The following is a 72089-nucleotide window of genomic DNA, read 5'->3' as shown; positions in this document are numbered from 1 at the left end:
GTTAATGAGACTATGAAGATTATTTGAATCATAATGAAACAATCCGCCGGGTGGGTCAGTGAGCAGAGTTGAATTGAGGACAAAGTATCGATAAGATAATACGACTTGAGTATGTCCATGTCATGCTGCACAGGCTTCGGTGAGTTTGTTTGTCGAAAGTATTGTGTACAGAAGTTTCTTTATCAACGTAGGCTGCTGCGTTAGGTTTGTCGTCGGCTGGCTCACCAGTTTTGTTGAGAAATGATCTAACTCCAATGAGATCGTATGAATGATCGTTGTCAAAATATACATCCTGCATATCCTCATATGTAATACACGACTTAATCCGCGTTGGTGAATAACGGAGTTAAATAAGTCAAATACGAGAGTGGATATATATTTCAAGTTTTACATTGAACTTTGATAGACGGCTGATGAATGATTTCACGAAAATAAATGACACCGTCCATAGTGTCTACCCTTTTATCATTCAAAACATAATGTACCATGGTAACTCTCAGAAGATTGCGGCACATGATTTCTATACAAATTCATCTTTATTTCAAATACCCCTCATTTCAGACTCTGATATTACTCAAGAACTAACATGACTTTTAGTATAAATCTTAATAGCGTCAAATTGTTTTTACTTTTAACTGTAACCAGATTTTTAGTGTGTAATACTCCTTCGTCACTTACTTAAATGATCTACAACCACATAAATGAAAATTAAAACGATCTCAGTGGACTAATAATGACATTGTATAAAGTATACTTTGGTTATTGAAAAGGATGACTTTATCACTTACCATTCCATGTTTCCTTATAAACTTTGGAAGCTAATATATATCCCAATTCGCAAAGAAACATGCAACCAAACGATAAGGAAAGGCAGACAGCTGAAGCGCTAGAACATAGAATAAGTCTAATTATTATCACTTACGCCAATATTTATCGTTTTAAATAATGAAAAGCAAATGGAATATATTCTGAATATAATTGTTTGACGAGCATAGATATAAAGAAGATAACCTCTACTATTAAACAGTAAGTAGAACAAATATAACTTATTGAAAACTTCCAATGAAGCCTTTTTTTACCTGGTTCAATAAGCATTCAAAAGATTAAAAAATTAAAACGCATTTGCTCACGAAACATTTTTAATCTTTTTCAAAATTTAAATTTAACTTCCCCTGCCAAAAATACAAGTGGTTTAATCAAATACACTAACGAGCTGGTGGTGATAAAAGATAGTCTCTGAAGACATTTCTCACATGAAGCTGATGGGAGAGATAGAATTCCATTTGTATACTTAACAAAATATCTCAATGATTTGTATTAATTCCAAACCTCAAGTGAAGTGAAATCAGTAGTGATGAATACAAAACATTTACCAACTACATAGTTTCATTGTTTATTGACACAGAGCTCTGCATATGTGTGCCTTAATTATTTTCTGTATAGCACCCAACCTTTTACGATCCAGAAATTATAGCAAATCATAACCGGCCTTGTTTCAAGAGATGAATGCTGTATTATTTCACGAAAAAGCTGTTTCATGATTCTCATAAGCATATCAAAGTCAATTTTTGTTGCAGTTTATAATCCAATCACTCTTCTATATAATATGTACTACAAGTGTTTCTCTCATTCCCTTAAGTAACTTAGAGATATCATTCATTTACATTTAACCTGGTCATTTTAGTTATAGTTTTGTTTATTTCATACTTTCCTAAATAAAAGTACACACAGATTACACTTTGTTTTAGAATAATTGTTGCAATGTAAATATAGGATTACTTCTTAAGTATAGGTTACTTAACTGAAATCAAGCTACACCAAACAACTATTTTAAATGGAAAGAAGGATATCAGTGTTATGACACTCAACCAAATAGTGTAAGTCTATGTGCCTTAACGACTATGCTATTGTTCAACAGTACAGAAATAAATGAGCTCCAGTAACATTCTTTCTTTCAGCTGACATATTAATCACTGAGTGAACAGTGAACTACTACACACCAAAAAACATTAAAATTAGCTGAGTGATCAAATAAAGACAAGCAAATAAATTCATTTGAAATTTACTTTCAACGTATTCACATCTAAATGAATAATCATCCTCTGATCATTCAACATAATAATGCTACCGTATATACTCCACTTTAGTAATTTGTCAATATGACAAATTCATATAATAGTCTTTTAGAAGGTATCATTACCAAGGTCTGACTTGATAATTTCAAATAAATTGAGCATTTGGTAGATTGTTTTTTAGAAGGCTATAACTAAAGAGTCGAAATTCGGAATAATCATGTTGTTCACTTAAAATCAAAGAAATGTCTCTAAAAACACTTATCAGGCTCAAATAGGTAACTCCTAATGCAGGATTGACTGCAAGTATTCATTAATACACAAGCACAACTGATATTTACAAAAGATTATATAACATAAATATCAGTTTAATAGATTTTTTAGAATTCAATGAAAACCTACCGCAGTCCATAGTTTAATCGAACAACAAAATAATACTGTGCTAAAATATTAAAAACTGTCCCTGTAAATGTTGAATATACCATAGGTTGAATAATATTTTGTGATTGTAAATATCGTGCAAATGTTAAAAATAAAAAATCAAACTGAAAAACACAAAGAAACAGATACAGGAAATTAGTTCAACAATAAATTAGCAAATTATGATCAAGTTAAAAATGCGTGGTATATTCATATAGGTGACTTTGAAAATATTTGAGTCATTTAAACACCACCTAAAGTTGTATATCACCATGCAATTGATTTTTAACAAGATACAAGATTATAAAAGTACTAAACTATAGTCTTTATCAGGATCTAAACAACACTTTTGTTGAAGCAGTGTGAATAATTTTTAATTAAGTTAGTTAGTTATGGTAACCGATCCCAATTTTGGGCGATAAAACTAATTTTTAGAGATCACTAATGATTACTCAAAGGTATAACTGGGGTTATATGACCCGATAAATAATAAACAAAACTTTAAGCTACCATTTGAATACATTAATAGGAAAAATACGAATAAATACTCGAGACTCAAGTAACGTAAGTAAATATGTTCAGCGAATCAATTACGTCTAATAATTCGTCCAGTGGTGAAAATTAATTAGAAACTATTAAAAGGTATTACAACTAAAGTATACAGTTTGAAGTAATCACATTACAAAAGACACAAATTCGTATTTGAAGCAAGTTTTGATCATGTTTCATGAAGATCTGACGACAAGATCAATACTTTCAATGGTTTAATGGTTACTTACATGACCCTAAACAATTTTATTTTCAAGATGTTCTTTTACAAACAAACACAAAGTTTTCTACATATTATACTGACAAATTGTTCCAGGTCATTAAAGACTGTATTTTATTCAGAAAAACTGTGGTTCATATTGATTAGTCAATATTTTATAAATGTTATACGCATAAGGGAATTCTAAAATGTCGTCCAAATAAAAATTTGTTGTGATAACCAAGTAATAAACTGGATACTTCAAAATGCAAAAGCATTAAGTCAATTTATACGATAATAAAATAGTAAGGATCAATTGCTTTTTATTTTACATTACTCACCCCAAGACCAGGCAAAAAGTATGCAATATATTCTGATGTAAGGCTAAATGAAGTGCAATAGAAAACATTACATAGGTATATATAAATATTTATTTGTAGATTTCATAACTAGTATCCTCTACTTTTATGAAGTGCTTTATAAACTGACGAATAATATTTCTTGGTATTCAGGATAAGAGTTTTTTGACGGTACCTCATGATCTTAAAACTGTTGGGAACCATAAAACACATTTATTTTGTATTAGTTTTGAACACTTAGGCTGTAAGCGTCAAAGATTACTAATAGGATCAAACCGAAAACCATTTCATCGATACCAACTAGCTCACATTTTCAGTTTATTTGCAAGTTGATACTATCCTTATCACATATCATTTAATTACCGCTTGAATTTCAGCTTTAATTTACTTCACAAGTTACAGCTTCCCATTCAAAATTCCGAAACTTCCTTCAAGCGTTCGGTGTAACTGAGCGTGAAACTATTATTTATTAAAAATGGGATGGTATGTATCCTAAATCGACCAAGATTAAAAAGTCGTACTCATGAAACCCGATACAATGGTCTAAATATACCGTGTCTTCTACGGAATATTAAGGTTTTACATTCCACTTCTTATCGGATTGTCCTCAAACACTTTTATGTAGCTCTAAGTAACTGTAGGGGAATTGTCCCAAGTTTCATAATTTTCAAAGGTTTTCAGTTCATGATAACTTGAAATGAAATTCCTCTTCAAAAATCTGTACAAATGTCTTTTGTATTACACATTCTGAAAATTGATTTTAATTTTGAAAGGCAAGTCAGAAATAAATAATTGTTTAATAAGAAAAAAACAATAACTCCTAGAATGACAGGATTACAACTTCAATGCGTTTTAACACAAAATGTATATTTTCCATAGTGGTGGACACTAGTTCTACAGTTTCAGTAAATTATAAGAATAGTAGAGCTTTTCTCAGTTTTACTAATGCAAATTTACAAAGGTCTGATTTTACTCTCTGGATTGCTCCATAATCCTACTGCTCATTAATAAATGTACTATCATGAATCAAAACTGTTCTAGATGAATTTGTCTATAGGACGACACTAGATTATGTGATACACGTACATTCAGATCCAACTGTATGACTGAGGAACAGATATCATATACGACAGAGTTTATCTACACGAAGTACTAAGCACTCTGTAGATGAAATTAATGGAATGTACTTTACAGTGCTGAATAACCCATTACATTTAATATAACTTAATACACTTGAATAAAGAAAGAACAAATGTCGTATCAGAATAACATGAAATCATTTTAAACAGAGATCGATGTTAGCTAGCAGTGGGATCTAGGACAAACAATACAAAAATGAATGAATTTATTTCGTGGATCCTCTTCAGATGCTTACAACCTAAAACTACAGTATTAATCATCAAGACAAATTTACATACTTTATATCAGAAGCATCTAGAATAAACTAAGTTTTCAAGGAACATAATACCATATGTAAAATGCAGCTAATCAGTTTCCTTCAAGAAGTTCAGACAGAAGTATGTAGAAATTGTGACATGACATTATTGAAGACTTTTGTCAAAGAACAATCATTTGAGGCTGCTCCGGAAAATCCTGAAAAAATCATTTAAAACATGTCAAGCAGTAACTTGGGTCTAATCGAGACTGAGTCACTACTACTCGCATTTAAATTTCATGTTCCAATGACAGAACTGATACGGCAACCCAGTTTGAGAACCTGTACCAACAGTTGTCGAGATTGAAAACAATCGGTGAAGAAAAACAAATTTGGCTAAAAGCTCGATTCCTTAGTGTTAGCAATCACTACATGACATTTCAAATATCACAATCGACAGTTTTATCTATAGAACATCAAACGGCCTTGAAAAACTTAATGCATAATAAAAAACCGTCATTCTCGATCCTGATAAAGGCTCCACTGTAGTTCTAATGGATAAAGAAGACTAAGTCAACAAAGTTAAGACGATTATAGATGATTCTGCTAGTTTCCTAGTTGATTGACCAAAAAAATAACAGAAAGACATATCACAAAGAAGTTAAAAGAACTTTTGAGGAGAAATTCAATTAATACCTAAACATATAATGCACTGAAATCTAAGTGATCCAGATTGCCTTACGTATATGGAATGCCAAAAATACACAAACGTGATGTTCTCGTTAGAGCTATTCTAACGATGATCAATTCTTCATCTCACAAACACGCTAGATAGTTAACGAATCAATTAGAATCTATTCACTCTGTTTTCTACCCATGGTTTAAAAGACACTTTTCAATTTACTCATATGCTAAAAATTGTTGATATTTTTGACGAATCATGGTTTCACTTGATATATCACCACTATTCACCACAATCAAACCAGAAGAAACCACACAAATTATATGTCAACGTGCTAAACCACTTCCCTTACAGAAAGACGAATTCAAGCAATTAATATTGATGTGCGCTAAAGACGTTCAATTTCCATTCAACAATGTCCTGTACCGTCAAGTTGATGAAGCGGCTATGGGCAGTCAGCTGGGCCCAATCCTGATAGATACCCTAGAACAAACAGTTATGAAATCTAAAATTAATAACACAACGTAGTACGTCAGTTATGCGGACGATACATTCGTTTCATGTAGTGATTTTTATACCGGAAATTTTCGACAAAGTACACCCCATCATTAGATTTAAAATGAAAGGTGAACATAACAACATGTTTCATTTCCTAGATCTTGGTATTCAGTGTAATTCAAATAGCCGGTTAGAAAGATATATTTGTCGAAAAGACACCTGGGGTGGGATATACTTAAACTTACATAGCTCCTGTCCGATAAACTACAAAAGAGTTTCGGTTAGAACTCTATTCAATCGTGTACGTAGATTATGCTCTGAGGATAGAATTAAGATGGAATTATTCATAGTTGAACTCTGCTTACGTGAGAACGGTTATGCACGAAAATCCCTATGTAAACGCTGAGCCACTAGACAAATGGAAATGGAATATCCTACAGTTGAGAAAAAGCCTCTCTTCTTAAAACTTGTCTTCAAAGGTGATGGAATAGCTGAAAGGATTGATTTTAGACTAGGTGCAATATCTAAAGGAACTTATCTAGCGACCGAGTTGGTGTGTCTATATCAAACCTAATGCTCAATGTAACAATTAAATGTGGACGATTACCTACATAATGTTAGCTCAAATTGTGTTTATCAGTTTAAATGTACGTGCCAAAGCAAGGAGGGATAGTGTTCATATCTCAGAACATATTCCATAAGAAGAATGAATCGAGTGAAGAAATCTCTCTTCGATTAATTTCTCATCATGGCTCTACACTAATATATATGATTTACAACAATGAAATAATGCTCACCGAGTAGCTGCGTTACGTAATAATTATATAATGACGCAATGATTACAAAATAATATTTAGTAATTGGTAGAAAGAGGATTATAATAATCAGAGTAAGGATTCGAAACATCAAATGGTTGCTACATTGTATTATATTATAAAAAGAACTAGCAAAATATTTTGATGAAAGATCAGTACTACAGTAGTTACGTTAGAATCAAAGGACGAATGAAGAGAATATATAATATTCAAAAGTGGAAGAAACTAGGAAATTGTTTGAATATTTTTAAAGGAAATCTTTTAAAGAAAGTTGAGCTAAAAACTCACTTCTATACCTATGGCCAAGGTAGTAAGAAGGGTTGTACAAAGTCCTTTTGAATGCAAAGGTTAGGTATAAGAACATCGGTTCCGATAGCTTCAGTAATACTCAAAAGACGAACTCGTAATCCGTGTGATGGGATGTGGTATATAACCTTAAAAGCTTTATTCAAGTCCGCTGTAAGACCCGCGTCCACCAAGTGAGAGAGAATAGAACCCTAAATCAATCTCATCTTTCGTTTGCTCAAACAAGACGGATAGTGTTCTGCTATGAGATAATGGGCTTGCCAAATTGTACAAGTGGACGTCTGAATAATTTTAATTATTCTTTATTGTAGTCTTATAATATTGTTCTTTCAATACACTTTAACTCAGTTAATTCTAGGCGTTTCTAATATAAAGTATGTAGGCTTGTCCTAATGATTAGTACTATGGTTTTAGGTTGAGGAGAATCCAGGATATAAAGGAATTCATGTGACTTCGATACGATATATGATCTCTTTCTTTATTCAAGTTTAAAAATAGGAAAAGTTGTATAAAATAACTGAATATACCTGAACATAAATCTGGAGAGGCACAAACCCCTTTGACTGTATAGATCAACAACTATAAAGACTTCTTTTAAATCATACATATACAAAGCTTGAAACTATTCTGGCAAAACTTATAATAATAACGTCATATATTGAGATAGTAGGAAATTCGATTACCGATTACTAAACTTATCAATTACGGTTTTATTCGCAAATGCAGTGTTAATTATATAGAAGCTGTGCAAGGAGTTAATCTATTAAAACTATTGATTGAACATTCAACACTATTTATTCATTTTAATATTCACGGTAATACAAAATAATCAAATAAATACAGACTCACGATGCAATTAAAGGATTTTGACCAAGTAATAATAATACTGTTTCAATATTCAAATGTATACATACCAATGTCATGTACATTAGACATACAACGCATAAAGCTGTATAAAATAAGAATCCATTTTAAGGTCAATATTTGTGCAGATTTTTTCGAAATTACCTCGTTGTAGTAGTGTCCCCATAAGTTTGCGATTGCGACTTCCATATGCCTAAATATTGGAAAAATGGAAACTTTGGTAACATAGTTTCACATATATATATGTCTGAAGCGAATATAAAAAGTTCTTTTCAGATTAAATTAATATCTGGTCACACATATACTTGTAAAGAACATTTATATATAAAAATAAAAGGTCAACTAGACTGGAAATGGGGGGTAAGAATAGACAAGGATAATAATAATAATAAAATAATGTGAAAAAATTTGACACATAATCACTCCGGTTAATAAGCTAATATTATGTATGTGGTCACACATACATAAGGAGGAGCAATCGTGATCTGAAAATTAGGGTGGGTGAACATGTACCTAAATGGTCGCAAAAACAAATAGAATCGAATGACCCAATAAGAGTAGAAGATAAACATCCATCATCCTCTATTGCCGAACATACAGTCGAAACAGGTCATCAGATTGATCTTAACTCGGCTTCTGTTGTGTTGTATGAAAGTGTAAAAGGTCGTATACTAAGGTTTATTGAAGCCTTAGCCATACGAAAATTCAAACCCCCTTTGTGTATTCAAAAACAGTTTGTTCTCTCCTTAAACCTACCCTTAGCATCGTAAATAAGGATTTATCAATAAAATACATAATCCAACCAAAAATATACTAGTCTCTGCCTCTGAACATCCGTAGTAAGCTTAGATCATTACAACTCCATAACTTAATAGTTTTCAACTGATTATCAATATTGATAATTTAAACACTTTATCCTTTTTAAATCAGTCATCAAGAATAAATATTACACACTCAATTTGTGTCGGAATAATAAAAAATTATTAAAATTATTTTGTGATTTCGTTAGATTGAAGAAGAAATACGTGTTTTTATGAATATTATTAAATCTCCAAATATCGATCAAACAATACCCGTTGTCATACTAGAAGTCTACTAACTTGTCAAAAAAACTGGAAGATCATTAGTAAGATAGTTTAATCTTTACCCCTACTGAACAATTTTTGCCAATAAACAAAATTTTAGTTTTTTTTTACGTTTATTTCTATCGGTTCAACTAAAGTTATCATTTGAAGAAAAGTTTGTGAAACCTTTAATTGACTATTGGTTTGAAAAGTTCACTATATATATATATATATATATATATATATATATATATACCAAACTATATGATACTGTGATGCATGGTACTTATGCTGACAGATATGTTATAAAGTTAGGATACTTGTTATAACGCTAGGGTTTCTTGTTATAACAGTCCTTTCACTTTTTACACGTATGCGGGATGTTAATTTGCCTTAGACGAATATCTACACTAGATTCCCTCCCAGTGTCTATTCTACAGGACTTCAACACAACTCAAATCAAGAACACGAGATTAGCCTGACTATAACGTCAATATATTTCCACACCAAAATCCGATACAATCCAACAACAAGAACAGTCAATCAACAATAATTATAAATAATAAGGATAGGGGAATATATAACACATATAACACCTGTCACACTATCTACATGTCTAACTCAGCAAAACAACCAATCATTATCATTCTTGCCACGCATCAAGATATTAGTAGTATGTAGCACTAGTCGGAAATGGAATGCCTGGCAGCAGAAGATTGAAATCAAAAGAACAGTTAGGAAATGTGAGAGCAATCGAAAGAACAACAGAATTAGAGGAATAATGAAGTATGTAAAAGACAACACTGAGAACATGTGCAAATGATTTATCTAATGTATGATTAACATATTTTCCTAAGCTATTATATGATTTCGCATTAAATTGGTTTGCCCCGCCCTAGTTCTTGTCCACTATAAAACTACTGTCTTTACACGAAATAAAATAGTTGACTATTGTAGATAATAAAATATTAAGTCCGACTAGTTTGTGATTTCCCGTTAAAATATGTATTTACCAAAATGATGATCAATACAGACTAGCACAGAAAACTTTCAACTCTTAAAAACTGAGGAGTGAATTTGGGTAGGCTGAAGGTGGAATATCACTGTATCCATTATATCCTCTACGTGTAATCAAAAATTAAACATTAATACATGATTTGTGTGCTAAAATTATCAATGACGTTCTCAGTGTTCAGTAAATGTGTTACATCCAGCAATCTTGGTCATACTTCTGTTCACTTATTATTTCATAATTAAAGTGGCATTTAAACTAAAGAGTTCATTTTTAACCCTAACGTTTAATATATTTGTGTCATTTGGCTGATTCGACCTGACTTTCATACTATATGATCCAGGCCAATTATGTAGTCACTAATACCCATCCTTTTTTACTGCAATTTGATTGAGTAAGCTCCATGAATAGTGTCACATTTTCATTGCATGGCTCTAATCGTACGTTTATAAACAGTTGTTTCAGTTGGCTCATCTCTTTGAAAAAATGAATTCTTGATGTAACCAACTTTGATTAATTATGAATCTATACAATTAATGGTATTTAACTTCTATGCTACTGGACTAACTACTCAATAATGAAAATGTCAATTACCGACAATCTATACGGCTTAAAGCAAGTTAGTGCTGAACGCTTATCTAAACATGTTCAACAGCTAATTCTGCGTATAGCGAGAATGAAAGTCATTTGATGGGAAGTCCCAAAAAATTCGAAATATAAAATGTATAAACTAGTATATTACTGTAATTAAGAATTAAGGGAATAAATGGAATACGGACATAATAATTGTTTTACTTACTAACAAAGTAATAGTATATATAATGAAATTATTCATATAGACCTATGCAGTGATAGGGAATAGCAGGATAATATACTATAATATTATTTAAGATGAATTGGAGTTATATACATTATTAACCTGTCCAAAGAGTTCATTTGATCCATCACGTTTTATAGTCTTACACTACTCAAAAGAAACATTTGAACGTGTTTAGACAAGAGATTATTTCAAATACAATGTTTACAACTATTATCAGGTTATATCGTAGGGTATATTGCTATATGATTAAAATATTTAGATCTTGAAAATTCTAGCTTGGTGTAATTTTATTAAATAATAATAACAAGAAGGTTTTAAGGATTTACAGACTTATTAATGAATGTTATTAGATGGATCTAATTAGCGGCCTGTTTAAACATCTGGGCTACCTGTTCCTGTCATTTAAATATTTCAACAAGTTACCTAATTTCGATTGTTTCAATACATCATTATGGCTATTAATCGCACAACCTATTCAGGTGCGCCCTTGAAAAGTGTAAAACCTTTCGCTGTAAAGGTTACAGAAGGCCTAATCAGAGATATCGTGGTTGCTGACAATACGCAGCGAGAAGAATGTACATTATTCAAATGTCAGTTGACTGGGCTGCTAACTTCTAACTGTCGATCACTCAATATTTACCGTCTGGAAGGATGAAGAAGTAAGAAACGGAAACTTGTTGAAGTACTTTGTGTTGAGAATTCAATATTGTACCAAAAAATATAATATTGAATAAAGCTAATAATAACAATAACAACAATAATAAACTCTAAATAAAATAATGATAATCATTTCTAGACTTAAATAAAAAAGATTTAAAGGCATGATACTTGGACAGTAGTGTTTACTATCATCACTCATGTATCCACAGGACTTAGTTGTTTTTCAGTTATGTGTAGTCATGTTTTAGTTATCCTGCCAACAATAAACTCGAATATGATTTAAATAATGTCAACTAACCCACCAGACGCATAAATGAGATAAAAATAGAAAGCATTTAATACTGTTCATTTGTCAGCTGTTGCACAGATGAAACAAGTATAATGTCGAAATTGTGTTTTATGAAATAACAATGGTGAATACACTGTAAATGTGAATGAATTGGACAAAATTGGAAAGCTTACTAATAGTAACTACGAGTTTATCGTGATCATAATTATAAGTTTGCATGAAAACAAATTAACCTAATCGACAACAAGTGAAAATCATAATAGATATGTCTTTTACCTACAGCATCCAAGACGTTTCAGTAAAAAAGTTTTCTTTCGCACAATGGCATTTTCTTGGACCGTGCAATCATATTTACATATAATTTTACCATGTTTACTCCATAATGAAATAAAATATTCACCTGTAAACTGTTATTAATTTCAAATTTAATATACAATTTTCATTTCGTTACAATGCCGAATGGATCATATAATTTAATTATGTGATCTTGTAATGTAATGTAAAATGTGCAGAGGACTGTACGCATAGATTACGTTAGTATTACGAGTTTGAATTCAATGGTGAAATGCAACGTCAATAACATATAAATGGAAACATAGAAATCACATCAAACAGATAATTAATACATTTTCATTTGTCTCAAACGCAGAATAACTCATATTTATTGTCTGATATACGTCAACGGCTTGACAACATACGTTGGGTAAATTAACAAATCAGTGCCAATCTCAGTCTAGTTGGAAGGTAAAAATATGACTAGGCACCGAGGTGTAATAAACAAATATGTGGTCAGAAAAAGGAATTGGGTTAAATATTTTTGGAAGCGTTGTCGATAGTTTGTTCTACTCCAATTAACCATGTCAGTTTGAGAAAAGTTTAGACCAGTATATAAGGTATGGTGATTAGAAACTTTCGTCTTCGATGGAAACACTACTTGACAGACTACATTCATTTGAGACCCGAAACCTAAATCTGAAATCCATTCAAAAAGAATCATTATTATACATTTTGTTCTTATTAGAATCATTAATAAACCCTTGAAACAGATAAACATGAGGTCATTAGCTTATTAACTTCTATATTAAAATGCTTGTCATAAGAGAAGGGTAGATTTGGTTCACTTTTAATGTGCTTGACCTCATGATAATTTTATCGCAGACAGTTTTGCAGCAAAAGAAAATTTCATAAACAAAGATGGATAGTGGCTAGCAGTAGAATCCAGGATGTGCGTTTCGTCTTATTTGGGACTAGTCATCTGGATGTATATGCATCACAGAGTTGTTTTTCACTCTAGGATTCAAACCCAGTACCTTTCGCTTCAAACTACATTGCATTATCCACTTAGCTACTGGGTCCTGACAACCTGGGATGCAGGTACATCCAGCTGACGAGTCCCACATAGGACAAATTGCGCGGCCTGGATTATATTGCTAGCCACCATCCATCTTTGCTTATAACGCTTGTGACCTAAGGCAATCCTCACAGGATGCACATATGCCAATAAGTGACTGATCAATTAAAGTCCTAAACATCAACGGGGAGATCCAAACAAACAGTACAAAATAAACTAAAAGAAACCTTTCTTAGTAAAAAGCCGGAAATAGATACCTTAGGCGTCTTTTGATCAATATAATCTATAAACCCAAACAAAAATGTCCAAAATTTGTTTTAATGGAAGTTTCTGTATTGAAACACAGATTTCAAGGATTACAAAATGTTTTTCAGGTACAAATCAAAGTAGTCTTTACAAATGCTAGATTGATCTCAGGATAAATGAATCTTTAATTTTCTCATCTGTTCTATACTTATTCTCATGTATCAAAGTACATTGATTGTTACTAGTTTTATGCTCAACTCTTATACATGAATGCGTACTTATATAATTTCATTGATCAGGGAATGTAGTGGTAAAGAGTTCCTTATTTGAGACTAATTAACTTTCCACACAATAATTTTAAGATTGTTCATAACATTTCTTCACATAGTCTATAATTTAATTATCCATCAAGCGAAACTTGGTTTCAGTCAACAATAGGCTACAACCAGTCTTCATTTTTTACACAGGCTCAGTTTATAATTCTTGTTATGTTCCTTTTTTCTAAATTATTTCTCGGATTTATTTCTGACTGTGGACAGATGATAGTCGTATGAATAACATTCATTTCCTTAAAATTAAAGATACCTTTAAATCGAAACATGCGAACTAGAAATAAGTCTAAGTTTACAGCTTCCTACGGATTGTTCCCAACCACTGTATATTCAACTGAAGTCATAAACAAAATGTCTTAAACTGAGAAATGGTTATTTAAATCAATTAAAACTCCTATGCATAATATCCAAACAATGGTATCTGTTTAATAGAAAGATAAGTAACAAACGTAACGGTTGGCAAATGTTTATCAACATCGTTACTTAGTCTTTAGGTTAAATACAAATATATTAATCGAAAACTATAATCCAATTTATCAAGCAAGATATCAATAAACAGGATTTAGATTATACTATGGAGTGTAGAAAACAATATTGATAATTTCTAGCTTCAACCATTATGATAATGAAATTTTATGGACAACTGTTGAAGTGATTCTCATTAAAAATTCTCAACGCATATCCAAGTAAGTAACACAAAGGAAACGTCCGTAGTTTATATTGACCTATTACCAGATCTCTGACATTTCTTATTCATTTTTGCGACTTCCATTTCAGTCAAAGTATGGGACAAGTAATCATTGTCCATAGAGCTCAAGGTTGTTGTTACGTCTGGCCGGTTAGAACGCTATATTCGCTTCCCTGAGCTAGTTCCGTACCCCCGAGCTAGAACTATACACCGACTTGAAGACCAGAGAAAAGGCACAAAGTGTATGGGAAGCACTTTACTACAGGGTTCATTTATGTACAGAAAATACAGGGATTTTATAGTGATTTAAGAGACCTTGAGTTTTACCGAAGTTCTAGAATACTGCTAAACATAGTAGCAGTGTGTTAATCAGCCAATCAGGATCTCGTTATTTTAGTAACATAACTTCACACAACTTCTAATTAATCGCTGATTGGTTGGGGCTCTTTATGAGGCTCTGGAGGCTCTGTTAGAGTTCTCCGGAGGCCGACTCAACAGTTGTACACACATTAAATAATACATTTTAATCATTTCCACAGTGTGAAAGTAAATTATGAAATAAAAACATTCGATTAATATTTTATACGTTGTGAATTTGAAAAATAACACTCATCAATAAACTTGCTCAAATCAAAGTTTATTCCAGATTATTATAGAATCTTCACAGTTAAAATCCCCAGTCAATCTAAACTAGACCACTGCTGAAAACTCGGAAGCACTGAATGGGCGTTTTGTCTTATCGCAGGACTCCTTAGAAGTGTATATTCACGATCCTGCACAGAGGACAGGAAGCCAAGACCGGTTTATCATACGAACGCTTAATCTTTAAACCACTGAGCTGGCATCCAACCGTGTTAATGTCTGACTTCAAACAATCTATGATTGATCAATAATTATCATACTAAACATTTTTAAAAAAAATTTTCAGTTCTTCGAATAAATAAAATAGTTCAGAAGGGGTTTTTGTGGATATTCCAGCATTTTTATAGTTGAAATCATGAGTCAAGTTAAGCTAGACCACCATGGAAAATCTGGAAGCAGTTGATATCTCTACAACAGACTTGATTTCAACTATGAAAATACTGAAATCTCCGCAAAACCCCGTCTGATTATAATCATATGCTCACTAGTGACTGACTTCAAGATATATGTCCTGGAGTTCTAGTGGGGAGCAGTGACCAGTGGAGTTCAACCACGTCTGTTGTGAGAACTCACTGAAGACAATTGGTGAACGGTTGCTCAAACATCGTGGATTGGTTGAAGTTAGACATTAACACCGTTGAACGCCGGCCAGCTAAGTGGTCTATCGGTTAAGTACTCTGGCGCGAGACTGGTAGGTCCTGGGTTCGAATCTCGCGAGTGTGGGATCATGGATGTGCACTGCTGAGGAGTCCCATAATAGGACGAAACGGCCGTCCAGTGCTTCCAGGTTTTCGATGGTGGTCTAGCTTCAATTGACTCATGATTTCAACTATGAAAATAAAATAGTTCTTAGAAACTTGAAATATTGTCTTTTTTATATCAAGAATGACTACTGACTTGAGAGAAAAGTGTATCACATGCACTTGAAAATCCTGTATCAATGCTTAAACCAAATATATTGATTATCTGAAACAATAAAAAAGAAATTAAAAACAAATAATAATGATTTGAGAATAAAAGAAATACATGCAAAGTTTATTTTTATAAAAAATAAAACTGTATAAAATGATGCTAATTCACTAGATATAGTTTGAAAACTACACTGTTCTTATACAAAGTCCAAATGATTTTAGGAAACTATGTTATTATTGCTATTTTAACAATGTATTGTGTGTGTGTGTGTGTGGTATAACACGATTTATAGTTTATTCAAATAATTAAAACTAACCAATCATATACATAATTATACTTCTTTTAATCAATATGGAACTGATATAATAATAAACCATACCTTATTAACTTTCATATAATCACAAAGTCTATCAGATTCGATTCAGTTTCAACTTCTACTTATAAATATTTATGTCCAATTATTTAATTTCACTTCATTATAAAGTTAAAACAGAGAATCATGATTTTGTGTGAACTTGGAATGTTTACTCATAAAAATTGTACAAATCCATTGTAAAATATTTACATTCTTTATTTAAATCTAGTAGTTATTAATCATATGATAAATTCTTAATATCTTTATGAGTTTAAGCTGGTATTTGAAAATATTTTATTCATTTATAAGCAAAGATGGATAGTGGCTAGCAGTGGAATCCAGGACGCGCGTTTTGTCCTATTTAGGACTCGTCAGCCGTATGTACCTACACACTTGGGTTGATGTTTACTCTGGGACTCGAAGCTAGTACCGTTCGCTTTATTCATTTGTTTTTAGGTAATCAAATATATAAACAGTAGTTAATTTTAAATTTAATTAGTATTGTTTGTTTGAATCTTCCCATTGATGTTTAGGATTGCAACTTCACCTCATTGAACAAGCAAGTGACTATCAGGACTCAGTAGCTGAGTGGATAACGCGATGGCGTTTGAAGAGAAAGGTACTGGGTTCGAGTCCCGGAGTGAATATCAACTCTGAGATGCAGGTACATCCAGCTGATGAGTGGTAAATAGGACGAAACGCGCGACCTGGATTCCACTGCTAGCCACTATCCATCTTTGCTTACAGTAGTTAATTTTGTTTGAGTAATCATGAATTATGTTGTAAAATGATAATCAATAAATAAAAAACAATAAACGAAATTCTAGAGATTATAGAAAAGATACATATTTTGTATAAGGCAAAGAAAGATTTAACTTATAAAACAAAATAAAATAACAAGTAATATGGCCAAACTTACACAATTAGCCAACGATGAAGCATCTAATTCTTCTCGACTTAAATGTCCACAGACCATTACACTGATTGAAGGATTAATGAAGCGTAAGAGTTGTGAAATCATCTGAACAAAAGAAATGTTTCAAGAAAACTATAAAATTCAGTTTATGTGTCTGAAATTCGAATAAGATTGGGATGCAGATTAATGTAAACTTCATATTTTGTTTTACATACTTATGATGTACATACTCTTAATGAACTGGTTCACATACTCATCCGTTTCCTTTAAAACGTTATTAGTAGTATACACTAGTTAGTAAAAGAAAACTCTAAAGAACATTCAAACAAATACATTTTAAGTAATTCTTAAATAAATATTGGAAAACATGACTGTTGATTAATATACATTTGTCTGTGTTCAAACACGATGATGAGCTACTGGTGTTGTTTTGTGAATTCCGTTTTTATGTAAGACTTTTTTTGTATAAATCTATACTTACAGTTCATCTATTTACCCATCTTTCATATGCCCTTTGATTTATTTAAAGATTACCATCATTAATCAAACCTCATTTGTCTTATAACTAACTCATATTGTAAAATGGAAATTTATAACCCGCGTCCTAATATCTAGGGTGAAGTGGTATAGAAAATCTGCAGCGTAACTGAATTTATTTCATGATGTTTTACTTTTGTGAACCAAGTTATTTAATTGCGAAGTTTTCATTGCATTGTGAATAATATTATCAGCGAAATCGATCTATTGTGATGACCCGGTTAGTGATTGGTTGTCCTAAGTACTTTCTTATTTTAATGTATATTGGATTTCCACTGATTCTTGTATTACGTTAACCTTTGATTGTGTAATCGATTAAAGTAGACCACAGTGCTTAGAAGACTGGACATATATATCGTATCTATCGATAAACAATTAACTCGTCATCACGTATATTAATCCATGTAGGTACCTATAAACGTGTATTCAGTTAGGAAGATATCATGATGCGCGGTCTCTAGACTCCAACACAATCAAACAAGCTTCAAATTCTCTTCTGGCTATACACTTAATCTTTATTGTAGAAGAATTTACACATGTTTTTATTTTTAATGATTACTGTTTATAAGTATATTCAGTTTATCACGATATAACCATTCATCATTACGGAACATGACGTCGGTTCATACATGTAAAAATCTATATGTAAATATGAACCCGATTTCGATTTATGCTAACCGCTTTGTTCCTCAATAATTTTTAAATTAATTGAAGATAAAAGTAATGAGAAAACCTCGCTCATAAAATTGATTTTTTCTTGCTAGAAGCTCGTACGCCACCTAGAAGCTGGATCAAGATTAAATTGGAAACAAATATCTAGAGAAACCTTTCCCTATATTTTGTGAAGTGAAAGTGTCTTACAAAAAATGCTCATTTACAAACTTACAGTAGGTAGTGCCAGTGCAAAAAGCTTTTTAATCTCATTGTATCGGTCACTGTTAAGTGTACTGATTTGATGGACATTAAACCTAAAAGGGAAGAGCGTTGAATTACACATGCTTTATACAAGTATATTATTGAACAAAGAACTAAACTAAGGTACGATTAGTGTAACGAGTAGTCTGATTAATATTTAGTCTTAATGAGATATTATCTTGCTCAAAGAAAATTTAGTCAATGCAGTATATATATAATACTAGTAAGTATTAATGTAGCGATCAACCCTGTACCATGATCATAAACCTAAACACTTACTTCAATAAACACTAGAACGAGAGGACGTAAAACCCACATATCATTGATACATGAGTGCCTTATCACAAAAATGACAGAATTCACTAAGTATTTATTCCTTCCATTCTTTTTATTCTAGCTATTCATTATGACGCAGCATACAACAAATGACACAAATAAAACTAATTTGAAATCCTTCAGAAGATTATCAATACGAAGAACATGAAGTTGTCCAGAACTGAATTATAGAATCCATTCATATGCTGGGTTCATACTTAACTCAAGCTGGGCTTTATCTCATTGAAGCATTTCATGTTCACTCAACATCATAAACCCAAATAAAGCAACTTAAATCAGGTCCAAACTCAAAGATCATGTGTTTGTTAAAAATCAACACTTTAAGATAATAAAAGCTTCTCTAACCATTTCAAATGGTTTACTTCTTGTCTAACGTCCAGTCAGATATCTACGTTTTTATTCAATTGATACATTAAACATTTTTCTAGTTGAATGATTCTATTTCTTACAAGAGTAGCAGTAGTTCAAAATTTTGACAAAACTGAACTAAACATATATGTGTTGCCAGTGTATTTTCCAGACTCTAGGATAATTTGCCACAGTCTGTCCGTGAATAATATCTAACATGCACAGTTAATCATAAAATAACTTTGCTTATGTATTATAGTAGATCTGAATGACACATTGTAGTAATTATTGCTTTTGTTGTTCCGCGTTCTTCGCTTCCATTTATTCACTCTAGCTGTAGATGGTTATAATCGATTCGTTATTGTGAAGAAAATGATCTTAACTACACCGTTTCTACATCAACAGGATTTTCGCTTAAAAGTTTCTTCCTGATTCCTTTCATCGATGTAATATTTGTGAAAAATGTACTACCTAAACAATTTTTGAACTGCAATACTTCAAACAATCCAATATCACGTATCTGTTCTCTATATTTACTATTACTTTCACCAGTGAGTGTAAAAAAAGTAAATTGAATGAAACGATGACTAATCAGTTCATAAGTTCAATCGGCACAAACAAATGTTGTTCACCTTACCTAAACTCCGATATATGTGTAGAATTTTACTTAATACAATGAAAATAAACTTCCGATTCTTTGATAACGTAAATTTTAGCTGTGATGAAGAATAAACAGAATACCCTTTGTTCTTAATTAAATAAATACATAGAAAATTTTTTACCTTTAGATAAAATATAAATAATATAACCGAAATAATAACTAACTAGTATTGAGTTGTTTTGATTTTTGACAAGGTTCCCCGCCTAAAACTAACACTAGTAATGCTAGTTTACTCAACTTGAAAAGGAGGACATTACGATTCTCCAAAAAATCCTCAGATTTTCTCATATGTGACCAGGTGCTTAACTTCTTTTACGTAAAGAGCTATGTAGGCAGAGCGGACGACAAGCATACAGTAGCTATATTTAGTATTATTCAGTGTTACTAGAACCAACTAGATCCATTAGAAGTTCACTCTTAGCCGATTTAGTGAACACAGTGTTTAGCATTCCTCATCATATAAAAGTGCATTTGAAGTTTGTGATTATGCGTTTCAGAACAAAGTCATAGGCATGAAAATTTATTTCTCATCATCCTACACATGCTGTCAACCTACATTTGAACCATAACACTAATCATACTCAGTCCTGTACAACGGTACATATTATCTTCATGTGTAACTTTATAATTTTTATTCCTAATATTGTTTATCATAATTCTTTAAGTATTCATTTTGTTAATTGTACTCAAAGACTCTTTCTCTACCTCCGAAACACACACACCCTACAAAACTACAGTTACCTTATAAGGACTTACGTGACTATATTACAGTTATGATAAAATTTCCTGTCCTCTCGTTTATTTATGTGTACTTCAAATGTACTAATCACAACTGTTCGAAATAAATATTTGTAATTCTAATTGTAAAGCATGATGGGAAATTATATAAAATACATGTGTTTGGATTGTTTCTTATGGCTCTTATAATAGGAATATTCGAATTAATAAATAATCGTGAACCTTGAACATATTGACTAAAACCTAAGTATCTTCAACCAAAAGGACAATATGAACTATTAGATACTATTCTTCATTCATACATTCATCAAAATCTACAGCTCTTAAATTGATCAGATAGAAAGACAGATGCGAAACTGAAGACATGTAGAAAAATCTGTACTTAACATTTTAAGATGAATTAACGTTGTGTAACGGTATACTTTAATTCTGTATAGGAGGATATTGATTACTAACGAACGTTTTAGAGATTATTTCGATGAACCCGATGACGACAGTTAGTGTTTCATGATTCTTTTGTAAAGTGTTTTAAAAAATGCAACTCAGCTGCAGAAAGTATTCGTTGACTATTTCTTATATTCACACTTTATAAAATAGAATTATTTAGAAGAAAGAAGTTGAAATGAATACACTATAATGTAACTCCTTGATGTGAATTAAGTTACTTTTAGAGTTTTTATTAATTAGTAATTTAAAAGCATGTAATCATTAGTATTGTGAAACAGAAAGTATAACATATTCATTGATCTTTCTAAAATATGAAACAAAATGTAAAATCTCATCATTCGTAAATGTGTTTTGAGTCTATTAGCACTCATCAGAATAATTATCCTACTGAACCTGAAACATCTTAAGGAATTTTTTCGCTTTTGAAACAGTACTATTCGACGTCTAAGTTATATACTGTATAGTTAAAGTATTAAACTATATTTAAGCTGGAGGTTTCTATTTGAGCTGTCTTCTGAATGCCTAACATATGAGAATATTGGTTTAATTTGACTTTAGATAAGTTGTCAAAATATGTCACTTAATAAAATGCTTAAAAACGATGTATTTAAATAAAAATTGTCTAATTGTTTTTAGAATGAGCTATATTTTTTTAATGCATGAATGTACTTAGTGTAATTACTCACCATACTGAATTATTCACGCCCCCAAATGCCCTGGTACGGTCGAGAGTGGGGAGAATCCGCTCTTCCGCTCTCACATGACCACGCGTATCTAGCCTCTGCCAGGGAAGTCCTACTCACTGCCTTCTCGTGGCATTACTGTTGTTTACGAAATTGAGAGGAAGAAAAGAAAATGTCCGGAGCTTTAATCGGGTTGGTGGACACGGAAAGTTCATCTAGGGGAGTTGGAAAACTGATTCCAAACCAATGGTGCACATGGGCTCCAGTATCCTGAGAGAACAAATGGCGTATGAATCAATCGTTGGCCACCGGCTACCATGGGACTGCATTTCCCTACGTTGCTCCACTGCCTTGTGAATCAGACCTTTAGGTCAAAGGCTCCGTGTGTGGCCCCCTACGAAAACCACCTGCTTCAATTTGGGCACCTTGGCAGTATCACAGCCCTCACACAAACCAAATGAGATTTGTGCGGCGCATATATATCTGGTGCCACTTTGTACTAATATTTATATGTTTAAATAAATAAATAAATTATTCACCTACACTGACAACATAGACATTTAACTATTGAATACTGACACTAGAAATAATAACAGCGTTTCTATTACTTTATTAAGTAAAATGAAAAACATTGTATTTATAAAACTAAATTATTTTCTGAAAAATTTTGTTTAGACCAAGCAGTTAAATCCATACAACTAATCTGATATCAAAAAGTCAACTCATCACTAGTTTAACATTGAGTTACAACGCATAATAAGAGCTAGAAATTGTGGTAATTTCAAAATTTATTTATTTTTTAGTGTCGACATTTGGTTGTGCAATAAATTACGATTCCATCATGTTTTCACGTGTTATAGGTTATTTCATGTTAGCTAAAACTTGAATATATTATTCACCTAAAAAGCATTGATTATAATGATTCGAGATAGCCTGTTAATTTTTTGAGCAGTTTAAGACAGCTCAATATTCGTCACTAGTAAACTTCGTTCTGCTAGTCAGTCATCTACAACATAGGACCAGGCACATAAATCCATCGATCCAATTTCCCATACCTGATTACCACAACAAGTTGAATACTGAATTCATAGAAGCAGTTACTTCAATGGTATTAATGTATATAGATAAATATTGAGCATAAGGAAAGAATTAGTAGTAGGAAGAAACGTAATTTTAATCTAACCGTTTAAGGGAAGGCAACGAGTGTATACGCCTACACCATTGTGATATATTCTGAGCCATATAACCCAGAGTCTCCAACCATTGGTTACGATAGTCGCGCGGACCTCAACCTAGTATTCCGCAGCTACTAATATGGCTCAGACTAGGAGTTGGTGACTTCATGCTCTGATGCCATGTTTTGATTTAGCCGCCCCTAACTTTCTTCCATCCATCTCGAACAGAATCGTGCACTGTGGTAGTCGGTATTTGGGCATGAATAATACGTGGCCCAACCATCTCAGTCTATGTAAATCCACAGCCTCATCAACTAATTTACCATCGTTCCTTAATACCCTGTGTCTAACCTCACTGTTACTTACCCGGTGAACCCAGAAGATGCAAGCAATATTTCTAAGACATCTGTGATCAAATACTAGTATCCTATGCTCTTAATGGCCACTTTTCTCAGCCGCAAAGTAAAATAGAACAAACTACCGCGCAGTATACTTTTCCTCTAACTGATATACGGTTTATGTACTTCTGAGGTACACCTTTCAATGACAGACACTGCTACAGGACGTCCCGTTCCAAAAAGCCAAATGCTACATTTAAGTGAAGAAAAACCATCATCGTCAAACGCCCATAAGCATGCCTGTGTTCTAAGATCTGACAAACGGTGAATATGCGGTCGATGCAGACACGACCAGGTCTGAGGCCAGTCTGATTTTCTCGTGTTTGCAGTTCATGAGTCTTTGCTAAGCGTCTGATAACTATTGAGGTTAGTATTTTAGATTCTATATTAGTCAAACTAATCCTTCTGTATTTGTCACAGGATGATTTTGGTCCTTTCTTATACATTGGGACGATCAGTGATTGCGATCGATCAGATGGAATTACATCCAGTTCCCAGATTTTAGCTAAAATATTAGTCAACCTAATAACCAAGTCTGGATCCCTATCCTTAAAGACCTCTGGAGTTAATCCATCTGAACCAGGTGCTCTTCGTCGTTTCAAATTAGCTATAGCTTTTTAAACTTCAACTAGAGTCGGGGGTCTATTCCAATATTCTATCCAGGCTATTTGGAAATGGTGGGTAGCTGTACAGTAGCTGAAGGCCAGCTAAATTGCTCCTTAAAGTGTTTCGCCCATCATTTTGAACGTCTAGACTGAGAGCAGATAAGAGTGCTTCTTTTTGCAAGATTGTCTCACATTTGGCCTCCTAATCCCTATCTCCTTCATTAGTCTGAAAAGCTGTCTTGCGTTACCTACAGCAACTGCCTTTTCCATCTCTTTTGCTGTCGTCGCCCACCACTGCTCACGACCGTTTCATAAACTTTTGGTTAACCTAGTCCCTCGTTACTCAGTTATCAAGTATAGGTTTACGTATTTGACTTTTAGACTTGTTTATATGACTGGTTACTGATACAACTCTGCTGCCAAAACCGACGTAGATGGAATGGGTTTCAAAATTGCAACCTATTAGTTAAAAGTTCAGTATTAAAGCCAAGCGACCCACCTGACTTTGGTAATGGTGTGCATCATCCTAACAATTAAAATATGATACAGAAGTAAACCGTGAAACTTTAATCGTTTCGTAATGTTTATAGTAGTCTGTTTCAGCTGCATGTAAATCCTAGTAAATAGCAATATTGTCACGTAAGGTAAAATGGTATTCCAAGTTGGTCACATAATTAATCTGTACGTTTTTCAAAAAATATTGACTAACGGTGACATTGTTACTATCTGGCGGCGTCCGCAAGCTGAAATCCTTACTTTTCTAGTAATCCGTTTCATTTAATTAACATTGGATTGTTTATTATTAGGTTAACTGCACTTCATCAAACTTGGGAGATCTATCATAACACATAATTCAATTGTAATTTACATTTAGTTAAACTGCTACTGCTTAAATGAACAAGCGCTTTTTTATAACTACTGAATATACAATGCTGAGGTGTTCCATGCTATGACAAAATGGTTATCCAGTACTTCTTAGTTTTGAATGGTTGTCTAACCAGAGTCAGTTCGTGTTGCGCAACTTTAAACTCAGGAACAGTAGGAAACAATCAGATATATATCACCACCCTTGCAATGAATTAATATTTTGTTAGCTTAATTAGACATTTTACAACCTCACAATCTGAAATGTTACTAATTTTAGTGTTGCATCAAAAAATAGTTTGACTGCGTACACTGTAAGCTGGTCATGTGATCAACATTGGCTTTCAACAAGCTAGGCTACTGTGAAATTTAAGAAACATTATTATTCATTGATAAGCGATGAAAGGAATTCTAAAATCCCTAAATGGAAATTAGCATTAAGCAGTACTTCTGAGAGAACAGATACGTGAATGACTGACCAGAGCTCGTGACACCATCATTTTAATATTTAGAAAATAATAATAATGGACAGAAGCCAAGATGAATATAGAAATCCTAAGCTTCTGTACGAGAAAAATTAGACTTTAACAAGTGGCGGAAAATGCTTTGTGATGTTTGTTAAGTGACAAAATATTAGGGAGAATTAATACAAATATTATACAAAGAAGTCTGAGGTATTTTAAAAACAAGGATTCTTAACAATCTGATACTCATGGATAATTTGGAAGAAACTTCATACAGAGTTGTAACAGCTACTTCAGTGCAGTGGTTAACTAAATACAACCGAACACCCATCTAATATTTGCGGAACTCATAGAAGTGAATTTGGAAAATCGTACGAAAAATTATTTCAAATATTTCTAATGTTTTCCATTAGTCATAGCTAAAGGAGATAAATTTTCTTGATAGATAATGAAGAATTTAGTGTGATTTAGTCATTAAGTTCTGCATTTTTACGAATCTTAAATCAACCACTATTTTTATTTTCTTTGAATTCCTTTACAGAACGTTAACGAAAATAAGCTGACATGATCTATAATCTCAAGACTGAACGCTTTTGAAGAACAGTGACAGGTTTTATATATACTCCTCGATGGACGCACAAGAAAGCCTATAAAATTGATGGACTTTCCGTCTATAGACGCATCTAAGCAAGTAGTGATATGAAAACTTTTCTATTTTTGAAGAAATATTAGCTCTGTAGCTGTTCTTCTTCGTTCCCTTCACCTACGCTTCGATCCCCCATCCAACTCTTTAAAATCTTATTATTAGCTCGAGTCAACAATATTAAGTAATAATTTTAAGAGGAGCAAAAGAAAAATAAAATAAAGATTTATCACAATTCTCAATCTGTCACTCCGTAATAACTCGCTACTAAATGTATGAGAAGTTATCACCTTTCTCATATAATAGATGGTATACGATTAGCAGTGAAAACCAAGACGAACGTTTGATCCTATCTATGGTTTGTCAGCTGGACGTGTCTTAGTCTCGAAGTCGACGTCAGCTCGGGATGCAGGTACATCTAACTAGCGAGTCTTAAACAGGAGGAAACTCGCGTCTCGAACTGAGCTGTTAACTACATCTCATCTGTTTTGAAAAAATAACGAAACAACGGTTCTTATTGAGGCAGTTTGAACAGGATGTGCATATGTCAACTAAGAGTGATTACAATTTGGTGAGATATCAACAACGAGGTAATCCATACTATAATAAACTAAATCACCATTCTCAGTTTTTGTTCGTTAAAAAGCTTTAAGCCCACTTATTAAAAATAAAGTATAAATAACTTTATTTGGAAATGAGAGTAACTTCATTGATAAATAGGTCATGATCTATGCTATTTATATTTAAAAATTTAGATATCAGACTCAATTTTAAACACTTAAATAAAAAAGGTGATATAGTAGAAAATATGCACTTTTTGGAACTGAAGAACGTTTATTGATCTAATTTACTATCGCGGCCAAATTTTCTTCCTAAAGCAGCACTACAGTAAATTAAAGACGTTTAACTACTAAACTGATGCCGTGCGCTTTCACTATTACACACATATAAAACTAAAAATTAATAAAACTACCAGTATTTTGAAGGTTTTAGCCAAATTATAACTATTATACTTAATAAATGAAATGGAATTTCATATTTTTTCATCCACAAAAAGTATGTGGATCGAAGAGTGTCTAAAAACACTTAAGCATGTGACTTTGGATTGAATTATATTGAGTACTAAAATAAAACATAATATAAATCAATGAATACATTCTCTATCTATAGTTTTAATAAGGAAAAATAATTACGTCCAAATATTATCATCATGGATTTTATTTCATTGAAACCACGAGTCGATCTAAGTTAGACAACCGTTGAAAACCTGGTAGCACAGAACAGTTGCTTCAACTCCTCAGTAGTACGTATCCACGACACTGCAACCGGGAAGGCAGCCACTGAAGACAGTGGAAGATAGTCACACATAACAGTAGACTGGCTGAAGTTAGACTAGTATACTGTTGGATTTAGACTCAGTGGTCAACAAGTTAAGCGTTCACGAGCGACTGAAGGTCCCAAGTTCAGTCCGACTATCTCCAAAACCCCATAATGACAGTAAATTTTATTCATAATGCAAGTATGTATCTTGAGTTCGAATAATATTTCATGAAATCAGATCTGTTTGAGAAACAAAACATATTAGGGTTACCGACGATCCTCGACCATATTACAGGCCAAATGTTGAAAATCGTAAAGTATTGTGTAACAAACTCAGTTGAATTGGTCCACTTGTTACAATCTGCAAATTTTGATAGTCGGGACGTTAGGATTTCAAAGTACAGTTCAAATGGCATATTTTTCTTATTCCACTTAGAACATATCGTTAATTCTTAAGTCTAGTTTTAGATATATTTTATGGTGCTAATATCAGCTTATCACTCCGTTCGCCTACAATTTGTTTATTTCTATTCATTGTAGAGCATAAATAAACTCTTGTCAAGAGAAGTTAGATTAAATATTTTATACAATAAATTAAGATGAATTAATATACTAACGAAAGGTTCAAAAACATCAACTTTTGATTTGAAAAAAGGACTAAGTACAAACACTATTCACCAGATAAAAATTTTAATAAAATTTTATTAGTGGTTAGAAAATTCCGAAAATGAGTTTCATTTTAAGACTGAAAAACAGAACAATTAGGATTAGCTAAATTATGATAACAGGGATATCAATCAGTAAAACATATGGTTGTAGAAGTACTGCTAAATAATAAATGACATTGTTGTATTTCATTTAGATTCGTTGAAACAAATAGAAAAAAAGTCTAAAGTCGTGCTGAAAATAGTCATGAGGCTGGAAACACACAAGAGATAAACAGACAATAGAATACTCATCCATAGCACTAACATAAGTTTATATTTAAGATGTCATGTTAAATAACTGAAACCCTAACAAAGTTGAAAGGATTTTATGTGCAGAACTGACATTCAAATAACCTGTTTATCATCTCACAGATGATGTCATCCATATATTTGAAATTAAAGTCTTTATACAAGTGACAGAACTACACCGATTACATTCACTTCCTTCCGAGCTGTCTTCCATACGTCATTGATCACAAAGTCGGGCAACCGAGTGTTATATGCCCTCACTAACTAACGTGTTCATATACAGAGCCTTCAAATAACTTAAAACGCTTATTACGCACACCCTGCTTTAATAGACAATACCAGAGAAGTTCTGTGTAATGTATATATGCATATATGTTCAGAGCATTTATTGACTAGGGAAGTTAATAACTGACTTACGTCAAATAAATAGTAACACAATTCTAGATTAGTTCGATGTAAGTGAATAATAATATCTACTACGATCCTGTTCGATTCATTTTAATATAGATCTTAACAGTCAAATAACAAAAAGTTTCAATGAATTAGTTCCTTTTCCTAAACAATCTTATACATCTAAAAAAATGTCAAGCGAATTAATAAGCCAACTTAGTTCCGAACAAAAAGAATGTTATGGTTCAACAGTAACCACTTACATATCCACTTGATTAGCCAATTTTGGCATCACTAAGTAATATTTACTATATTATCCATCAATGTTTTACAAGTTGTCAGGTATAATCAGAATGAAGTAGCATAATCAGTTGGTGCTTATAAACTTAATTACATTAACAATAAAAAAACACAGACATTCTATTGGCTATCATGTATATGTTTATTCAACTTTAAACTGCACAACATTATCACTGATTCGGTAAATAAGACTAGAACATTATAATGTTAAACTAAAACCAAACATCTAGTTAGGTTATCAAATATCCAATCAGAAAGGCCTGCTTATTGTAGTAACTTGTTATTTAGCTATGAAAAATTATGTGCTAAGTTTAAAATACAAAATAAACACATTCTCCTATCAATTATGTTTCTCATACTTCTTTATCAATAAAATTTACACAGTAATTCAAAATGAGACCGACTACGTCACCAAACATATGTATATATACCTACACACTATTCCCATATCAGCATTTAGTAGTTCTGTTTATTACTTTTACAAAATAACCCTATAAAATAAACAACGTAAGAATTTATTATGCACTTAGTCTACTCATAACTGAATTACCGAAAACGAATCGCCAGATGAGAAGGTATACAAAGGAAAAATCTATTAATTTATTCAAATCTGACTCAAGTTTGGCGAATCGTAATAGTCAAACAGTACGAAATCCGACTTCAGTTTATAACTGGCATCTGATTTTCAAAAATGAAAAACAAGCTGAAGTGTGTAACTAGATTAAACATCGGTGAAGACAAGTTCTAAAGTAATATTTGTACTTACAGTCGAGAAGCATATTGCAGGTATGTTTGCATTGTCGATCGAGGCATCTAGAAGACTCGATTTTCAAAACACACTTACCAAGGAAGATTATAACACCCTTATACATAGTAGGAAATCAATCCCTGAAAACCTTGACTATGAAAGATTCACTTCCATAAGTATTTTTGACGAAATTAAGTAAAAAGTAAGAGTGAGTAACCCTAAATTTGCCTGATGTCGCCAGCCTAAATTACGGTTCCCTTTAAAGTTTGACCGATTCTATTTGACTGGAGGGCCTTCAGTAGATTGATGTATTTCCTTGGTATACCTTTCAAAAAGAACGTCACTACAAGATTCGCTTATGGGAAAGAAATGCGTCGTTTCGTATCAAGGAATACGGCTACAGTATGAAGTCACTATGTCCATAATCCAATACCCAGGGATAAGTAGAGATCTGGTCAATACATCTACAGTTAAGACTAAACCTACTTGATTTTCTCAGTTTTGCTTTATCGAGGACTAATTAACTGTTAAATGATTGGTTTCCACCGAAAATATCTCAGTTGTTGTTACTTATGTATCATCTAAGCACTAGTGATGACAGCCAGGAGTTTACTGAAAACATGATAACACAAGAACACTGCCAATATATTTCTTACTAAAAGGTCATATATAGCAGACCTTCAAAGTATATATATATATATATATACAGACGACCTATAATAATATCAGCATTATTTACAAAAATAGCTTTCCTTCAACTACCTAACACGACCAGTTGTTTCCCATTAAAATACCAAGCAACTAAGGAGGCGCAAAACATCAGAAACTATCCTTGTATTTATAAACGTCTAGAAGGCGAAATTTCCAGTGTATTTTAAATTTCTAATCAAAACCAGTGCAACAGCGAGTTTCTTATAAGTAACATCCTCCATCGGTTTATGAAATTAATCAATAATTACCATTAAACCACAATTTACATTCAAAATAAAAGTAAGGCCTTGACTAAGATGTTTTAGTTTAAGATGAACGGCGAGAACCGAGTTCGACAGACCTTCGTCCCTGAATCTAGTTTCAATTACTTGGTGTTTCTCACAATTATGATATTCCCAGATAATCCTCAGAAAACGAAGACTAATGGATTGGATAAACAGACTGAGATTTACATTAATCCTGCCAATTATCAACATACGAAGGGTACGTTTGTGGACATGTCTTTCTCCCCTATAGAACAAAGTCACAGAAGAAAGATACTAGTGGAAGCTTTTAAAACTCGTTTTCAGAAAAGATCATGCTTACCACTCTAGAATGCAGCCGGTTCCTCTAAATAGCAAACATTTAGGCGATGTAACTGACAAACTAGTCATGTCAATTATTATCAACACGTTTACTAAACCTTAGGAATATCAGTTGTTCAACATGAAGAAATCAACTGTTGTAATTTAACAAGGCGAGACCATAACTTATGGACGAACCAGTAAGATAATAAAAGGTCTTGGTTGTTGGCGTGAAATTCATTCATCCATTTGGCTAAATGGAGTTTTAGCTGTTAGTTCGTGATGAAAACCCTAAATATAATTCCTAACCATAACCATCAAATGTAAATTTTAATTCTAATTCCTCGCACTGGTTTATAACCCTCATTCAGTTCTAGTGAATAGGTGGACACTCTCAAGGTCGCTTTAGTGTCACTTAAAGGTCGTTCATAAATTATAGCCTCACCTTCAACAAGATACTATTTAGGAAGATTGACCTCTGTAACAAGCCTACGTAGAATAGAGGTCATCTGTAAAATTGATTAACCACTTATTTAAACAGAAGAATCCTCTTGGAGAATATATGTATAAAAAGTTTACAAAGGCATACATAAGGACAACCGGTAAGCTCGAGACGCAAAAATACTCGACTGACAAAAATGTCCGATATATTCACAGCTTGACAGATGCCACTGGTGTGATTTTCAATTCGGCACAGCTGATAAAAAAATATACTGATGCTACTGAATAACACAGTTCAAAGAATTAACATCTAATATTCTCGTCCAGACCGGGGCATATAAACACTACTGAAGCAATCCGAATGAGTAATCGATTCTGAGTTAAGTACGAACGTGAATATCCGATTGGCAAAATCTCATAGATGGATACAAGCCTATTGAAGTTCGAATTATTGTAGCTTACATATTTAAAGTTGGCAATCGAAGAGCTTTTAGGTAGCATAGCCTCATATACCATGACGTGGAACTTCTTATTCAACTTATTTACAAAGTATGTGCTAGTGTACGTAGTCTCAAACTAGTGAAAATAGACGAGCCTCATAAACCAGAGTAAGTGAAGCTAGATCAAGCATGAAATTTAGTGGTTGAAACATGGGATTGGTAAATTTAGCCTCCGCTCCATGAAGTGAAAATAAGTATTGATGATAAAATGTGAGAAGTGACCTTTAAGAAACGTGAAACTTTGCCATACAAACAAAAAACCATTAGGTGAGATTCTATGACTACATAATATGCAGATATTAGGTTCGCTTTATGACATTTCAACATCGAACAACTTTCATATATACACCACCGAAATAATTACACTCGTGTATATGCGAAAGTAATAATAATGAGACTAGCAATCAGCAATCTCAAGGTAGTTATTCACGATCAGTAGATGCCACCCATAAAGATGAATACTGAGACAAATTAGCAACCAACCAATCTTTTTTATATTTTCAATCTACGACAATTGTAAAGACACTGAGAAGTAACAAGTTAAGATAAAACCACCCAATATAAAGTATGTTTATGTTAATTACATAATAGTAGGTTATGTCAAACTTTGAAATCCATGTATTCACTTCCTTTTTCGCTTGTTTTTCTTTCCTTGGAAAGTTTGTTCCGTAGTACTAGAACTAGATGTAGCTGGTCTTCTTGACCGCACCACAGGAAGAGCCTTCCCCAAATATGATAAAAGGGATTGACGATTTGGAAATCTAGAAGCTGGAAAAGAAAAAGAAGATACAATTACTGTTCATTTACGGGACTGCCATCATCATTTTTCAAATGGACGCGGACACGCCATTTGTTCATAGGTTCAAAAGCATCCCTTTCCTTGGGATGAACCTGAAAACTGTAAGAGGCTGTAAGTAGATGAAAATAACCTTTGTCTCCAACAGATAGTCGAGAGAGAGCTTCCCCAAAATCATTGTTACTTCTGAGTGCTTGGGATTATCAACACAGTGTTCCACAGACAATTTCCTCCCTTGAGCTCTTGTACGACGATTATTTAGATACGCAGGATAAACGCAAACCCATCGTTCTTTTGCAGAATATGGAAGATTAGGACTAAACGGAGAAAGTAAAGGCCTTTCCATTATTTGAGGTACGTCGGTGCGACCTTGAGCACAAAAGACCCGGTGATTAGGATGGAGGCCTTGAGGCCTGTAACATTTGGAGATGGCATCTAATGCCAAGCTATGGTTCGAATGGTTCTAGTGGCTGCAGACGAAACAGAAGAAACTTTTTCCTAGTTGGTTTCTGTTTCTTGTAGCAGTGAATCACCTATGCCTGCAGGAACTAATCCAGGCAAATTTAACTAGCACAGGATAAATATTATGAAGTGGATTGTATTTAATAGTTAATCTAGATCGCATAAGTATTTGACCTATGTCATTTTTTTAAGAAATAAGGAGAGTGATGTCGTCTATCAAACTGTAAGAGTGCTCGTGAATCTTATCTGGCACCTTGTTAAATTTCATGCCACCAACATCCCCAAACTTTTGCAACGAACCTAACTTTTCAGAGCTCATGTAAATTCTGCCCGGCCGCTATTAAAGGCGGGAACCAAAGACATCCGATTGTTTTCCACAGGTATTGGTGTACCGAAGCATCTTGTTTTGTGTGTGTTCTGTCGACCTGGTTTCTTACCAGAGCATCTATTATACTTTAACAATACTTTCTAACCAAATGCGTGATCTTGGATTAGTGGACGTCAGGCTATGGTATTTCCATTCTAGTGACACGATTTCAGGTGTCTTGTAAAGTCACATAATTTAAAAATTTCACCGAAGCATGCAAACTCAGTCAAGTCAGCAATCAGAAGTTCAGTGGTCCTAAGATAAATTCGGATGATAGTAGGTGAGCGGAGTAGTCTATGAGCCACAATTACTAGTTTTTTTTGAGGGGTACACAGCATGGTGGAAGCTTGACCAAGGGTGTGTCTAGTGAAACTAATAAGCTCGTCATGAATGTCGAAGACTTACAGAACTATTTATTTTGAGCTAGGTCAGAGGCAAACCAATGCAAATATTTCACTCCATGTGCTTTCTTCGAAATGTGGATTTCTCTGAAGTTGAGGGATTAAGATTTCAAGGAACCTGGTGTATACAGAACCCCGATATACTAAATACGCTACGGAAAAAAACGTTTTCGACAAATAACGACCAATCTTTATGCAGTGAGAGTGAAAGACCTTGAAGGCTGTTCTAATTGCTTTTCGGACGACATGAAGATTCAGTGGAGCAGATGCTGTTATCGAAAAATCACGAACATTTCATCATTTGGCAGAGGAAAATATGAAATGTTGAGTGGTCAACTTCTGGCTAGAATTTTTATATTTTTCAATTAGGTCGTTTAATTGCTCACTTCTGAATACTACAGACTACTGATATTTGTTTTTTCAGACCTGCGCTAGGTTCATCCGCCCGTGTTAAGTCCCTTGTCTGTTATTTGCATACACTGTAGTTAGTGAGCGATTGGTGTGTAAAATATCAGATAGAAACACCGGTTTTGTTCATTAATGATGTTAGGTCACAGAAATTGTTACTTTAGCCCAAGCAAACGAACAATCGTTATTATATGTGACCGTCTGAATCTCGTGGATCATGTTGATTGTTCTTTATCTAGTGAGTGATCGTTCATATTTGGATTGAGCAGTCAAAATAAGTTCACGTGAACTGTTCTCATCCTCGAAGAATGACTGTACAAATACAAGCATCACCAGGTGTCTTACCGTTTTTCTACTAATAGACACGTCAGACGCGGATACTATATTTTGAGTCATTTATTGAAGTGTCCGTACATTAGGTCACGGCACAAATCCCCTTTTTACAGAATGATTTAGTTCCTAGAACGTAATGTCTGGTTATATTATCTGATTCTCGCATTGTTTTAGGCCTCTCGATTATAAAACATTTAAAGATACCACAAGTATCCTGATTTTCAAAACGTCTCTAAACGCAACATCATTGCAATCGAAGAATAATAACGCAACGAAATCGAAAGTCAGGAATGAGTCCGAGGGTTTATCCGGTAAGCTATAGATTTGTCGAGAAGTGTTTTGTCTAAGCTGTCTAGGAGTTGCAAGGGATGAGTAGCACGACGTGCCCACTCGTGATCTGGTGCAAATGCCTGACCGAGCGCCTTCAGCTAGAGTGTGTCTAGTAAAATTAATGATGTCAGCGTGAATGTTTAAGACTTACAGAGTTATTTATTCTGGGATTTATCAACAGCTTCAACTTCTTATGGCGTTTCCTCGATTGTCATTGGTTTGCTTGCGATTGTTATTATTGTATCATTAACTTTGACCAACTCTATGGTGCTATTCACTTTTTAATAACCGCCCATCTTTTCCTTACTTTGCGATGTTGAGTAATTATATGTCGATTGTGGCTGTGCAGACTAAGTGTTTCTGTTATGTGACTGTTATGAAATGGGAGCATGTGTTGAGAAAGAATGAGTTGGGGAGACTAATTATCATATTCAGAAATAAAAGCTCTTAAACGAACTAAATTATCAAATTTTAAAGCCAGTTACTTGTCTAACTTCATTAGAGTTCAGAAGTCAATAATGGTTACCAGAGGAAGAAAAGAGGACTGTTGTAGTTGCATAAGAAATAAAAGTACAGAATAAATTTCAAGAACACTTGTGAAATAGAGAGTGATATACGTTCTGTAGAAGACACTACTGAATTACCATTAGGATTATTAGTAGGATGAGACTGCGGTCATTAGAATTTTAGTACCGGTGGATACTCCTCGCTCTGACATACAGGAAGCCTTTGGGATGGCTATATTAGGTTTTTATTCAGACCATGATACAAAACATTTAGGAACGCGAGGTAATGTTTTAAACACAAAACACTCAAAATTCGACATAGAGCAGCGGGAAATATAATTTCCACACAAAATAAGGGAATAAGTAAATACATGAGCTATAATGTATTGTACCAAGAGTTTCTCAACTAACCCTTAACTAATTAACTTCAGCTATAAAACAACTATTACGAAACGGATGTCGTTTGATGTGTCCTTTGAATTGTGACATGTAATCAAAAGTTATCTATAGTTGTAATCTGCATTGTCTTCAGCAGGGCTTTTTGTAATGTTCTTCAAAACCGGATATCGTATAAGTCAAATAATACAGGGTTTGGAGGCAGTTTATTAATATGGATAAATAGCTCTCTAGTCAGGCGTCAACAAAGTTGTCTAGCTGGGAAACTGTGCCTGGTAGGGTGCCTCAGGATTCAGTTTTGAGGCCCGTGTTGTTCCTTCTAAAGATGCTACATGTATTCAAAGTTCGACGTCTTAAACAACAACACCTTTTGTAATCGAAATGTGCCAACCTAGTCAACTCAGAAGTCAGAAGCGAAGAGGTTCGAAGATTTATTTGATGGGCTATTAATGCGTTGAGAGGCGATCAATCTAATCTGACTAGCGGTCGTAGGAGATGTGAGGCACGGCGTACCCGCTTGTGATATGGCGCGGATGCGTGACCGAGCACCCTCTGCTAAGTGAATCTATTAAAACTAACGTGGTCAGCATCAGATGTCGAAAACTTATAGAGCTATTGATTTTGGGGATTTATTTAAGGCCGCAGATCACCCTCTACCTAGTGGGGCAGTAATGACCCTAAGAAGAGGCCCGTCAGAAGTTTAAACCCAACGAGTGTGTCGGTGGTAAAAACTCTTCTGATAGTTTTCTATGTTCAAAAGCACTTGGTCGTCTTTCCTTACTGTAAGGGGCCATGTGGTACAATATAGTAATGATAAACAGATGCAATGAAAATTTCAATAGATTTTAAACTTCATGGATTTCTTACCTTTTCTCGCCGTTCTGTAAAAGAAATAAAGGGTTTGTGAGCGCATGTCAAGCTAAACTCGTACATGCGAAAAGACACAAAATGGAAAAAAGAAAAATAAAATCTTATACATGTGTTTAGTAAATATGAAATAACGTGAAAACTATTTTCGCAGGATGACTTTTGGTTTTTTTGAAAAAAATAAAAATATACACATGTAACCAGTCATATTAGCAACGAAAGATTCTGCTTTCTATTTTTTGTTGTAATGAAAATAATATGGATGTGCATATGAAGAAAAGTGTGTTTATGACACAGTAACACCAAAAGCTCTAGACAAAACAGTGTTATATAGTGTCTTACGTGCAGTAATCGTTTGGGTGTTCTTCTACCAGAACGCTTTGTTTTGAGTTGGTTGTCAAATACCACTCTCGGACATTTTAATCGACCCACACTATATTGATGAGAGCTTCGTTTGCAACTGTACAGGACTTCCCGAAGTGAACATGAGAGCTGGCTTGGTGTAATGGAAACTGGAGCGCCTAAACAAGGACATTTCTACCGACCCGAATATGGTCTATTCTGCTACGCTGGGGGAAACAGCTTCAATCCTGATGTTCTCACACTCGCTAAGTCAAGACACGTTATCTGAAATTCGGAAGCTGGCACACGTCACACCAATTTTCACAGGAGGTCGATGCAGTGAACCTTCAAGCTACCGCTGGTAGGACTTCTCTCTATTCCCCCCAAATATTATGGAGTCCCTGATATGCGACGGTATACACGACTGATTATATCCTTAAACCTCTTATCACTTCAACAGCATGGTTTCAGGAAGGGTCATTCTTGTACAACCAACACGCTCACTGCGGTGGACAGATGGACAACCATCCTTGATCGCAAGGGGAAGGTTACCGTCATTTACCTTGGTTTCTCAAAAGATTTTGATACGGGAAACCATATATGTCTTATCAATAGTCTCAAGCGATTAGGTATCAAATCACCTTTAATTGATTGACTCACTTCATATCGAAAAAATCGACATTTTAGGATTAGGTTTAACTTCAATTTCTCTCAGGCTATGGAATGTCCTAGTAGGGTTTACCAGGGTCCAGTACTAGGACCTGATCTTTTCTCGATTTATGTTAATGATCTTCCACAACATGTATCGTCAGACTTATTATCTAATGCTGATGATGTGAAACTTTGGAGAGAGATACACAACCAAGATAATATACTGGCACTTCAGGAGGATTTGACTCGACTTCATAGTTGGGCCGATGACAACGGGCTTACCTTTAACACTTCAAAATGTAGAGCGGTCCATCTGAAACATGTTTCAGACTGCAGCTAAAACTTGGGCAACTTCTCTCTACAAGTATCCCAAGTTGAAAAAGATTTAGCAGCACTGGCAACCTACGATTTGAAGTCTTACGTTAACCGTAACAAAAATGCCTTTCGAACAAACCTTACACTGCTAACAATGAAGCGCACTTTTGGCCAGTTTGACGGAAGAACTTTCCAAATAATCTTCAACGGTTTTATCCGTCACCATTTACAGTACGAAGACATGGTACTTCCCCCCTCACTCCTAAAGGATAAGGACACCCTGGAACGCACCGCACGGCGAGCCACGAAATCAGTTAGGGGACTCAAATTCGAAACTTACGAGGAGCGCCTCCAACCACTAGGACTTTATTCACTGGAGTACAGGCGTCTTAGAAGTAATCTTCCAATGGCTTACAGTATCTTTAATACTTTTGGACATCCCCTTAAACACCTACTTAAGCTTAGTCCCAATATAAACATAAGGGGCAACACCTAGAAACTGGAGACCCAACATATCAGAACGGACTGTAGACAAAACTTCTACTCCCTAAGAGTTGTCAGATGCTAGAATTCGCTGCCGACTGGGCTGGTTCAAGCGACTTCGCAGGAGTCCTTTAAGAGGAAACTTGACCTATTCTTAAGGAGGAAGAATAACACATTATGATTTACCAATTTCTTTTTTCCTTTATTATCGTTAATATATCTAGGTTCCTGCCTGGAGGTATTGGTGACCCACTGCTATTAGATGCGGAAGCTCGTTAAGCGAAAACTTCCTCTATTCCATCCAAAACTATTTGACCATAAAACTGATCCCCTTTGTTTCAAGCTTAGCGCTACTCCCGGGTGTATTTAATATACTCTTAGGTGTCGTTGAAAGACTCCAGTTTTCGACCATATTGTGGAATAAAGATGTGCTCATGGGAATATATGGTTGATATTCCTAACGGAAACTTAGCTAAATTACTTCTGAATTTCTTCATTTCCTGCCGTGATTAAATAATGTAGCTTTTCGCTTAAATGTTGCCCTTAGGGCGAAACATCTCGAAGTTCACACGTTAAAAGTTGCCTAAATATACACCAACCAGTCTATTTTTTGCCTACATCTACCAATGTTCTGTTACCGCCGTCCAGAATGTCTTCGACATTTACTGTTGGAAAAACATCTCTTAACGATTGACCTCAATATGAAGAGTAATTCGTGTTTAAGAAGTAATTTGCGGGAATTCTAATCATAATTCTCAAAAATATCAGCATTATGCTGTCTGTCATACTGTGTCTTTGTAAGTGAGAAGTATGATGATTATTGATGTCTAGAAAATGTAGAACTCAGCTATGTATTTGAGGTTTGCTTAATAAGAACATGTACTAAAGATGTCTCCTATTTCAAATGAAGATTGGTTTATTTAACGTTTAAATCCACCTCATTTTTCTCAGTTTATCACATACATATGAGAATGCTGAAGTATATGTAGATATTAATTCATTGGTGAAAAGTGATCATATAAAAGTCGAGACAATAACATTGAAACTAAATGTCCCCCTTTTTGTTGGTAGTCAGCATTTTCGTCTGGTAAGTTCTGAGACTTAATATCTATCAACTGTTGTGGTGGGGTTGTATTGGGATTTTTATTACAATATGAGATACGTCGTACAATGATGTTCGATAACAAAACGGGAAGAAGGGGTAACGCTGTAGTTTGTTACTTATATAACCGTTCTTCCGTTGATTTTATGTTTGCTTTGTCTCATATCATGAGAGAAACCTGATATAAATTCTAGGAAGTCCTCTTGCTCACACTGGCCCGTTAGAACTTTGATGTTAATGCATCCACATAAAAAGAATCATAGAAATCCGTTCCTACTTCGTATGGTTCAGTAAAATCAAGTTGTTAAACCATGTCTTATGTGAAGTTCCAAGAGAGGTAAAATCGGTGGTCGGTTCCGGTCTCATAGCCTAACCCTGCATATATCTCAATGATGCCTTCAGATTGTCACTCATCTGAAATGTAAATAAATTGTTAAAGGAATCCATGATCCTACATATCTATTCCTTATACTTTCCTGCTGAGGATGTTTCTAGGGCTTTCGGTTCCTTCCCATTTGACGGGGCAACAAAACTGATAATCCACCCATGTTACTGAACATACAATGAAAGGATAAATTATTCAAAATGTTACATCATTTGTTTAATATTCTAAGTCAATTCGATGGTTGCTACAAGCTTTTGAAAAGTAGCATGCGCGTTTGATAATCTGTATTAGTGAAGACGTCCTATTCCCAGATTCTACCTAAGACCTCAGTCAATCTCGCTGCTAGTACTGGACCGCCATCCTTAAAAATTTCAGGGGTAAACCTGTCAGGGCCTGCTACTCTCCCTCACTTTAGATTTCTTATAGCTTTTTCAAGCTCGTGAAGAGTTGGAGAGTTTACATTAACTTATCATTCAGGTCGACTGGGGATCGTGGGAAACCGAAGTGTAGGTGAAGGCCAGTTGAACTGACCCCTAAAGTGTTCTGCCCATCGATCTGATCTCCTGAATTGAGAGTGAAATATATGTCCATCTTTATCCGAGATAGTTTCGCTGACAGTTGGGTTCCTAATGCCGATTTCTTTAACAAGTCTGAACAGTTGTCTGCTGTTGCTATTGCCGCTGCCTTTTCCATCTCTTGCTTCTGTTACTCACCACTGTTCGCGATCATTGCGTAGGCTTCTTATTGGCCTGCGCGTAAGTGGACTCCGCTCTTCGAGGTACAACCAAAACAAAGAAATAAACAATGACAGATTTAAGGTCAGTAAGAACCAATCAACATCGAGGTACAGAGGACAAGCTGTGAATCACATGTGAAGAAATTCAAACACTTCACTTCTACCCGGAGTTTGTGCTGATGATGTCGTTCAGAAGGACGATGAAAGCTCCACAACCAAACCATCCAGCTCAGAGAACAAACCAACATCAAAACTCCGCTCTTCGTTATATTCAGACACCATAAGATCCACCCAGGTGTCTTTTCCTTTCGCTTAGTTTACCTACTTGAGCATTAAAGTCACCAGCCACTATTAATACGTCAGAGCGCCTAGCTTTTCGCAGAAGGTCGGAAAGCTTTCTATAAAACTCATCTTTTACATCATCTTAGCTGCAGTCAGTAGGAGAGCAGGCAGAGACGACGAAGAGGCTACGACAAGTGTCCCTATCTTTCCGAGTCCTTACTGTTCTGTTTAGTCGGACAGCACACAAACGACTGTTTACTGTGATCTGGTCCAAAAGAGCTAGTTTTGCCCTATGACTCAATGCTATACCTACTCCAGAGAGACCAAGGCAAGCTGCATCAGAGCTTCCAGATACACGAAGTATGAATCGAGTTTGTTCTTTATTATGACATGATGATGAGGTCAAATGAATGACGCTACTCGGATCTTGTATGCTCATTTAGGAGACGCAGCATACATTGATCGTGCGAGATTCTAAAGTCCTAACTAAGGAAGCCTGTTGTCTTATTTGGCAGTGTTCGGACGTTAAAAGTTCCTACATGTAGTTTAAAGCGTGGTTTCAGGAGACCAGGAATAACATTCCGCGTACTCGAATCGTTTGCCCTATTGGTGCGAGGTGGTAAAGAGACGTGAGAAGGGTTAGTCGTGGAGATAAGAGAGTTATTAAGAGGTTTAGGAAGGATTTGAATGTGACCAACTTGGTCTCGTGTGCTGTTACGGGTATGAGGGTTAATATCACTTCCCGGCTGCCCACACCGTGGAAGGGTATTTCTTGAGGTGCCTGAAAAGGAAGTTGGATTAATGTTAGTCTTGACGACCTGGGAGCGTGACCACAGAGTCCAAGGGACAACTGCTTGAGGCCGGTCGCTCATGGACTTTTTGTGGGTTTTTTTTGACGTGTTAGCTCTGTTCTTTAAAGGGCCTTACCACCGGAGACGGAAATCTATGAGGTAAGGTGAGACGTGACATTTTTAGGGTCGACATTTTATAACCCCTTCCTTCCTTGTGAGAAGGCAACATCGCTGCAGATGCTGGTTGTCCGAGGGGAACACCTTACTTCTGTCACACCTCTCTACAGTCAGCAGTATGACTTCGCCCTCAGACCTTGAGTTGCTGCTTTTGGTCTTACCGTTCTCCAATAGCCCTGCCTGGCATGATAGGACATACAGGGACATACGTTCCAGCCAATACATTATTATTATTTTCTAAAGATTACTCATTGCGTTTTTGTTTATTATCCATGTAAACACTTTCTGGTTTGAGATAAGATGGTTACCTCATTGATCGAGTCGAAAGGCCCACTCAGTTTGAATATATCCATACATTACAAACAATTGGAATTATGATTTTTAAAACTGTTCCTTACTAAGATATTCCCTACTTTTAGGTCTGGGTCTTTTGTATATCCCAATAAAGATGCCAAAGAGTAAGTCCATTGAAGCACGTCCAAGGAAACGTAAGCAAAGTCAAAGAATTGAGGAGCTTACTAATTCAGTTTCTGAACATCCTAAACACGAAGTAAATCACATATCACACTTCTCAGACGGCTTACGCCACTCAAAACCCAGAAGCCGTGTTGGCCGTGAGCGGTCATTCCTAACAGATTTCCACATTGTAAACAAAGTTCCAAAGTGGCTCATTTTATCTTTCATATATTTGGGGATCTTAATTTTTTTGGTGATGCTTGCCTTTCGTCAAGTGATGGTATGGTATCAGGCAAAACAAGTTATTACTCCACTTCATCTACCTAAAGTAATATCGGATGCTTCATTGCATGAACGATCTCATAGTTTGTTTTGGGGAAGTTATCGTCCTGGAATTTATTTTGGTATGAAACATAGAAGCCCCAACTCTCTTTTGTTTGGGGTTATGTGGACAATCCAAGATCCAGAAAATTTTGCCTACCGCCACTCATGTGATCAATTTGATGGGGTTCTAAGGTAAGATTTTATAGGTAGTGAGTTTTTATATTTACATGCCTTTGTCTATATTAGTCGTCTGTGCTTTTTGCTGACCATTTACCCTTTTTATGGTATTTCTATAAAATATCTAGTCTCGTATTTCTGTAAAACACTAGGGATAAGAGTAAGTAATCTGAAATGACCTTCCAAAATGCAGATATATGTTTAATCTGATTTCAGATGAATGGCAAACCAACCCATTGCATCGTGTCAAAAGTCCGAAAAAGTAGGATATTTTTCATCACTCTATCTGTAAAGTGGCGCTTCAGAAGTACCCACTCAACAGATCCTGTTGCGAGTGTTAGATTGCATAAATCACTTTCAAGGAATTCTAAAACAATAGAGATATGACTTATATTTTGGTAATTACACTATTATGTTGATTTTCGAGCCTTTGAATCGATCACCTCACCTTACGCCTTTATTTCATTAACACCTCATGGAGGGATAACAAAATGATTTTTTTCACTCTTAATTTTATTCAACCTACTTGCACTTCAGCTATCAAAGTACATTGTATCAATAAAGAATTCGCTAATAATTTTCAGCCCAGTTATATCACTATCATAGAATTTTTCGGTTTAGCATAAGATGATATACTTATTGTCATTTGATTTTTCACTTCATGAGTCGCATTTTTGACACTGATGAAATATGGAAAATGAAAACACCATTCATTCGTTATGTTCTTACTGTAAAATTCATCTACACCATTTTATTTGCCTGATGAAGGTTGCTGCTATTATAGATTAAGTCGTTAGTGAAAATATTGTAATACTCTATGCATCTCGTTGTGAATTGTGAATAGATTTTAACATAATTTAAGGGAGAAACCTCATATCATGATATGTTGCTGGTGTTAAATAAGTGTTTCAGTATCAGAATTCCACCATTAAGCTGATCTGAATTTATTGTTCTGTACTGAATTTATTTCAGGATTACTAGTTGTACATTCAATTATCAATACGCAGGTCAGTTTGGTGGATTATGAATCACACTTATGTTAGAATGAACATTATTTAGTTGCTCAAGTGCATTTGTAATAAACGAGAACACAAATGGGGACAACCAAATGTATTTTAATACAAAATTACAGAATATCTTGGTAAAATATGAGAACCATACATTAAATACTTCATTTGCAAATTTCCATCATTTGTCTTTCACATTCTATGTGATTCTTCCGATTCTCAATTTCTTTTTAATTCCGTCCCTGTTCTCTTTAAGGCAACATTCATAGCCTTCTGCTGCCAGGTTTTCCACCTCCGACAGGCGTTACATACTACTTATATATATGTATATATATTGAGTATAAAGGTCTATGGTTTGATACATTTTCTGCAACCAAAATGTGATACTGTCATCTCTTTTTTCATGTTCTTTTGTAGCTACAACTGGTTGGAACACGATGGTCGTACTTTTGGAACACAACAAATAGTGGACACCCATCATATTATCACGATATCTTTTGTAAAACCGTCTTCTGACTTCATTGGGAGTGACTGGACAGTAAGAATTTCGGCAGTTGCGCGGAATCGTGTGAGTTTTGATGTAACAAACTGTTATCAACTTTTCTCTGCTGATTTTTAATCTTAACGTCTGATAAAATCCGTTTTCACCATTTAATGGATTTGCATTAACAGACCTCATATGATTTAATTGAAAAGTTCTTTGTACAAAAGGTTGTGTAAATGTATTGGATTCACTGATATTCTGTTCTGTAGAACTTAATCTATTGTAAATAAAGTTACCGAACATGTTTATAGGTGGCCTAAATAATGGCATGGGTGTTGACAATTTTTTACCAAAGGTAGATATTGTATAAAATTCAAGGTGCATAAAGCTAGGAAAGTGATCCACCACCTAGGGAAAGGTGATTAGAAAGCTATTATCCAGGTCTTGTGACTTAGATCACCGGTCATCTATATCGGAGTAATGTTCTCTGTGGTTTAAGAATCCTGCGAGGTCATTCCTGTTACATAGAGGATTCATGGTATGTATATCACATGTCTGATTTCACTCAGTAGGGAAATATTGATTATCCTACGACAGTTTACCAATTTTACGTAGACTTTTAACTGGTTTTAGATTTTACAACAAAATATTATAACAGTCAAAGTCCAAAAACAATTTTCGGATTTTCAGTAACAGTATGAAAACATGTTTAGAGCTGTTTAGAACATCAGTGTTTGAACTTTCTTATTGATGGAGGTAAATATTCGTAAGTAAATTAAGAAGACAGCTATTTCCAAACATTAACGAGATTAAAGATGCAACTGTAACATAAGAAAGATTAGTATTAACGTCAGTTTAATGGATAAGTAATCCTAGTTTTCGTATGTTGTATGAGTTCTAAGTGTTTTGATCTAACTAGAGGTTGAGTCAATTTCGTCAACAAGAAGCTTCTCTCTCACTAATATCAAACGATCAGAACTGAATCCTGACTTAAAAGGTTTTTCTAAAACACTGTAAACCTTGTAAATTACCGCAGCTACTTCTTTTAATCTTCTGATATATATATATATATATATATATATATATATATATATATATACTTTTTGTACGATAATTACGTATTATCGTACCCATTGTGACGTTGTCATTCGTAACTAAGTCACAGAGTTTCGGTTTAGTGTTTTATCGTTGAAACGATTTCAAACACACCGCTCCACTTATCTTGGGAGTCTAATCAGCCCTTGTGGTCTGGTGTGTGACGAAATCTCAGCACGGATACAGAAGGCTCGTCTAGCTTTCGCCAACTTGCGTCATTTATGGCGTAGGCGAGATATCCGTCTAGCAACAAAAGGACGGGTTTACTGTGCAGCAATTCGTTCCGTGCTACTTTATGGCAGTGAAACATGGCCGATAAGAGTAGAGGACATTCGTAGGCTACTAGTATTCGATCATAGATGTCTTCGAAGCATTGCTCGTATATCCTGGGACCACCGGGTAAGTAATGCAGTTGTTAGGAAACGGGTACTGGCTAAGGATGGCAAATCGATTGATGAAGTAGTAAAACTTCATCAGTTGAGATGGCTGGGACATGTGTTACGTATGCCCAACCACCGACTGCCCCGACGTGCAATGTTCCATGGTGTAGGAGTAGGTTGGAAGAAAGCTAGGGGCGGCCAGACCAAAACGTGGCACAAATCCATGAAGTCACTAACAATTGGACTGAGCCATGTTAGTAGGTGTAGACTACCTGGTTGGGATTTGCGAGATGATAGCAACCGATGGTTAGAGACCTTGAATGACATGGCTCAAAATCGTTTGCAATGGCGAAGGTGCATCCACTCTTTGCATTCTCCCAAATTCTAACTTTTTGAATTCTTCATGTCCCTATCCTTTTTCTCTTTTCAAATTTATTTCACTGTATTATACTCCTTCAATAACATCTTCAAACTCTAATCTTTCACATAATGCTTATACTCTTACTACTTCTACCACTATAGGATTTGAATCGATAACTGCATCTCTGTGCTAATTTGGTATGGCAACTCGAACTGATGTACGTACGTACGAAGTTCTACGTTGTGACTGACTGACATGGATTGCGTGGCTTTTTAAATCCATATATAGATCTTGGCAACAGTTGGGAAGAAGAGCCCAGGACAGAGTAGGTTGGAGATTCCTGGTCGGCGTCCTATGCTCTTTAAGGGGAAAAAAGCTCAGCTAAATAAGTAGTGGATCTTAATTGTCGACACTAAATTTAAGTTATTCAATAAAATGTTTTTGCTACTTTATTTGTTAGACTTCTATGGAATATCCATTGTCGGTAATTGTCTACTTTTATTATCCTGGTGATAAAAATGACTTCTTCATCGAACCAGTCATTTCGAATAAGAAAATTACAGGATTACAAGGTTAGTTTATTCATTATTCTTTCTAAAATTATATGAACTTGAAATCCTCTTAAGTGAGAGTACTTTCCCGAATTTTCATACTGATCACAATTTTTCAATAATACAGTATTTGGGGTACTACAAACAGTGTCCATGATACAGATCGTGTTACGTAGGGTGATAAACAAAAATCAATGGCACAGGCTATGAACATCTTGAGATATAATCCTTACAGTTCGACCGTAGACTATTGTTTTGGGACTGGTCTGTTTAGTGTGACGGTGTGAAGTAGTTTAAATCTGTCAAACATTTCACTTATCTTGACAGTCGTATCCATTCTCAGTTGATTACCCAAGAAATATCTGTGGAAACGGAAGTACTATATCGGTTTAAGCTACCTACAGAGATAGTCAGATATTTATTTAGGCCTTATACTATGACGCAGTAGTCTCTGCGTTTCACTGTATGACTGTAAAGTGTAACCACCTAAACACGTGCCAAGTTTGTAAATATTTGACTTCAGGTGACGTCAAAGCCTCCTTCACTACCTGAAAGATAGACATGGTACTGGCATGCAGTGATTACCTGTCTCATCACATTATTCTGGCCATGATCAGGTAGACCAAAAGATGATTTTAAGTTGAAGTGTGGTGGTCGGTTTGAGATATGTACGTTGATATTAGAATAATAACTTGTATTTTCACGATTATTGGTATAATGCTGGTCGACAACGGCGCAAAATTTATGTCGAATCCAGTGACTTGTTTGACTCACTAACAACCCTTAAATGAGTAGACAATTCGCTACACATCACATATGTATCTGGTGCCCTTTTGTATCAATATGTATGTGTTTAAATAGATTAAATAAAATAATACACATCACATTGTGTTGCAATCGTTTTTAAAATAAAATAAAAATATCTGTTCAAAATAATCTGACTAAATCCAGTCTGTATTGTAATAAATATGTAAACACTGAGATCTATAGTCATTAGATATTTCACCAGTCTTTACCACATTTCTTGAGATTAATTGTCTTATCATTGTAGTAGTGCAGTATCTTAGTGATTGAGACGTTCATCTTTCAACCACCAGGTCGTAGGTTTGAACCTCGCTTCATATACTTCGATCTAATCAGCCTAACTGTAATCATTCCAAGTACTCAAAAAGCAAAGTAGTACTACTGTCGGTTGTAGAAGCATCGTCTAGCTTAAAAACAGTTTTAAATTATGCATAATCAACATATTGCTGCTATATAAATACGATATTTTGAATCTAGTAGTTGTATTCAATCATTGATTTCTATTATTTTCACAATTTAGGTAGTTCAATGGAATTGAGTGATTTTCATATTTCATTTCATCCTACTCCTCACAAATTACAGGAGAGTTCTCTCATGGCTTATATACCTAGGGAAGATGCAATTAAAGAGACAATGTTTACTGGTTTAGGAGTTAGAAGAGATAAGAATTTTTTGGTATTGAGAGGTGTCACAAACAATCATGATAAAAACCAACCTCCAAATGCATGGTTTTATGAAACAAGTACAAAACCCAATGAAAATAATCAACCAATTTTGGATGTTGAATTCTTCCGATCTCAAAGTTCATTTGAAGGTTTTCATGGAAATAGTTTCTCTGAAGAGTTATCTAAACAGTCTATAAGTTTCCATAAACGTTTTGTTGAAAGATTCAATGTGGATTTAACAAAGTTTTCTGATAGACAGGTTTGTAGTTTTGAGAAAGTTGATCACATCATTTTATAAACTTATTTTTCTATGTTTTATGCTTTATTGATCTGTTTTGACTAAAATCCATGAAAGTTCTAAGATTGACAAATAAAAGCAGTCTGAAGAAATCGTTTGTCGTAAAAAATTTACCGAATCAGATTTGAAATTTTTGTTCGGTGGAATTTGTGGTTATTTACACTGTAAAAATTAACTAGAAGAGATTCGAAAGGATATCTAGAATTGGTAATCATAATGTTTAAATATTCAGTAACCTGATTGTGTTTATGTATACACATCTTGATCATATATCGTTTATATCCGTTGAACAATATGGATTATGTTTCAAAAAGAAAGATGTGTTTCACGATACTGAAATTGTAGTGAACGAGAACACCAGTGGGGACAACAGAATGTATTTGAATACAAAATTACTGAATCTCTTAGTAAAATCTGAAATCCATACAGTGAATACTTTATTTGGAAAATGTCAATCCATCGTCTCAGACTTCATTGTTCCCTCGTTTCCACGCCAGTCATTCTCTGTTCTTGTTCCCATTTCTTTGATTTCCTTAACCTTCTGCCACCAGGCATTTCACTTTCGACCGATGATACATACTACTTATATCTATCGACATCAGTAGCACACACCATAAAATTATTAATCGGAAACATGGAACATTGGACTTTTAACGGTTAGTTATATAAGTTCAGTATTGTAATTTCAGTATGAATACCAAAGGATCTCTCAAATGTTGACGGATTCCTGCTGAATTGTTGATTATTTCACTGTCGATGTAATAATTATTTTTCAATTGTTTGTAAAGGAGAAATGACCTTGTCGGATACTTAGCAACTCAGAATATGAAAAGCATATTAAATCCTCTCGGGCGTGACAGTTTTCTTTTTCAACTCACGTTTGTTTCATAATGTCTTCATTACAGCTGTAGAAACGATCAAGATTAGGCTGGTGGTATATTAATCCTATGAAAGAAATCTTATTCGTAAAGTGAATGGAGCAAGCTAATTAAATTAGTGCACTAAATTATTTACTTCATATTGTTCAATAAATGTACTAGCGTAGGCATTGATTTGAGCGTCTGCACATTTACTGTGTCGATAAACTCATTGATTAGCCAATACTTTAGTGACTATATCTTAACGCCATTTATTATGTGCTACATGAAATTGTTATTTTTCTAACTCTTATCATGAGATTTCTCAGAATAATTATTCTTCACTACATTATATATATATCGGGATGATCGTTTTGTGTTTCTACCTCTGAATCTGATTAGGTCAACTTATCTAAAATTGCAGTCAGCAATTTACTGGGTGGTATTGGTTTCTTTTACGGCACATCGTTAGTTCGTTCGCCTGATATTGGACCGGAACCAGTATCTACTTGGGCGTCTAGTTTATTTACTGCCACTCCATCTCGTCTTAACTTTCCGCGTGGATTTTTATGGGATGAAGGATTTCATGGTTTGATATTGGCCCGATGGGATCCAAATCTTGCAATGGAAACAGTCGGTTCATGGCTCGATCTTATGAATGCTAATGGTTGGATTCCACGTGAACAGATTTTAGGCTGGGAGGCCAGATCGAAGGTTCCATCCGAATTTGTTGTTCAATCCTCCGAGGTTGCCAATCCACCATCTTTGATTTTGACTGTTGAGGTATGTTGTCAAGTTTTTAAACTTTTTAGTAGATCCATGAACATATTTCCATTTGCATCACGGTATATTTTATCACACGTAATTTGTATCACTAATAGTTGAAGCGAATATGCAGTTGTGTCATAGTATAATTAAGTTTCGTTATGAAGCGTTAGATTCACTGTGGTTATAGATAATGAGTAATTATAAAGTGAATGTTGTATGGTGCATTGTTCAAGCTCCTAATTTTATATGATGTCATTTCTTACCAGCGGTTATACAAGAGTGTAATGATCATAGCTGATGTGAGAATCTAGAGTTCTACTCTGTTTTATTCATATCTAATACTACAGCTATCTGAAGAGTACTCGGTTGGAAGTTTTATAACAAACACGGTTTTAAACTGACTTAATCACTTGAAATATCGTTTTTTCACTGTGATCGCGCTAAATAAATATATTCCTTTGGAAATGTTTTTTTTTCGCGGCATCTTCAGTGAGCGTTTTGTGGTGCCGGGTGATCTGACTCCAGTTTGGATGAACGTATGAATATGCTCTGAACATAAATCTTCCATTTAACTCCGTATATTACCTAGGCTAACCCCGTCTATATGACGGCGGTAATAAGAAGCCAAATACGGGTGGCGTTGGAGGAATTCAGGCATTCGTTTATCCAGACAGAGATTCAGAATGAGAGGCAGCAAAACGAAGAGGAAGGAGCAAAGCTAAAGAGATCGGAAAAGGCATGTGAACCGACTCGGTTTAACCATGAATCGATATTTATAGTCAAACGAAAGTAAGTTACAAACACACCGTGAATAGGGTAAGTTTTTAACACATACGCTCATATATATTATTTTTGTTTACACACACTCACATAAAAACAGTCAAGGTTAATAAACGAATAATTGACAAGGTTAAAATGTGACTCAAGAAGAATGAATAAATTTTTTTTGTCTGGAAGTTAGAATAACTCATGTAGGAACGGGAAACATAGTTCTTTACGCTTAGGTAAAGTCCATTTTCTGACAAAGCTTACTGGTACAGTGGTTAGAAATGTAGTCGACATTCATCAGGTATATCTCATCCCTTGCTTAGCTATTTGTAATTTCAAGGTATTTCATAATTGTCTTACGCCTTTAGTATACCAGTTCCACTCTATCGATCATAATAATGTCGTCTAACCAGCAATTTAAATTTTTACTCTGTCGTGTTTGAAGAGGAGGGTGAAGTTTAAATAGTCGGGTTATGTTCCATAGCTTTCATCCTGTAATCTTGGTTAATGGGTGTATGTTTTATAGTCTCTTGTTTAAAGTAAAGATTATTTGGTATAACATTCAAAAAGTGACGAGTTGAGACAGTTTATTTTGAATATGCTTCTAGCCAATTAGTCAGGATTTCCTAAACTATTTTCGGAGTATCTCATTTATTCCTTTTCGTAATTTTATATATTTCTCATTGATCTGTTACCAGTCATGTGCATAATTACTAACATTTTTTTCTACAGCAATTGTTCTTAGTATCCTGATAATCGTTGCATGTACTATTTACTATTGATATGTTTCTAGTTTCTTTGTTACTGAAATTTTTTTAACATTATATATTATTTTGTATTATCCATGCAGGCTTTGTTAGATCGTTTGCCTCGACTAACTGTCGCTGAAGCTAATGAATTTCGTCGTTGGTCTATTTTAATTCTTCCAAGGCTACATGTTTGGTATCAGTGGTTCAATACTACTCAGATTGGTCCAGTCCCTCTGTCATATCGTTGGCGCGGTCGCAACCCAAATGAAATTCATCAGCTGAACCCTCTTACATTGAGTTCTGGTAAATGCTTGAGAGTATCACTTTAATCATTTTTAGATAATAGTTAATATTTCTATAGGAATTTTGCTAATGGCTATTATATGGTATTTTTATTTCACAGTAATTCACTAAACATAGTAACCAATATGACTCATTTACGGGTACATTAACACTTTGTAAACAGAATTCTGATGTCTTATGGAATTATTGTTGCATGTAATTCATATAAACATCATGGAAAACATACAGTTTCATTTATGCTATCAAGGAAATCACTTCATAATATATATATCTCTTAAAATAATTTTTTCAACGGAGTAATTCTTTTCAACTAGTTAATTTTCAAAGTTGTACAATATATATATAACTGTGTGTTTGTTAAAGTTCAATTAGTTGTTACGTGAATTTCGACTGTATATTCATCTCTACCTACCTAGTGTACTTGTATTGAGTTTATAAATAAAAAAAGGATACAATTTTCGTGACTTAACGAAATAATTAGGACGCTACCAACTTTATGTTTTTTATAATAGTCTAAATCAAATATATCGCTTTTTTTAAACAGTTGTAGTATGCCTAGACTTAACAATGTTTCTTATCATTTAATAACAGTAGTGAAATTTATATATACCAAGTAAAAGTTTATGTACACAACTTTGAACCGCATTGTTTGTTATTGACTATCACTCGACTGCTTAAACCGTACAAAGTGAAGTATTTCTAGAAATTGAGAACTATTGGTTAAAAATGTAGTTATCTAACTATTGAACTAATTGCACTGCATGCTTATTACCTAAAACATTTTGTGCGATAATGTATCCATTTTCACTAAATGTTATAAATGTATTATGATTGTCTTGTTCAGTTATCACTTTACTCACTACAAGATATCAAAGTATTTATATATGTATGATTAGTCTCTACTATTTGTTTTCTGTTTCAAGGATTAGATGATTTCCCTCGTGCCTCTCACCCAACTGATGATGAACGTCACATTGATTTACGTTGTTGGATGACTTTGTTCGCTCGTGTAATGGCGAAATTGGCTTATGTTGTTACACAATTTATGCAGACAGATCAAAATGCAAATAGTCGATCAAAGTTAGAAGAGACTCGTTCATTGATTGTTGAATATACCCGTTGGGCTGATCTCTTATCAGACCAAAGTGAACTGGATAAACTTCATTGGTCAGAAAAGCAGGGCCACTATGCTGATTATGGTCTGCACACAGACTTTGTTAGACTGGAGATGCCTGATATACCTAAGGGATCACATGTTTCTAATGAGGTAGTGATTTCATGCGTAGATATTTCCTTTTCATATAGATTTAAAATATTCTGCGCTTATTTTAAGGTGTTATTTTTTTACCGTTTTCATAATTCTTATAATAATTTTTGGATATCTTCAAAGAGGATATGGATTTTATATTTTTTGGGCTTACTTGCAAGAATTTGATTTACTATTTAAATAGCAATTGGCTTATTACCCTTATCTGCTCTCAGCCCAGACGTTTAGAACGATGGGCAGAACACTTTAAGGAGCAGTTCAGCTGGCCTTCAGCTACTGCACAACTACCCACTATTCCCAGACAGCCTGAATGGAACATCGAAGTAGGTCCCCCAACCCTACCTGAAGTTCAAAAGGCTATAACTAATCTGAAACGAGGAAGAGCAGCTGGTCCAGATGGATTGGCTCCAGAGGTCTTTAAATATGGTGGCCCAATTTTAGCGACTAGGTTGACTAATATTCTGGCTAAAATCTGGGAGTTGGATATAATCCCATCCGACTGGTCACAATCACTGATTGCCCCAATATGTAAGAAGGGGTCCAAATCATCCTGCGATAACCATAGAGGGATTAGTCTAACTAACATAGCATCTAAAATACTAGCCTCAATAATTATCGGGCGCCTAACCAAGACTTGTGAACTGTAAACACGAGAAAATCAGGCTGGCTTCAGACCTGGTCGTAGCTGCATCGACCACATATTCACTATTCGTCAGGTTTTAGAGCACAGACATGTTTAACGGCGTCCGACAATGATAGTTTTTCTTGACTTGGAAGCAACATTTGACTCTGTAGGCCGAGAGGTTCTGTGGCAGTGTCTGTCATTGAAAGGTGTACCTGAGAAGTACATAAACCTTGTGAAGGCTCTTTACTCGAACACTACTAGTTGAGTGAGAGCTTATGGCGAACTGTCATCTGATTTTACAACCTCGAGTGGTGTCCGACAAGGCTGTCCACTATCTCCATTTTTGTTTAACTTCATTATAGACCTGTTGCTGGGAATAACACTCTCTTCAACTGAATTTTCAGGAATTGATCTTCTACCAGGGGCTCCACTGAGCGACTTAGAATACGCAGATGACATAGTCCTGTTTGGTGAAGACTCTGGCAAAATGCAGAGTCTTCTGTTAGAACTGAGTAATAATGCCAGGATGTTTGGGATGCGTTTCTCCCCATCTAAATGTAAATTGTTGCTCCAGGACTGGCCTGCGTCAACACCTGAACTAAGGATAGGGAGCGAAGTAGTCGAACTCGTCGAAAACTTCACTTATCTTGGAAGTCTGATCAGCCCTAATGGGTTGGTGTCCGAGGAAATCTCAACACGGATTCAAAAAGCTCGTTTGACTTTTGCCAACTTACGTCACCTATGGAGAAGACAAGATATCCGTCTGTCAACTAAGGAACGAGTATACTGGACAGTAGTTCACTCTGTTTTACTTTACGGCTGCGAAACGTGGTCATCTATAGTAGAAGATACTCGTAAGTTACTAGTATTTGACCACAGATGCCTTAGAAATATTGCTCGCATCTGCTGGGATCACCTGGTAAGTAATAGTGAGGTTCGACGCAGGGTGTTAGGAAATGATGGTAAATCAGTTGATGAGATCATGAATCTTCATCGACTGAGATGGTTAGGCCACGTGTTACGTATGCCTGAACACCGATTACCACGACGCGCTATGCTGACTAGTGTAGGGGATGGTTGGAAGAGAGTTAGGGGCGGCCAAACCAAAACGTGGCATCAGTGCTTGAAGTCACTAACTTCTAGTCTGAACCATGTTGGCAGATGCAGACTACCTGGTTGGGGTCCGCGTGACTATCGTAACCAATGGTTGGAGACTCTAGGTGATATGGCTCAGAATCGATCACAATGGTGTAGGTGTATACACACTTTATCTTCCCTTAAACCTTAAGATTAAAATTGCTTCATAACTTTCTTCCTTCCTATACTATATCCTTATATACAACCTATCTTTTATATACTACCATCACTAAATCAACTATTTCTATGAATCCGATGTTCATCTTGTTGTGCTAACGAGATATGGCAACTTGGACCGATGCATATATGTGCCTGGTCCTACGTTGTAGCTGACTGACTATTACTCTGCACTCTGTAAGTAACATTTTGGCCTCAAAAACTTAATTACTGGACTACTAGATGGAATCCAATACTATTTACCGAAGTTTTAACTCCAAACGATACGTGTAGCTTTTATCCTCGTACAAAAAACATGTTCAAAGCTACCTGAACTATTTTGGTTTGGGTGGTTAAGGGATTTTATTATTTTTTTTAGTTCACTAATATTTAATTTTATATGGCGATAGTGTAGTTAATATTATTGTTAAGTACAGAGACTCACTGATGATGAGATCTGGTACTGTAATGTCGTGAGCTCATATAGTAATAAGAGGAAGGAAGTCACTCAATGAAAATAACTATTGTGATTAAAGCATTCGATATTATATATTTTGTAATTATTTCTTTAATTTCACTTTGGCTTTTTACCATAACAGATGAAATTGGTACGAGTAGCTGTGAAAACCCCATCACTGCAGTTAGTGGACACTTCGTTTGGATATGTAAATTTATTCCCATTTCTTTTGAAAGTTCTTTCGCCTACATCACCACGACTCCCTCGTTTGTTAGCTGACCTGAGTAATAAGGAATTACTGTGGTCTGAGTTCGGCTTGCGTTCAATCAATCTTAAGTCTCCTTTTTATCATACACACAATACCAAAGATGACCCACCCTACTGGCGAGGTGCTATATGGATAAATATAAATTATTTGGCCGTACAGTCACTACGTTATTACGCCCACCATTCGCGTACACCTGTACCTGTCGCTGCAGAAGCTAAACGGTTAGCTGAACAACTGACGCAAAATTTAGCACGTACCGTATTAGGTGAACTTGAACGAACAGGTCATTTATGGGAACAGTATAATGATCAGACTGGGAATGGTCAACGTGGTCATCCGTTTTCAGGATGGACAAGTTTAATTAGTTTAATAATTAGTGATAGTTCTTAACTTTTTTTGTTTTTATCATTTATGTACCGTGACTTATTGTTGTATATCCTCTTTCTTTTTTACGTATTTTGTCTTTATGTTGTTATATTTTTGATCTGATGAATAAATTTTGGTGGAATAATAGGAGGTATCTGAATGGATACTAGGTGATTTTTCAAGTAGAATAATTTTTTGGTCTTGTAGTCGGTAATAAGGCTTGAAAAGTACAGTGCTAACAAACCAACAACTCATGCGAAGACTGTTATGAACCACTTCCAAGCAATTATCTTTTGGCCTCTGGAGTTATCCTTCCGGGTCATTAGGACCACTTCTACTCGTAAAAAATGATTGTAATCTTTAAGTAGAGAGGGAAAGTCGAATTAAAAGACACAGACGAATCTTTTGATATTTCAACCCAGAGAACAGATAATGGTTATTGTTCGTTCTAATAATGTTTGGATCACTGTTCATTCATAACAAGTATCAACTTTGGTTATAAGAAGAGAGCTACATAGCCTAGAGACTCTTAACATCGAAACGACTATGGATAGAATTAGAGTATATAACCACCAGTCATTGTTGGGGGAGATTTTACAGAATTATGCCGTTCGCTCTGCAGCAATTGTTTGAGATTCGATTATGCTCTAGTGAGACCATGTATTTTTATACGTTTTACTGGAAGTTACAATGCGAATTCCCTTTAGAAAAAATAAAGATCGAAAGAAATTCAAAGAGAACACGATAAAACACTTAGTTGCTCATGGAGAAAAGTTCATTTTGATGTAGTTGTCATGATATCCAAACATCTGTAAGCACTACAGCGATATCTGTCATCAACTTGAGTCAAAAGTTTAGGAAGGACCATTAAATTCCTGAAGTTCCTATCAAATTCTTAACTACTCTAAAATTCATCTTGTTATGCTCGGAAAACGACGAAGATTGACGACAACTCAAACATGGACTAATAAAAACACTGTGAAATGATCAATGGTGGACAATAAAAGTAAAATATACGGGAAATACATAGGCAGTACTAGATAACTATTACGACACATCACAGAAACATGCATTGGAAAGCCAGCCGTCAGCTGATGTATTTCTGAAAAAGACGGAAATATTGTCCATTAGGTTTAGGAGATTAAACAAATGGGCAGAATCCTAGGCAACAGTTCAGCTGACCTTCAATAACTCACCTCTTCCCAACAACCTGATTGAGAAATCATTACAATTTCTCCAACTCATATCCATCTTGAAGGAATGGGAATCACCTGAACCTAATAGATTAACTCGAAAGGTATTTAGTCATGGTGGTCCAGTTTTAGCAGCTAGGTTGATCAAAATACTAGATAGGGTTTAGGAGCTTGGGGGTAGTCCCGTCTGACTGGCCATGTTCACTGACCGATAGTTTAGAAGAAATGACAAATCTTTCCACAAAGGAATCAGTTTGTTTTGTTTAGTATCCAGTATGTCAGCCTCAATAGTCGCTCTATCATTATCTAGATCTCGAAAACAACAAACTAGGAAAACTCAGATTGAATTTAAATTGGGATCCGGATGTATCAATCCAATATTCACACTTTCAGGTCTTAGCATACTCAAGTCACGTTCAGCTGTAGTTAAGTATCCTGACTTGCGCTTTACTAAGAAGCTTTTGGTTGAATCAGCGCTTAGGGCGAACTGTAATCTAAATTGACGATCTCGGGTGGTCTCCTTCAAGTTTGTATACCATTACTCTTCGTATTTTATTTCGTTATAAATGACCTCCCGCCCCAGAAATCGTAAATTTCAGAGGTTAGTATTTTATCAGGTTCAATTAATGGCTAAGAATATCCAGGTGACAGTCCTATTTGTGGAAGATACTGACATTATCCAATCTTCTGAACCTGCGTGACAGTGGGATCATGTTTAGTATTTGTTTCCATCCAAAAGCAGAATGTTGATTCAACACTGGTCTAGGTCAGTCCTTACACTAACGATAGAGTGAAGCGGCATGGCGCACGCCAGTTTACTTCAGTCTTATTAGCCGTCGTTTGTTTGTGTCTGACACGATTCCCAAAGCTCTCAGTTCCTACCAGTGTGCTCACTCGTGACTTAGGAGAGATACCTGTCTTCCCAAGGACAATTTTATGCTGTATATATATGTTTGATTTGTGCGTGTTGTGATAGCTTGTGCTTCTGGCCGCTTGCGGAATATATTTCCCCACTTCGGACTTGGACTTCTCACTCTAGTAAGCGAGTCTGGGATGCGTCAAAATAGCTTGCTTATTGGTCACAGAGTCTTTGTTCGTTCTCAGATTAGGGAATTCGTAATCGCTTCAAACATAACAGGTTACTGGCATTTGACTGCAGATGTCTTTGAAGTATTACTCAGATGTGATGAGTCCATTGAGTAAGCTATGGTGATATTGGACATGGAGTAATTATTCATCGACTAGCAGTGCGCATCTACAACGTTGGATACTGCCTCAATAGTTTAGAGGTTAAGCGTTCGGGCGCGAGATCGAAGGCTCTGGGTTCGAGTCCTGAGTGCGAAATCTTGGACACTGCTGAGAAGTCCTATATTAAGACAGTTCGGATGTCCAGTGCTTCCAGGTTTTCAATGGTGATCTAACATTATTCTATTCATGATCTCAGTCAAAGCAGATATTTGTGTAAAGTCATATGTTAACAAGGACTGATTGACTTAAAATGTAAAACTAATGAGTAAACTGACAGAAAACGATCTTGTTTAGAGCTTCTGATAGTATCTTTTTTATCATGGTCTTTCAGTTTACTGATAACAAATTAGTGACTAGGGTGATCAAACGTGTGATTCGTTAGCCGAATAAGGCCTCAAACTTAACATCGAGATAACTGCTGTTCATGGCAATGCATAAGATAACGAAAATGAGAGTTTCAAGTGAAACTGCTTTAACAAATATGTTCGAGCCATACAAGACGACTACAATTATCTTTTGCTGATGTCAGGAAAGTTGTTGAAATGGGTGTTGTTATATCTGCACAAAAGTATAACAGGAAGAGAAAGATAAGTTTTGTGAGTGCATCGTTTGTGTATCAAACTGCATTTACAAAACTATGTATAGATTCCCAAGTGAGGATGCTGTGCGGTCATATGGATGAATACCTTTATTAGATATTTTCCAACTTTAAGCCAAAAGAACCAATAGACAGACTAATAAATTTCATTAATTATTTAGAAACAATGCAAACTTTATCAACGCATTCACTTGTATTATAAATCACCCATTCACTTATTTGTATACTAGTGAGTTTATGCAATCCCATAAAACTGAAGTTTCAAGTAAATTTATGTAATGACACCAATCCTCACAATAGAAATATAACTTTACGCAGATATAAAATAACAGTATTCATTCAGTTGAGATATTTTTAGACTAAGACTTAAGCATGATAATTTGAAGGAAGTTGAGTAACTGTTTTACCCTTGACATTTTCGGTTAATGACATAATTTACAGAGGTTTTATGCATAGTTTCACTTGTAATTTATAGCTCTTGTTACTCTATTTGAACGTTGTCATTGGATTGGGATCCATAAAGCAATTAAGCTTAGTTAGGTTATAGATACGTTCTTAACATATAGTATAATGTAGTTATCCAAGATATTTTGGCTAACCAAAAGCATAGTCATTTAGAAAAACTACTATTTATATTATCTCATCATCTGTCTGATAAACAATCACATAGGAAGTAGTACATGAACTCCACTTTAACGCAGCATTGAACTTCACTAATCGGTATATCTTGAAGCAACTGAAATTTTATTGTTATGTTCGTCTGAGATAATTGTTTTAAACCACTGGTGCTTCAGGAAGGTTCCTTAATACATTTAATTCGGTAGGATTTTCATGTTTCCTACACGAACATTAGTTACTTTTATATCCTGTGAATAGGCCACCAATAAGAAAGTTAGCTAGCATCTTTTCCGAATGCCGTCTATATACTTTCAATGCTTCTGTGCTTACTTGTTTCAATACTGATAAGAGATTTTCACGCGATAACTAAAACAAAAAGGATAATGACAGAAAAATTGCGTCAAATGAATTTGTAAGCCTTCTAACAATTCATTGTGATTTTGAAAGCTTACAAATATATAAATATTCTACGTAATGTATGAGAAACACCAGTTATAATGTAAGGATTGGTTTAATCTATTATTTAGATGAATATCCACTGCTTACAGTGTATTGAGAAATAATTTATTACAGAAGAACATATACAAAATCACTTGATAGTGAGAGAGTAAACTATAATATTAAAACTATATATGACTTATCTGGTTCCTCAGAAAATTAACAATTAATCTGGTAATAGGTTTTCATCAACTTCTTCGTCCGCAAAATCATCTTGAATCGATCGAGTACGTGCTGCTGTTCTCGGTCTTTCTACACTTGGTCCCAGTGGATCATTATATTTAATATATTCGTTGTCTATATCTTTACTAAGACCTGTTTCTTTACGGGCTTCAGTTTGACGAGAAGAATTATTTTTAGAATGTGTATGTTTTGATTGGACACTGAAATGATTGTCATAATTTGCACTGCTTTCACGACTTTCACCTACAAAAAATATAAAATTTTAACAATGATCATGCAGATGGACATATTAAAGGTAACTTTTTCGAAAGTTTCATCTCCCCTATGAAATGACGCACTACTTGGTTTGAACCAGTAGCCTCATTCTTATTTGTCATATATTATGCCTTATCACATTCATAATAATCTCTCATTATTTACTTGACTACGGTTCTATATGAATCAATATTAATTGTTATTTCTAAAATATTTAGTTGAGCAGATAAAACATTTGGTCTGGTTCATTTTATGGGTGGTAATGGTTGCAATAGTATTTAACATTCTATTTCATTTTTTACAGCAAATCTGTCATATAGTAGATGTCATTTGCACATTGAGTGAATGCTGATAAGAAAAATTTCAATACTAGGAATCAGTGATTATTTGTGGGAGAGCTTTTGTTCTTTCATTGAAACGACGAACCGATCCAAGTAAGATAACCAGTAAAAACATGGAATGATTGGATAGCCGTTTCGTTCTACTATGTGACTCAGCCGTTTGGAATCACGAGCCCACAACAGTGAATCGAACTCAGGATCTTAGATCTCACGCACTAACGCTTAACCTCTAAACTGCTGGGCCGGCAAACAATGGTGTGTTAATCTAAATTCATTCAATCCACGATTTTGCATGACTATTTTTCATAGTCTTCAGTAGGTACCTTCTTCACACCCGGCACAGATTAGCTCCAGTGGTCACGGCTTCTCACTAGAACTTCGAAAATTTCCTGTAAAATTTGGTCACAAGTGAACGCATGATAATTATCATGATGGGGTTGTGTAGATTGTTTAGTTTCATTGAAATCACGAATCGTCTAGTGCTTTCAGGTTTTCAATGGTTGTCTGAGTTAGATTGGTTCATGACTTAAATGAAACCCAACAATTTCCACAACCCTACGTCGATTTCTTATTCAATTTACCTCCACTGCTAACACTGGCGGAATTTTCACGGCTACCTGTTGTTCTAGATGCATTTGTTAGACCAAAGCTTCGACGGTTGCTTGTTGACAGTCGACGTTGTTCTCTAGCTTGTTTCAATTTTTCAGCACGTTTCAATTTGGTTATATAATCTTGAGCTTCAGGTAAATCCATATCAGAACTTAGTCGTACAAGAAATTGAAGACCTATTAAAAAATCAAACAAAACAGAAGTTTTAATTAAGTTGAATTGATAATAGTGAGTTTCCAAAAATTAGATTCAATGTTTTTAAAGTTCAGTCTTTATAGATTTTATGGTGGATGTTTCAGTTTTAGGTGTAAGCTTTGATTATTTAGATATGGATGATTAGATTTTAATCCAAGCAGTTACTCTTGGAGTCATGACAAGTTTGAATGAATGTTATCGTAGACTAGGTGATTAAGAATATGTTATTTTCTTATGAGTAAATTGTATGAGCAAAATACTCAACATTCACTGGCCGGATACTATCAGCAACACCGTTTTATGGGAGAGGACAAACCAGTTTCCAGCTGAAGAGGAAAATAGGAAAAGACGTTGGAAGTGGATAGGACATACACTACGGAAATCACCAAACTGCATCACGAGGCAAGCGCTAACTTGGAATCCTGAAGGGAAGCGGAAAAGAGGAAGGCCAAGGAACACATTACGTCGGGAAATAGAAGCAGATATGAAAAGGATGAATAACAACTGGAAAGAACTGGAAAGGATTGCCCAGAACAGAGTTGGATGGAGAATACTGGTGGGCGGCCTATGCTCTTCCACGAGGGTTAATAGGCGTAAGTAAGTAAGTTATGAGTAAATTTTATGAGCATTACACTTTTGTCTGTGAAGTGATTATCTAATTTATAAATTATATTCATGTTTATCTAGTATATAATAACAAATACAATGACTAAACGTATATTCAATTATTTGTGTCGTTGTTACAATTGTGTGCCCTAAATAGCTTACAATATATTGAACAAGATTTAATTAATGTTTCGATTTCATGATCACTGTAATATAATTACCTTAGCTGTTTATACTCATCTATATATTTAGCAGTAATTTTAAACGAAGACTGAAGGCTTCCTATTTTCTAGTCTGTAAACTTTATCTCGTTCAATCAACTATTTACATGATGTATAAACGTTTTCACAAAGCATATTTTACATCCCGAATGTTAATATAATCAGGTCAAATTTTTCAGAAGAATGATGTGAAGTTTTTAACTTAGTAGAGCAAAAGCTTTTCTTGATAACTCCGACTTAAAAATTTAGTAGTAGGTTAACTGATGAGCACATTTCTTGTTTTATGTTGAAGTGAATGAACAACAGATGGTTGAATATAAAATTCAACTTTACATTTTACTTGAACTGGAGGTTTTAAGCTAATGGAAATGGTGAAACTTCAAGGCTTATTGTTTTAATCGATGAACACTACTGAAATTATTATGAAGAGAAATTAATATGTACTAGCTTTCATCGATCAATTCTGCTACATTTGACTTTACATTATGCATCGACAGAATATTAATTGTTGTTTTTAGGAACACATCTAAACACATTGGTAGGATACTTATATGACATGAGATCATTCTTACACTCAATATTCTCTGGAAATCGTCGGTGAATAATACGGTATGTTTCTAAAGCCTGTTGATAATTTCCACTTCGTCGGTGACATGAAGCAATCATCAACTGCCATTTGATTTGATTTGGCCTACGATATAAAAACATGTAAATACTTTGATTAAGTAAAAGTAAATACGAAAAAGCAGATAAGTTTCTTAAAGTACTAGATTTTCAAAAACTATACAGCAGTTATGACAAAAAAAATGGATGAGGGAGTTTAGAAAGATTTCAACATTTTATCACTACAAGTTGATCTTATTGAAACAGACATTGAACATTAGGAAACTTGTTTAGTAAATTTTCCAAATTAACCCTATTTGATTAAGGAAAAGAAGAGTATATTTTATTAAAACAATCAGTTCTAAGTATATTAGATACATCTACAATAATCAATTTAATTCGACCCAAGTTCCATTCTTGAATCCAGTAAACGGTTTAGAAAAGACGTCAGTCTTTTAACATTGCAATAATCTTATGAAATGAGTTGTAAACGCTATGTAAGTGAACCTTCCACCTCAATTTTAAAACTATCAGAAATTACATTCGCGAATTTTTCTTAGCTTCAGTAACTTTGACGTTTTTTGTGCTCCCAAAAACTTCTGCTTTCATTGTTAAGTTAGAATTCACGCTAAAAGTGTCTTTTTTTCGCTTGACCAATTCCATTATAATTTCGTTTCTGCTTTGGTATTTACATATTATTCTTCCATTTGTTCAAATAAGTATTTTAATCATATTTTATTCTCTTAGTTGAGTTGTTCATCGGTATGTCAGATATTACAAGCTCTTACTTCATTATGGGTGAATTAAAAATTTATAAAAACTTTTTCAAGATCGAGTATTAAGCTTTTTGAGCTCATTAATTAAAAATTTAAGTTTTAACCAAATAAGATCTCATTTGATTCCCTGACGTCTTATAATTGAACATCCTAAGAAAACTAAAAAAATTGGAAATGACCAATAATTGATTAATTAAGACAATACAAGATCCTAAATATCTAATGAAGTTTAAACATTTTATTTTTCAGTCATGTGTTACATTTTTGTTGTATAAAAAAGTTTCCAATCGTTTCATCATAATACATTATCTCAAAATAAAGTCTGTTTGATGTCAGTCTATCTGTAAAATGTATTTTATTGAAGTCTGCCTACAGTCTTTGTATCTAATCAAATCAGTCTTACTATACTTTGTTGAATGCCTCCAACAACTTTAAAAGTTCAAAGAGATAAAAGATGTAACTGTTTTTATTCAAGCTTATGTCATTAGGTGTTCATTATTGAATTTTTCCATTACTTATGTACCTTCTATTATAATATTCTGCTATTGAAACCTAAGAGAATTTCCATTAACACTGTATTTAGATAAAACTTCAATCAAAAGACAGTGACTTAAATTCAGATAACCAATTTATGTGGAAATTACTGTCAGAGGTCAACCTGACAGGATAGCTAACGGAAATCCATAGACAGATGAAAATAACAAAACAAGCGATGGTAATCAATCACAACTAGCTTTATCGAAAGTGGATAGTTTAGTACTTATTTCCACAGAAGTAGGTACTGATATTTGTGTTTAGAATGACAACAAGAGCTTGGAAACCAATCAGCCTATATCAAAAATGAGACAGTATAAAAATATTGTTTTTACAGATAACGAGGCTAATTTCTGTTTATTTCTCATAAATTAATTACAATATAGACATTCGAATTAAAAATGTTAACAACTTGTATGTTATGTCTTAATTGAATCAATTAACGTAAGGTAATAAATGGTACATTTTGGCTTTGAAAGCTGTTGAAAAGTAAGTGGAATCGATCAACAGTCTAGTTATTGCATTAGATAGCTCAGCATTATATTTAAGTAATATGATTACTAACACTGGTTAAGTAGCCTAGGCAGAAACTTCTTTTCTCCTAGAAAATTAGTTTAAACATTCAGGTTATGGTATTACTGTAAATTTTCTCACGCGCTATCGACTGACCCGAAATTTTTCTTAGCAAAGTCTTTCAGTTTGCTTCGACCACTCAAGACTATTCCATATAGGTAGTTTTTCACAACATGAAAGTAATACTCTTCAATTTTATTTAGTTAGGGTCACATTGTTTTAACAAAATGATGAGTAGTATTCGTAATTTATGTTCAGCTGAATATCGCTGCTGACTGCAATTTGGTACTTACTGTAGTAATATTAAATTTTTTCACTGAATGTTTAACGATTTTTCTCGATGATTTTCTGGTGAAACAAATTGTTTTAAGTTTTAAAAAGTTCATATAATTGAATTATTATTTATTCTTGTTCACAAAACAAAAAAAGATATAAACGATAGCAGTCAACTTACTGCATTAAACTAGCGCGTTCAAAATAAGCTATAGCTTTTTCACAGAACTGTGATTCAATATAATATGCGCCCAACCATTCAATTACGTCAAAATTACATGGATAATATTTAAATGACTGAAATTAAAGCATAATGTAGATTTATAAGTAGATAACATAAATCTTAAATTATTAATTTAGTAATAAATAATACAACATTGAGATCTCAATAAAATTACTTAAGATGTTTTGTTATCTCATGAATAATAGGCTTTCCGTACTACATCAGTCAATCGCTTAAGTTCATAAATTCCGATTTCTATCACTTGGTCATCTTCAGGGAATTGGAAATAAAGAATGGATTTAATTCACATCGTTGTCATAAGCCATTAGAAGCTGTCTTTCATTAACATTTAACATACCCTTTAATTTCTGAGGTGTCATTTTTCTTTTACTCTGGGTATGATCTCATAGTACAAAAACTGTTTATTAACAAACAAATGACATTTGTTATTTGAATTTATTTGTATATGTGCATGTGACATGGAGTTCATAGTTTATAAGTTTTTAGAAATAGTTCTTTCTACCTACTAAATAATCAATAATATTATTGTTGTCATGTTTATGAAAGCTAACAGACCGACACTCATTAAAGGATATTACTTACACTACAGTAAATTGGATTTAAAAATCTTTAGCATTAGTGCATACACCATATTTACATATATGTACAACTAGTTAACCAAAGTCAATTAAACTATGTACGAAATATTAAGAAAGGAAGTAGTCATGCCATCAAAGTGCAGACATTTTTAAAAATCCGAAATTGAATTATTACATACATTTTGATAAGTACCAGTCAGCGGTCTTTTAGTTATTGACATCAAAAGTTGTAGAGGTTTCAGTGAGAAAACTGGTATAAAACTAAGTAACATAAAATTTGAGTTGACTGTGTTCAATATTAAGTTATTGGCCATAACATATCGTATGAGTTTTATAAGATTTAAATCTCAAACAGAGGATGTATTCAAACAGAACATGCTAATTAATAGCAGAGATTTGTAAGGCTAATTGTTACCACCTAACACATTATAAAAGAATAACTTTTAAAATGCTCATTACATTTTCAATAAAACCTAATCAAACGAAAGGAACATGAAAATAGGAAATTATGTTTGAGAAAGATCATGTAAAAGTTTTTACATTTACAAAAGAACATAGCTACATTGATATCATTTCATCAGTTTTTACCAACTGACTTACATCATAATAATAAGAAAATGCCTGAGATTTATCTCCTTCCTGTTCATAACTATCACCTAATCTTTGTAGTAGAAAAGGATCAGTTGGAACCATACCATGTAACTGCATTGCCCTAAAATCATTATGAATAAAATATTGATTTATTTATTGTCAACAAAGTATTAACATATGAATCCTACGTTATATTTTTCTTTTTAAAGCAAATATTTCATTGAAACAACATCAAATCAGATCATATTTCTTAAAGCTATTCTTTATTTTGTAAATCAAATATATTAGAATGCACAAATTGTTCTAATTTCCATAATTTACGTCACGAAAGGATCTCGGCTGAACCGCTACTGGAAACTTGAAAGAATTGAACTTCGGTTTCACCATAGCATGGGACTTCTTAGCAATGTTCATTCGCAATCCCACCACAGGGAATAGAACTCCATACTGATAACAATTACATATTCATCAGTGACTAGCTAAGAAATGCAATTTACTGAAGTTCTGGTGAGAAGGGATAACCAGTGGAGCTAACGTATGTTGGGTGTGAGAAAGGTATCCACGAAAGGTAATGGGAGATGGTCATAAAAAACCGTATATTGGTTGAAGTTAAACTTGTAGACTAATAAATCACAACCTCGAAGTCTACAGGTTACACGTTCGTGCGATAGAAAAGATCCCTATTTTTACGGTCGTTGATACGCACTGTTGGAGAGTCTCAAACTGGGATGAAACAACTGTCCAATGCTTCCTGGCCGTTAGTGGTGGTCTAGCTAAGATCACTTCGTGATTTAAACTATAAAGCTATACAATCTCCACAGAAAACTACATTAATAAATGTTCTAATTGTTTCATTGGCCCCAGTGAAACTAAATAAAACTGAACAAGTACTTTATAATCTCTGGCCGCTCAAAGAAGATAAACTTAACAGAGAGACTATAAAAACTGATAATTCATTCGTATGTTATGTCTATTACCAACAGTCCATTGTAGTAATTTAATTTATATTAAAAATTACTATTTTATTTATTCATTATTATAATTTGGTTTCGTCTCCATGGTAAATCTAAAATGTTATTATTTATTAAATACTTAATGTTTTTTTTTAGTCATAAATTTCTTATTGTTATCAAGTTTTACTCTGTATATTACTTACTCCATAATCCTAATGGTCTATTAATAGTAAAAGTTTGTCAAATTAACTTGTCCGTAAAACCAAAAAAAAACAAAATATATTTTTCTAGTATCCAAGAGAAACTACAAACTGGAAGTTCATTGAATTTTTAATCAATACCATCATAAAAATAAAGTGGTTAAATGGTTTGTGTACCAGATACTACTTATTATAATCTATATATATTTTAGAAGATGTTATCAATAATATTTCTCATTATATTAAATTATAGTTTGTAAAATAATTTTGTTTACTAAAGGAGAAGATAATCAATAAGTAAATTAACAGTTCATCTAAGTTCAGTATAATTAGAGAGATTTGAGAATAGCCATTTGAGAATGGCCATTATGTTCTATCAAGATACACTAATTCCAAAAACAAATTTATAATACCTGTTTAAGAAAATCTATTCTTAGTGTATTTAGGGAAACATTCAAAAATAGTTAAAAACTTCATTTGGTATTGTTTGTTTGAATCTTCTAAATGAATTTAAATTTCACCCAATCGCACAAGAAAGCGGCTATCAGGACTTAGTAGCTAAGAGGATAAATGAACATCAACTCTGAGATGCAGGTATATCCAGCTGACGAGTCAGAAATAGGACGAAACACGCGTCCTGGATTCCACTGCTAACTACTATAAATCTCTGCTTATAATCGTTAAAAACTGTTTGAATTACTGGCTATTTATATTCTTAGCTGAATTATAATCAATGCATCAAAAATGTTATTTCATCTGAATTTAGTTTTAAACCACTTGTTCACAAACTTGTCCTAAACTACATTCAGTTGTATGCTAATTTAATTAATTTAAGAATATTTTATCCATCACAATTTACATTAATTGATTATTGAGAAGTAAATCTTATCACTATTTAAGCTATAGCGGTAATAAAATTATGTTAACTGCTTTTCCTTGTAATCTGGACTATTTTTAGCAGCAGGAAGACACATCAGTTGTTTCCAACCAACTAACCTTTGCGACACTCCATTAGGCGGATGGTAACAATTCCATTCTGTATATATATATATATATATATATATATATATATATGATCACTTAGAGTGAACTTATCACTTAATACATTGTTATCATATATAAAGCTGTGGGACTTTTCATGTAAATATAACGCAATATAGAATTTAACTGTAATATAGACCTATAATAAAACTACTTGATAATACTTAATACACTGAAGCTAACTGTTTATTATGTCTTTTGGATAAGGAATAGTAACTGGTGTGATTTCTTCTAGAAATGTCCTTGAAACTATAGTTAAACTAGTTTCTAGGTAGTGTTGACAAAAAAGTCATTAACTAACTATTTAGTTATTTCATTCAAACCGCATGAATATAGTCAGTGACATATAAAGTGTTCCATAAGTGATTTCTAGGATTTAAATTAACATACAAGATAAAAATGTTTTTAAATCTACCATTCCTGTGCTTGAGTAGAATCTCCCAATTTCTCATAGATATCCATTAGCTGATAAACTACTGGTGCACTATTCCTCAGAACAGAATACAGTTTGAAAAAGGCTTCGAGAGCTTCTTCATATCTTTCTAATTGTTTGCATACTAAACCAAGATTATATAAGGCTTCCACACAACGTGTATCATCTTGCAATGCTTCCGCGTAACAATCACGAGCTCTTTCGTATTGTTGTTGTTGATACAAAACGTTGCCTTTGTTAACAAGCGCTAAATTAATAAAAAAAGTGTCAGGTAATAGAAAATGCATAACTTGATAAAATTCTTCTTGAAAACTGGTAATGCTCTGTTTATTAACTGCGATGCATTAAGCGGAGATATTTATGTTGAATATGTTAGGTAGTTGGATATAGTCGGCTGAAAACCTTGAACCTGGGTTATGATCTTGTTAGCAATTGTCAGCAAAGGTACTTGAATTCTTGAAGAGAATCGATATTCCCCGTGGTATACAAACAAATTTTATCCAGTATCAAATACTCAGGCGTTAGAGTTAGCTATTAGGGAAGCGACTTACTTCCTATAGAACTGAACTATTTATTCCATCCTGATCAGTGTCAATTAGCATGGAACCTAAGACTAACTCCAACCACCTAACATCCAAACACAGTGCGCATGATATCGAGTTACTGCGATACAATCAATAAACAAAAAGAAAAACGTGATATTGTCCATTATTCAGTGATCAGTCGGTCACTTTCAAAACCTATAATATGAAATATTATGAACAACCGTAATACATAAACGTTATGTTTTGACGATTTTCTACTAAGATCTTATTGTTCATTAGTGTTTACTGGTCACGAAGCATTTAATTTATCGGAGAAGTTACTATTAATCATCGGAAATCTATATTGGTTGCGTAAGAATCTTTAACGGTAAAATCATTGTGACTGGATAAGGTACCATTGTGGATGGTATTAATATGTTTATTTATGTACAAGACATTATAAAATGTGTTTAAAACCTTAAAATTAGAATATCAGTATTTGTTCGTATGATAGCTTGATAAATATACAAAGATGTTGATAGATTATATTCAGTATGTAATTAAATTACTTTTTCAAAAATAAGCTTAATCTTACTTAGTTACTGATAAATGAAGTATGGTGAATATAATTCCATAAAAAATACTCAGTATCGAAACTCGTGATACTTTCTGTCAGAAATAGGTAAGCAGGGTTTTAACAAAATTATTAGTCTATTACATTCGAATTATTGACTTATCTTGTAAATGAATGCTTAGACACTAAATTCATAATAGCTTCCTAGTTCCGTAAAGTTTAGTATTAAATCGCAAACATAAAATGGAAGATAGAAAGAAAAAAGAGCTTTACTTCGAAACTTTGTACATAAAACGAGAACATTTGAAGGATTATTTATAACCTTGAAACCTACGAAACTTTAAAAAGGTATGCGGTGAGACTATAATTTATGGACGACCTTTGAGCGGTGCTAAAGTGACCTTGAGAGTGTCTACTTATTAACTAGGACAAAATGAGGGTTGTAAATCAGTGTAAGGAATTAGAATTACGATTTAGAGATGGTGGTTGAGGTTAGGAATTAGATTTAGCGTTTTTATCACGAACTGATATTAACTATAATGCCAAAACTCTATTTAACCAAATCGATGAGTATATTTCGAGCCAAAATCTGAGACCTGTTATCTTATAATTGATTGGTTCGTCTATAAATTTTGGTCTTGCCGATAAGATAATATTAATACACCATAATACGGAAGAATCAAAATTGTTCAAACATCCTATTACTTACAGGTTAAATATATGACTATTCTAGGAGAGTATGGAAACAAAATAGTTTCCTTCTGGAAACAGAAAATAGATTGTGTAATATGGACTGATTGAGTAAAGCTCAGTAGTAAGAAGTAAGATACTAGAATTTTGATTAAAGTTTATGAAAGAATAAAAATAAAGTCTTATGTAATTATCTCACAAAAGTATGGTCAACAGGGGAAAACAAGATTTACAACTATTTATGTCTGGTCACATAAATTCTGTCTACATTTTTTTATTGCAGTAACTTAGACAAAGCATGATAGTTAGGAATTT

General features: G+C 34.1%; 4 protein-coding genes across 5 annotated transcripts in view; 1 reads left to right on the top strand and 3 right to left on the bottom strand.

Annotated features, from left to right (window-relative positions):
- The window catches only part of Smp_135490 (putative multidrug resistance pump), a gene marked incomplete at both ends in the record, with an annotated part of 36097 nt that extends 18566 nt beyond the window's left edge, over window positions 1-17531 (bottom strand). The window contains 7 exons of the mRNA XM_018796803.1: window positions 789-886; window positions 2475-2617; window positions 3582-3624; window positions 8125-8224; window positions 8284-8332; window positions 16141-16209; window positions 17430-17531. Of these exons, the coding sequence (XP_018651909.1) occupies window positions 789-886; window positions 2475-2617; window positions 3582-3624; window positions 8125-8224; window positions 8284-8332; window positions 16141-16209; window positions 17430-17531 (604 nt within the window). The remainder of the gene's footprint in view (window positions 1-788; window positions 887-2474; window positions 2618-3581; window positions 3625-8124; window positions 8225-8283; window positions 8333-16140; window positions 16210-17429) is intronic.
- A 15111-nt stretch (window positions 17532-32642) lies between these two features.
- On the bottom strand, window positions 32643-33311 carry Smp_024590 (putative signal recognition particle 19 kD protein; the record flags this gene model as incomplete). The annotated part of the gene is made up of 3 exons (XM_018796802.1): window positions 32643-32930; window positions 32966-33060; window positions 33099-33311. 3 exons carry the CDS (start codon window positions 33309-33311, stop codon window positions 32792-32794), a joined length of 447 nt encoding a protein of 148 aa, XP_018651908.1. The 3' UTR covers window positions 32643-32791.
- Window positions 33312-39409: 6098 nt separating this feature from the next.
- Window positions 39410-56782, top strand: Smp_024580.1 (putative mannosyl-oligosaccharide glucosidase; the record flags this gene model as incomplete). Of its 2 annotated transcripts, XM_018796801.1 has the most annotated exons (10): window positions 39410-39623; window positions 42719-43083; window positions 43122-43271; window positions 44681-44831; window positions 47044-47155; window positions 48459-48862; window positions 50161-50541; window positions 52145-52346; window positions 53270-53613; window positions 56131-56782. In XM_018796801.1, the coding sequence occupies exons 3-10, from the start codon at window positions 43162-43164 to the stop codon at window positions 56644-56646; spliced, it is 2220 nt and encodes a 739-aa protein (XP_018651906.1). In that variant the 5' UTR covers window positions 39410-39623; window positions 42719-43083; window positions 43122-43161. The 2 variants fall into 2 exon arrangements, with proteins under 2 accessions (XP_018651906.1, XP_018651907.1); XM_018796800.1 differs by having other exon boundaries at window positions 42719-43271; window positions 56131-56646.
- A 4048-nt stretch (window positions 56783-60830) lies between these two features.
- Smp_135480 (putative tetratricopeptide repeat protein 10, tpr10) overlaps window positions 60831-72089 on the bottom strand; it is a gene marked incomplete at its 5' end in the record, with an annotated part of 23374 nt that continues 12115 nt past the window's right edge. The window contains 6 exons of the mRNA XM_018796799.1: window positions 60831-61203; window positions 62138-62341; window positions 63760-63878; window positions 66128-66243; window positions 67369-67480; window positions 69969-70233. Coding sequence (XP_018651905.1) covers window positions 60944-61203; window positions 62138-62341; window positions 63760-63878; window positions 66128-66243; window positions 67369-67480; window positions 69969-70233 — 1076 coding nt within the window. The 3' untranslated portion in view covers window positions 60831-60943. The remainder of the gene's footprint in view (window positions 61204-62137; window positions 62342-63759; window positions 63879-66127; window positions 66244-67368; window positions 67481-69968; window positions 70234-72089) is intronic.

Source organism: Schistosoma mansoni, chromosome 4 (genome assembly GCF_000237925.1).
Source record: "Schistosoma mansoni strain Puerto Rico chromosome 4, complete genome".
NCBI lineage: Eukaryota > Metazoa > Platyhelminthes > Trematoda > Strigeidida > Schistosomatidae > Schistosoma > Schistosoma mansoni.
Note: the sequence above shows the minus strand (reverse complement) of the source record. Positions and strands in the feature narration are given on the sequence as shown.